Genomic DNA, 71,909 nt, shown 5'->3' on the forward strand with positions numbered 1-71,909 from the left:
GGGTCTTAGTGGATGATGAAGTGTGGGGTTGTTCCATTACTTTCTTGGACTTGCAGGGAGGACAGTTGCAGGAATAGCACCCCTGAATGCCTCAGCAATTCTTTTAAGCTGTTCATAGCTTTGGGGCTCTGAGTGGTGCAGGAGTCTTTCAGGAGTCACCCAGTGGTCCATAGGTCCTTCTATGCAGCATGAAATATTAAAACAGAGGGAGTCTGAACTGTGTTTAGGTGGTAGTTTGAGGAAGGGGCTCACAGGCTTAATATAGGTGGACTCTACATGTATGTAACTAAGGGAAGCTATGTCTCAAAGCTATAATATAGATAAACTGTCTATAGATGGATGCTGAGGACAGCTCACCTCTTGCTGTGATGTAGCTGTGGCAAAGCACCTGATGTAGGGGCTATCTGGCCAACAGAGCCCTGGCAAGCCTCCAGGACAGGTGACGGACCACATGGAGCAGATTCCTTGGGTACAGGGCACCTTTGGGGTAAGTATGAGTTTGGGCTTATCCACTGATTTTCTGTGCATGTGCTCAGTCCTCTAGGTTATTGGAGACCTGAGGACCCTGGTATTTGAGATAAGGAAGTTGCTGGTTGACAAGTGGCTGCTTTTCAAAAACAGAAATGAGTTTTGGGGGAAATTGAAGAACCAGGTTTTCATGAAGATGGTGATTTGAGGTGGCATCATTGGATCCTGTGAGATCCTGTCTGGAGGCTGTGCCTGCCTATTTAGGGATTCCAGTATGACTCTGCCGGAGTGTAGGCTTCCAGGGTGTGACTTCTTACACCCTGAGCTGGAGACACAGGGAGGAATGCCAGCTTGAGACAAGAGGAGCCTGCAATGGCAGTGCAGCATGTGAGGGAGTCTATTTCCTTGTAAGAGCATCTGCAGATCCAAATTCTTTCATCCCCTTGTGTGCGCCAACAAATGCCCGGGATTGCAATCATAAGATCATGAGTGGACATAGAGGCTGGGTTGGAGATGGCTTCTACTCCATAGTTAGCTGCCTTCCATTGTTGGGGCTGGGATGTCTGATAGCTTATGGCTTACTGGCACACTTGAAAGTCCCTGTGGCTGCTATGCATAGTTGTTTTGACCACTGACACATCCTATAGTCTAAGAAAGAGAAAAAGATACTCATTGTTTGACTCTCTGGTTCTATCGCAGCTTATTTCTTCTGTCAATTCTCTGCCTGTGCAGAGGACATAGGCAACTTCCCTGGCTCTTTCTTAATGGCTACAATTCCAAAAGAATGTGTTTATTTTTGTGTGTGGTATCTGGGTATCTGTGTGAGTATATGCACATAAACAAGTGCACGTGTGCATGTGGCACATGTGCATGTGGCACACGTGCATGTGCAAAGGCCAGAAGAAAGCACTGTATCCCTCAGAGCTGGAGTTACAAATGTTTGCCAAGCTTGTTACATGGATGCTGGTGTCCCCATGCTGGTCCTCATGATTGGGCAGCAAAGTGCTCTGAAACATCTCTCCAGCCCTAATGATTATACTTTGGTGACAACCATTCAGAAGGAAGGGTTCTCCAGGAGGGTTTGCCTTCAAACTATTGATTTATAATTAATAGATAATTAAGTTGGTTTGTGACATCTGATCAACCTTTAATTAAATGGAGTGGCACAGGGTGGTGTCATGGTTTGAGCATGAAATGTTCCTCACAGGGCCCTGGGATTTTACAGATCAGTCCCACTTCCTGTCCTGTCTCTGTTTCCTGGTCCCATGCCCCTGCTGCCAAATCCTCCCCATCACAACGATCATAAAACTCTTCAAACCACAGACCAAAATAAACCCTTCCTCCCTTAAGCTAGCAATGAGAAAAATAATACATTTGGAGATGGGGATGGGAGAGTGTACTAACTCCTGTGTTGGTTGGCATTTAAACCAAGTCCAGGATGTCACACATCCCCACCAGGCCTAGATGGTCAGGCTGGGACAGCCTCGCCTCACCCACCTGCACCATGTCTCAGCACTGAATCCAGCCCTCGCTCAAAGCCTTCCGCTTCTCCTGTCAGGAGGCACATTCATGCCCATGCCTGTTTGTAGAGCTTTTCCACCTCCCAACTGCCTGTCATTCTTGTTCTGTGGTCCATGCTCAGACATCATCTCAGAAGTCCCTCTCCACACCGCCCCTCTTGGACCCTTGAGCCATGCTCTGTTGTTCTCTGAGGTACTCAGCTTTACTGGTCAGAACACTTTCCCTTACTGTGACCTTGGCTGTGATTCTTCTCCTACTTTTAGACTGTTTCCTTCATTGAGGAGGGACACCATCTGGTTGAGTGTCTGTCATCTAGAACAATGACTGGAATGCAGTAGGCAATAAATATGTCCCGTCGGTAAAGAAATAAGGGGAAAATGAAATTAGCAACCATCCTCGTGTTGCTGAGTTGTGGGACACCACGATCTGAACCCAGTGCTCAAGCCAGAGTGAGCACCAGCAGTTACCAGCTACCATGCTGCTTCCAAGTCCATGAAATTTCAGGTTATTTATTACTTTCCAAAATCTTTAATTAGTCTTCCTGACAGAGAAACCCATCCTGGGTTTCAAAATGAGCTGGAGCTTCTGAGGTGGAATTCTGGGGCTTTTGACAGCTGAAACTGGACATATGTTTCTCTGAGAACAACTGTGTGGATGGGAAATGAGCTGGGAAAATAGTCTGCAACCATGCTCGGCCAGTGAGCCGCAAGAGGACTATGCAGGCATCAGCTCCTGTGTGTCTTTGTGGTCACAGGATCCTACATTTCAGAGTTCAGGGTTCCTTTTCGTACCTCATGGGAGAGGCATTTCAAACACGAGCTGGATATTTTCCAATCCATGCATTCTTTGGGATCCCCTCAGCTCATTTTTAGATCTCTGTGAGCTTCCCTATTTAGGATGGATCTGGGCACAGGAGTTCCTGCATGCCAGGAGCAGCTGTGTGTCACGGGGGAAATATTTATCTCTTGTCAGTTTAATAATAGAAGCCTTGCACATTCACAGAACTGCCGGCTAAACTTAGCTGGTGTTCTCACAGCTCGCTCCTGGAGGATGAGGTTGTCCACCTGGAAGGGGCCAAGGCAGAGACCCAAGCATCTGAGGAATGTACTTAGGAGCTCGGGAACACTCTGGCGGAAGCAGAGATTTGTTCCCACTGTGGCAGGGCGAAAGCAGAGTTCAACTAAGCAGACAGCAGTGGCTCTCTTCACCCTGGAGTAAATTTTAGTGGCCAAGGTAGGAAATGCTTCTCAGGCCTCTCTCTCTTAGATATGTGCTCCAAACAATCTTTTGAACAAAGTACCAAAGTTGAAGGCAACTCAAGAAAGACATCAGTGGCATCATGTAAATATCATGTAAATAAATATCTACAGAGGGTGTGTGTGTGTGTGTGTGTGTGTGTGTGTGTGTGTGTGTGTGTGTGTGAGAGAGAGAGAGAGAGAGAGAGAGAGAGAGAGAGAGAGAGAGAGAGAGAGATTAACCATTTTGTTTTTTCCATTTCATCCAGCTGGAACTTTTGGAAAATTTGATGGAGCATTTATCAAATGCTGCCCCCCCCCACCCCGCTCTACTCTGCAGGGTTCTGGGCACATCTTTCATCCTGTTTCCCGGGTCTCACATCTGCTCAGTGTTCAGAGGTTCCTGTGAGCCAGAGCCTGAACCTCTCATTTCCCTGGCTGTAGCTGTTCACTCCACAAGGTGACTATGGAGCTCTTGCTGCAAACAAGGGAAGGGGTGTCTGCACGCTGTTCTACACCAAGAACATGAGAATCGGTTTTACAGCCCGGGTACCTCTGACTCCTAGGAGCATGTTCGTGGCTCTGCTTCTGCAGGGTCCTTCTGGCTAAGTGAGCTGGGCAGCCTGTAGTGGTCAGTCTAAACCAACAATAGCAACCCATGTTCAGGACACTGAATGCCACAACCATCAGGGATAGTCAATATTCTCTTCTTCCTCCTCCTCCCTCTCCTCCTCTCTCTCCTCTTCCCTCTCCTCCTGCCTCACTTCCTCCCTCTCCTCTTCCCTCTCCTGCCTCTCTTCCTCCCTCTCCTCCTCCATCTCCAGCCTCTCCTCCTTAGCTTTTTGACTGTTCTGTCTGCAGGACTAAACATGGGAGTTGGCAGGGCCCTTGATCCAATAGATACAGAAGCATCCAGGCTTGGGGTTCAGTGACCTCAGTGTGGCACAGGCCTTGGGCTGGTAGGAAGTTCTCTGATTGCAGCTTCCATCTCAGAAGCTTCATAACTACGGCTTACATGGGGATTTTGCTTATGGACTTTTTTGACAGCCCCTCTGCACCTGAGAATCACGGGGAAGAGCCATGCAGCAGAGCTCTTCATGGATGACTAAGTCCAGCATCTCTGATGTCACAACTTAGCCCAAGCGTGACCCTTGAGTTCTACTTTTATCAGTAGAGACAATGAGGCGTCAAGGGTTTGGGTGAGTTTATGGCCCAGGCGAGCTGGGGAGAAGTGGATAGCATGTGTGTGCAGCGTTTGCCTATGCCCTGGTTAGCAATGATGCTTGGCACACCTTGATATACTCAGCTAGGAACTGGGCCAAGGAGACAGAGGCCAGAGCACATTTTTAAAAAGTCACTTCCTTCGGGGTTTTAATAGACAAGCTTCCACTAAGGACCCAGGTTTATCTTGTATAGAGACAGTATAACATTCTCCTCAGGAAATGTCAGGTCACCAGTGGCTTTGACAGTGACTCTCTACCCATGTGACACTGGCCCTGCATGCTCTCACCTGCCTGTCCCCTACCATGCAGAAGCTGTATGTCTGTCATCCTTATCACCCCTTCACAGCAGGAAAAGAATGAAGAGATCCATGGCCTCAGACTTCAGTGGTCTGAGGTCTGAGTGACTGTCTCTGCTGCAAGCTGTGACCTCCTACTCAGCTGCTTCTCTCCTGGCCGAGCTTGTCTTCTGAGCCTCAGGAAGGAGGAGTGACCTTTGTCTCCCTGACAGAAGTCACCAACAGGGAATCCTGTCACACTCTAAACTGGAAACACCCACTTGGGTGGAGCGCACAGGAGAAGGGCAGGTCGAGGCCTCACTGCTCATAGCCAGGTGACACTTTGTTCTCTGGCTAGCAGTCAGTCCCTGCAGAAGCCACCCCGATCGATGCCGCTGCTCTTCCGACTCTCAGGCTGTATTTATGAAGAGTCATTATCCTGTCTTTCATGGAGGTGGTACATGCACAGGCTTGAAAAACGAGGGAGAAAAGTAAGGGCTGAACACAGCAGCTTCACCCTTCCCTGCCTCCCCCCCACCAGGTCCACTCAGGTCCACCTAGAAGTCTTCAGCTGCTGACCTCCCATGACCACCCCCCTTCATGACAGTCACAGGCCATCTTCTCTTTATTTGTATCCAAAGACATTCATTCTTAGGCTGGAGTGAGATTGTCCAGTGGCTGTACAAACACAGGGACCCATGCTCTATCTCCAGAAGCCATGTAAAAGAGACCAGATGTGTGTGCACTTGTGGTCTCAGGTCTGGGAAGGCACAGCTAGGTGGATCTCTGCAGCTTGCTGGTCAGCCGGTCCAGCCCACTTGCTAAGTTCTAGGCTCATGGAAGGACTCCATGGAAGAAAATGGATAGTGGCTGAGGAATGATATCCAAGGTTGATCTCTGGCCTCCACACTCATGTACACATATGTGCACAGTTTCACACACACCCTATAAACACACACACACAGACACAGACACACACATGCAAATAAGATGCTCTTTGCACCAAACTGTGGAATACACCCCTCTCCGTCTACTCCAAGTTTCCTTCTCTTAGTTCAGTCTTGTTCTCAAGAGGCATGCACTGATGTTTGTGACTGGAATGGGTAGGTGACCAAGTAGTGCTGCCTAGTGTGGTCACACTTGTCCTGATCCACACAGTAACAGGATGTCTGTGCTTTATGCCATGCCCTCACTTCCTTTGTAAATACAGGGGTTCTCTTTTGTGCTTTCAGTTACCTGGGGTCAACTAAGGACTGAAAATATTAAATGGAAAATTCTAGAAATGGGGGCCAGAGAGATGGTTCAGTGGTTCAGAGCATTCGCTGCTCTTGCAGTGAACCTGAGTTCAGTTCCCAGCCACTGTGTCAGGTGACTTATAACCAACCGCCTGCAATTCCAGTTCTGGATTCTTCTGGATTCTGTGGACTTACACATGTACCCAACACACATAGACACAGTTAAAAAGAAAGTAAAAATCTAAAAAGATAATTTTGTAAAGAAAGAACTCATGTTTGAAATTCCATGCTCTTCTGAGCAGAATGATGAACTCTTATGTGGTCTTATCCGTTCTGTCCAGCACTGGAATCATCCTTTTCCCAGTGTGTTCCCATAGTATCTTCTAACTACTCATTATACACAGAATTTTTAAAAATTAAAAAAAGGAAGAGAGGAGGATGGGAGGAAGGGTATAGGGGTGTACACACACACACACACACACACACACACACACACCCCTAAAATGTTGTATGTGACCCAGTTTCCACTGAAAACACTCCTGCAGAGTGTCCTTATTCTCCTAAAATGTAAAAAACATAGATCATACTAGGCTCTCGCTTCCAGGGTTGATTTATGCTGTCCCCGACCCTTACATGCTTTGTGGTGACGTCTCCTGCTATAGGGGATGGTATCTTGCTCAGCACTGAGGACTCAGGACAAAGACAGTTCAAGGACACGGACAGTAAGCCACACTGTCCTTGGCAGTGACTTCAGGCCTGAGATTCATGGCTGCTTGGCAGTCAGCTCACTGTTCATCTTCCCTGGTCCTCTCATTTCCTAACAAACATTTTCAGTCTTCAAAATAAACAGGAAGAAGAGCAAGCTGTTGCTTAGTTACAAAGAACAGACTCCCATCAGCACCTGGGGCCAGACTATACTCGCTAAGAGGGTGGAACCTGCAGGGGCTTCCTGCACACCTGTGGGTGAGAGCCCTTGTCTTGTCTAGGGTGTTGGAGAGAGGAGAGGAGGCCCCGAGGGGCAGTGGGAGGACTGTGGGGCAGGAAGGATGAAGGACTCCGGGCTGATTCATCCCCTCTTCATGGTCCTTCTGTCTGTGGGGTGTGTGGATGAGCTCTCTGTGATGGAAATCACCAGGTGTCCATTCCGAAGGAAACAGACATTTCTGCCGCTTTTATAAATGAGGTGGTCCTTTGTCACACGCGTTATGAGCACTGTGGGGGAGAAGACAGACTGTGCATCAGACATGAATGGGATGCATTTTATGATTAATAATATGTAATCTTTGTTAAGTTTTCTGAGCAGACAAATAGATCTATCCCTTAAGAGTTCTAAGAAATAGAGAAATGGGGGATTTGAATATTGGTGAGGGAAACTGGACATGAGTGGATAATTGAAAGAGTTTAGTTGGAAGTTCAACAATTATGCAAGGGGCGATGGGGAGGAACCTGTGTCCTGTGTTTCCCCTTTACAGTTGGCTGGGTGACAGTCATGTGCACACAAAGTTCAGGGCAGGGCAAGCTAATGCCTAGCAGGGGGAGCTCTGGGACCCTCAAGGACAAACAGAAGCTGTGGTAGGTGGCATTGTCACCGTGACAAATACTTGGGTTTACTCGGCTTAAAGGGGGAGGGTTAACTTTGGCTTTCGGATTTCATTTCAGAAGCTTCACTCCGTGGCAGCTTGGATCTCATGCTTCCTGGGCTGAGGAAGACCATGTGAAGAGGAATGTGTGGAAGGGCAAAGCGGCTAACCTTATGATGGTGGGAGGGAGGGAGGGAGGGAGGGAGGGAGGGAGGGAGGGAGGGAGGGAGAGAGACAGAGACACAGACAGAGAGAGACACACACACAGAGAAAGAGACAGAGAGACAGAAAAAGAGAGACAGGGAACGAGTGAGAGAGAGGGAGGGAGGGAGAGAGAGGGAGGGAGAGAGAGAGGCACAGAGACACAAAGAGACACACAGAGAGACAGAGAGAGAGACAGAAAGAGACAGAGTGTCAGAGAGAGACAGAGAGACAGAGAGAGACAGAGACAAACCAGAGCCCCAACATTCCCTTTCTCTTTCAAGGGTGCATCCCAGTGACCTAATTTCCTCCCATTAAGACCCACCTCCTAAAGGTTGTACCCTCTTCCACTTGTCCCACAGACTGACCAGCACATATCTCGCTGTAAGCCTCTCTGGGACATTCTACACGTAAACTATAGCAGGATGATGGTTTTGGCCATCGTTCCCAAAGTAGAGCTTGCTGGGTGCTGGCACCCTACACTATGTGTGTGTGTGTGTGTGTGTGTGTGTGTGTGTGTGTGTGTGTGTGTGTGTTCCTGTGAAGATGTGGAGGGGAGGGCAGGTCTGGGCACCACTGGAGTCCATGTCACTCTCACTGCCCAGCCATCAGCAAAGAGACTCCAGGGAAATGCTGTCCCTGTATCTCCTCAAATGAGTCCCTCATCTCCCCAGTCAATGTAGGCGCCTCGGAGGCCATGTTGGTCCAGTGCTGGGCAGGCCATTCTTGGTACTTATGTCATGAGGAAAAGCTCAGGGGAGACTGGCTGGACAGACACCTGGAGGCGGGACCCTGTCTTCAGATCCCAGAGGGTTTAAGTTTATGCTAACAAACTTCAGTCTCTTTCATGGGCTGCTGCCAACAAGGCAGCCATCCATCTTCCAGCTGCTGGGTGTTTGCTACTGTGAGCTCATGAGAAGAGACAGATTTTGCTCAGGGGCTAAGGCTTCCAGGTGGAGTCCTGCAACTTCTCCCATCATGGGCTTTGAATTGCATCAGGAAGGCACCCTGACACCTGGTGAGTGGGGCAATCCGTCTCACTGAGGAGACAGAGCCCTGTCTTCCTTCTGCATTTAAGGCCAGGTCAAAGGTCACTGGCACTTCCCTTTCCTGCTCACCCTCGTATCTTTTCCTGTTGGGCCAGTGTAATTAGTTCCTGCTTGGATGTTTTATCTTTGCTTATCAGGTCTAGAAAAGGGACTTTGCTCAGCTAACTGGGTATCCTTTCACATTCTGCAGGGCAGTGTGTGTGCACTGGGGGAGATAAGGAGTCCCATGGGAGTTAGAGGGGCCTCGTTGAGAGGGAAGACAGGGCCACCCTACTCCATCATTTCCAGATGATCGCTGTGCAGGGTAGATCCGAGGCAGATGGGCTGCCCGGGTTGTTTTCCAATCTGTGCAGAGATGCCGCTTTCTTACTGATGAAAATGACTTTCCTTGTTTTATTTCCCCGCTCCCCTGCGGTTTTCTTCCCTATCTACATCTCCCCAGGCTGATTTCATTCTATTCTGCTTGCCACGGCCTTCTCTTCTGCAGACTTCGAACCGCTTGGCTGGCAGTTGTGAGCATTGTCCCTCCCTGCCTTGGAGACTGACTGCTACTGACTGGAGATGACTGTCAGCCCCGTCTCCCACACTGTCACAGATGCTTCTCTAAACATGTCTCCTGTCACCCTCCCCTGCCTGGTCGGAATGGATTAGGGGAAAAGATGCAGCCAGCCCTTGGTATTTATGTAGGATTTCCCAGGATCCATGTGAACCCCAGAATCCTCAGGTATTGCACATCCTCTCCCGTGCTTCAGACCCCCCCTGGGTTGCTTACAGTATTTAATACAAAGTAAATACTATGCGGATGGTTACGCTATACCACTTAGGGATCAGTAGCAAGGAAAAGGTCTGCACATATTAATATAGTCTCTCTCTCTCTCTCTCTCTCTCTCTCTCTCTCTCTCTCTCTCTCTGAGACAAGGTCTCACTGTCTACACATATTAATATAGTCTCTCTCTCTCTCTCTCTCTCTCTCTCTCTCTCTCTCTCTCTCTCTCTCTCTCTCTCTCTCTCTCCAAGGTCTCACTGTGTAGCCCTGGCTGGCAAGGAACAGGCTGTATATCCAGGCTAGCCACAAACTCCCAGAGACCTGCCTGTCTCTGCCTCCCGAATACTTGGACTAGAAGTTTGGAACACCACACTGGACACAACTTTCTTCCTCTAAATGTTCCATCTGTGGCTAGTCAACTCCATGTCTATAGAAGCTGTGGGTGAGGAAGGAGGGCGGTATTTGGGTAAAGCACATGGTTGCCAACAGCTGTCAGTCACGGGTAGGATGCTGTGTGTGAGCGATCACAGTCTGGGGGAATGCTGGGAAGCTGGCTCTCAGCCAAGTCTCACACTTGCCCTCCCAGTATTCGAGAGGTTGGGTCAGAAAGATGGCAAGTTTGAGGCCAGCCTGGGTCACACAAGAAGGCCCTGTCTCAGCAACAAAAGGACAGGGAGAAGGGCTCCCTGTGCCTGCTGCAGATTCCCCTAGTCACTTGATGTCCCTGTCACCTTCAACGCCTACCTTTGCGGACATATCAGGACAGGAGGGTGCTGTGTAGGCAGATGTGTGACCCTCGAAAGCATGGCTATGGCACGCGTGTGCACTGTCTGCAAAGGCCACAGGAGGGGCTGAGTCCAGGGCCAGACACGGGTCTGGTTATCCAGGCTGCATCCTTGGTACAAGTGAGTTCAGAAGAAAGGGTCACCACCGTGGCCACACCCCTTCATGGGGTTGGGCTCCTTCTGAGCGGCCCAGCCACCCATCATCCCTCACTAGCACACACACCCTTCCCTTACTTTCCCTTTCCTCCTTCCCTTTGCTTGCTTGCTTCCTTCCTTCCTCCCATCCTTTCCCTCCCCTCCCCTCCCCTCCCCTCCCCTCCCCTCCCCTCCCCTCCCCTCCCCTCCTCTCCCCTCCCCTCTCCTCTCTTCCCTTCCTTTTCTTCCTTTCTCTCAGTGTAGTCCAGGTTGGCTTTGAACTCATGACACTTCTGCACTTTCCTCTCCAATGATCAGATTACAAGACATGAACTGTTTCCCTCTGCTCTGACCTGCTACTCATCACTCATTTCCGACACCAGCTAAGTGCCCCTCCCTCACACCACACAATCAGTTCAGCAGTAGAAACACCAGCTGGGTGTCTTCTAACTGGTTCTGTTTTAACACTATCTTGTGGAGAGAGACTCTCATCCCAAAGGCGGAGTCTCACCCTCCAGCACTGTCCCCTTCCTTTGCCCGTCACGCCCCCAGTGGTTTGACCTGGGCATCTGATCTCCAGACGTAAGCTGGAGCTCTCATGATACACTGGGGTCAAATACTTGCTACATCATCTCACCCAGGTCAGGGAAACAGACATAAAGGTTTGTCATTACAAGTGATAGATGGAGAGATGAGCGGGACAACTTTGGAGACTCCCCCAGCCTCAGGAGTTTATTTGGTACAAATCTTTTTTTTTTTTTTTTTGGTTTTTTCAAGACAGGGTTTCTCTGTGTAGCTTTGCGCCTTTCCTGGAGCTCACTTGGTAGCCCAGGCTGGCCTCGAACTCACAGAGATCCGCCTGGTTCTGCCTCCCGAGTGCTGGGATTAAAGGCGTGCACCACCAACGCCCGGCTTGGTACAAATCTTATCCGTGTGTGGTTCTAAGGAGGCTTCACCACATGGATGAGGTGGGGGTGCATTGGTGGGCGCTGGTGATCAGCACATCCTCCAGTCTCCTTTCTCTCCCTGGAGGTAGGAAATGGCAGCTTTTCACCCTGCCTGTGCTTCCCTCTGACCAACCCCACTCCCGAGGCTACCGTTGCTTCACTAGCACACGAGACACTTTGGAGATGCCAAGGGTTTCAGGAGTCATGTGCCGGGAACTGGGGACAAGGAGGGTGCGCGCCCATGCTTGCTCTGACATTACCCTCCCCATCATGCATTCTTTTACTTTAGCATATGTGAGTATCTGCATGTATACATACGTGGAGGCCAGAGATTGATGTCAAGTGTCTACCTCCATCCCTCTCCACCTCATTTTTGGAGGTCACCAATCTAGCTAGACTGGCTGTCAGGATGAGACGGGGGTCCTCCAGTCTGTCTCCTTAGCTCTGGGATCACAGGCACACACCGCTAGGCCAAGCATTTCAAGTCCTGGGTATGGAGCTCAGGTTCTCAAGCTTGCGTAAGAAACACTGCACCACTGTTCTTGGGTTCTCAGAGTTCAAGCTGAGCTGCCTGTAGACCACACACAGCAGAGAGAGGTCAAGCTCCCGTGGGCCTCAGTGACATCTCCGAGTGTCAGCGCTGGACCCAGGCTCCTGACTCCTGAGGAGGTAGATGAGTGCTCTCTCTCTCTCTGGCCCTGTTCCCTTCCCCTCTCTTGCAGCATCTATCAGAGTATGACCTCACACCCTCCACAGGAGCCCCTGGGTGTGGTTGCTCTTTTCCTCTGTGGAGTTTTTCCAGGCTTTGCATAAAAAACAAAATTCATGAAGCAAGTTCCTCTATTAAGGCTGCTTGGAAAACACATCGATTTTTTTTTTTTTTTGAGAAAACACTCTAGGGTTTTTTTTTCTTTCTAAATAAGGAAATAAAATTCAGAATGATTAATTCAGGGATGGTCTCATACAATCTGTGAAATTAATTCTTTCCAATCTCTCTTTATTTGGTAGTAATGTGTCCTTGGTACTGGTATGAACTCAGGAATGAATTCCTCCGAATCTGTCCCTCTCAAAGCAAGGGGCTCTCATGGCCTCTAAACACCTTTCTACCCAGGTGAAAGGAGATAATTGGATCAAATGATGTGGGGTCCCTCTGTGCCCTGTCCCTGGCAGTGCTAGGACCGAGGACTGAGGACATGGCCATACCCTTGGATCCTTTATCTTCCACAGAACCTGAGCTGGGTCTTGGTGTCCACACTCCTGGCGCCCTCCATGCCCTGTCTCCCACAGTGCTGCGACTGAGTCCCTGTGGCCATGCCATTAGCCATGCTTCTGAATGCGGAGGTGGCTGTCAAGGAAGGCAAGGATTTAGCCATGTCTTGTTCATAGGGTGGTGTCCTAGATGTGAAAATCTTCTAACATCGTCTCTCCCATATTGGGCTTGGATTTTTTTTCTAATAGTTTGGATTTAAAACATTAAGATGCCATGTTTTTATTGGCATGAGTCCAGGGAGCCTCTGCTGCAATTTCCAGGTTACTGTGTCCTGGAACAAAGAATTAGACAGGGATGCATGGATAGTGATAAAAATAGAGACAGTTTATTAAGAGAGAGGAATGTACTCCTGAGAATGGATATGAGCCAGAGGGCTGGCCAAGATGAGAAGCTCAAAGGCCCTGGGCCTGGGGAGCCACTGGCCTTTGTAGGCCATTTGCATAGTGTCTGCCTTCTCCTATGTGGGTGGTTTGCATAGTGCCCACCTCCTTGGGCATCTGAGGTCACAGGCTGTTTGCAAGCGTTCTCTGCGTTATGTGTATCCCATGGCTTGGAAGCGTTTCTAGTCTCTTTTACTATTGGTGTCTTTCATGGGTACATCATGATGCTTTGGAGCCTCCTTCTGCCCCCAGCCTTGTTCCTTACTGTCACACTGGCCTTTGGGGTGGTTGGACAATGATAGAGGTTAGAGCAGGCAATATCCCATTGGGGCTCAACCTCATCCAGTGGCCCTGACTCTCAGGTCCCCATGAAACCAAGGGAAGTAAACTTGTGTCTTCAGTGGCCTCTAACACCAACTCTTAGAGATCATGTTGCTAAGCAATACTCTTGTTAGCTTTGCCATAGGTAACCCCTCTAACTGATGGGGCATGGCAGTAATGGTTGCCTAATTGTTCTGCGGGAGCTCAGGCAGTTCAAGCGGGATGAAGCCACTGATCATTCTCTTAGGCTTGTGCAAATGTCTGATGTGCAAGCTCTCGACATCAGAGTGCTACAAACTACCTTCCAAGCACACACATGCTGCCGGCACCCAATGAAAAGCCTTGAACCTTGACCTGGCATGTGCTGACCACTGATCACACTGATTTTCCTCACCACTGCCTCAGACCCCCATGTCCTTATCCCATAACAACCCTGAGCCCATCCTCTGCATTGGAGGCTGGAGGCTGGAGGATGCCTCCCTATGTTGGCCTCACGAGTGGATGGTCTTTCTCTGCTGTGAAGCTGGTCACTTCATGACTAGCATGCTATGTGGGGGGCTCAAGGAACTTGTCTTTAAACCCAGAGCTCCAATGACTCCGTTAGCATCCTTCATACTAGCCAGGACTTACTGCACACAGCATCCTGTATCTTCTTTTCTTGATTTATTTTTTTGGTCCCAAACTTATTTCAAGTTAGCCATGAAAAGAGTCTACTAGAGTGGGGATACAGGAGTCTGGTTCCCCTGAACCCCTCCCATCCAACTGCCTGAGATAGCTCCCACAAAATGAAAGAGATTATTCTCATTGTAGTTCAGATCTCTTAGACATTTAATTGTGAGGTGCTTGATATATTCTAGTGACTGTGTATGCATGATGAGTGTGTAAATGTATGTGTTCATTCTGGTGTTACACAGCTTATACAAATGCCGTCAGGGAGGCACAATAGATCTGGACCAGAGACACTCTGAAGCCTACCTCAGGAGTCTCCTCTGCTCCTCCTTGGTTCTACAGCCCTAATGCCACATTCTATCCCTGTTTGCCATGTCTTCCGTCAACAACACATCCATGTCCAAGTTTCATAAAATACTGCAACCTGTGTGGAAAATAAGGTTGTTCTGGAGCAGTGGTTCTCAACCTTCCTAATGCTGTGACCCTCTAATACAGTTCTTTATGTTGGGGTGACCCCCAACTCTAAAATTATTTTCATTGCTACTTCATAAATTTAATTTTGCTACTGTTGTGAATACTAATATAAATATCTGATATGCATGATGTCTGATAGGCTATCCACAAAGGGGTCATGGCCCACAAGTTGAGAACCACTCACTGTTCTAGAGGAACACTTGTGTCTCTCAGTCTGATTATCAGACTATTGCAACAACGGCCTCAGAGAAATGGGAATTCCCCTGGAATCTCATGCCGTGAGAGGGAAAAGGTGCCAACTAGAGAGCAGCTTTTATCTTGGGATTTTACACAGTTCTAACAATTTCTCAGACCACCTTATAGGACAAGAAACCCGGACAATGGTGGGTTAATGGTAGGCAGGACCACACCTAAACCAGAACTGCTTAGATGTGCATATCCCTGGCTCTTTATTTAACATTTAACCTCAGTTCAGGAACTAAAGGATGGACATCAAGCAGGGTCACTCGATCTTTGTTCCTCTTCCCAGTGTGGCCTCACTGAATAAATCTCTCTTTTTTGCTTCTTACTGTTCATCTGGATGTTTTAATTGGATTTTGGGGGATGGGTAGCCAACTTGTCTTCTTAGTGTACAGGCTGTGACCCCTAATTTGGTAACAGAATTACATTTTGTCTGGGCCACCAGCTAGTGCATCTACTCTCTTGCCTCTCCATTAGGTGTTCCTCCTGATGCCACCCTGTCACATGGAGAGTAACATCAGGCTGTGAAGAGCCTGCTGGCCAGCCTTCCTGCCCCCTGCCTCTGGCTCCTTGGCTGCTATTGGCAGTGATGGCCAGGAGACCTTCCCCTTGGAGTAGCAGAGGCCTGGCACACGCCTTCCAAGGTGCCATTGACACCTTGCTCTGTCCCTCCCTGAAGTCTCATTTCTCACATGGCTGCTGCAGGGACACCTTTCCTCAAGTCCCACACACAGCAAGGCTCTCTGCAGAGTTGGCTCCCAGGGTCTGTTTCATGCTGTTTTCATCCTCCATATCAAGACCTGACTCAGGGGAGGTGGGCAGCCCAGCCTCAGGGGTGAATGCGCGGGGAGGAGCAGAGCCACCCAGGATTTCGGGACCACGCTAGTAATGCCCGTGTAGAGTGCAATGCAGAGCATCACGGCGCAGAGCAAGTCCTGCGGTGGGGGAGGGAGAGCAAAGGCACTGATCCTCACATCCAGAGACCGTTTGCCCTCCAGAGCCACGCCTTCGCCTCATTAAAGGCTTATTTATTTATGTGAGTGTGCATGCACGCATGCTGCACGCCAAGGTCACACTCTCTGTTTTCCCTTCTTCCTCTTGTGTTCTGGGGGTGAAACTCGGGTCATCAAGCTCTGCAGTGAGGGCCTTGGCCTGCCGAACTGTCTCCCCAGCCATTTAAAGAGATTTTCACAGCAAGGCCTGCCCACCCCCCTCTTCCTGGTTCACCAGCTCACTGCCTGCTCCTCTTCTGATCAGCAGCACAGTCATGCAGAAGGTGTGCCGGCCAGCCTGTGTCTCCTGCCTCTCCTTCTTCGCTTCTTTTATAATGAGAATTCATATTTCTGTTTAAAAAAATACATGTTTTCTTTAGTGTATGTAGTGTGAAGGAGACACAAAAGCGTAGGCTGAATGTGATCAAAACACATTGTACACATTATAGCATGTCACATGAAACTGACTACTATGTGTAGTTAATAGAATGATAACGGAACTTACCTATGTATCATTACGTGTGTGTGTGTGTGTGTGTGTGTGTGTGTGTGTGTGTGTGTGTGTGTGTGTGAGAGAGAGAGAGAGAGAGAGAGAGAGAGAGAGAGCATGGTGTGGATGTGAAGGGCATAAGACAACTTTGAAAAGTCAATCCTCTCCTTCCACATTTACACAGATTACAGGGATCATATTCAGGAAACCAAGTTTGGGTGACAAGCACCTTTACCCACTGAATCTCCTTACCAGCCCCTAAAAAAAAAACCTTTATAACAAAGAAGACAGCAGAGTGCACTCTCTTTGTCTCCCAGCCCATCCCACAAAGAAACAACTAAAAGCCGCCATCTTCCGCTCAGAAAGTGGGGCCTCACCTGAGCCCAGCACACCAGTCTCTTGGCCCTGGATTACAGCCTTCAGAATGGAAGGAAAGAGAATGCTCAGTACTTAAGCTCCAGCCTGTGATACTCTGCTGTGATGGTCACGGGCGGCAAACCTAGCCTCATTCTAGGAGTGAGGACAGAGTCTTGGGGCAGAGGGTGCCAAGCCTTGTATTCTGAACTCCACTATTCCAATATCCATTCATGAAACATCTTCATGAATGGGGACAGCAGGGAGCGTGAATAGGACACAGCTCTGCTTTTCACACGCAGGCTGCATCCACTGTTGCTGTACCCGCTGGCGGCAGCAGCTAGCGGCACATGGCGGCACATTCATAGACACCCTGGGGACCGTGGCCCAGAAACAGTCTTCCTGGCAGAGCTCTGCCCTACTTTTGAGAATACCTGTGATGATGCCAGGGCCGGAGCTTCGGTCCTTGAGAGCTGAGGAGAAATCAGAGGGCAGCATGGCCTCCATGGTGGGCCTGTGACTCTGGTCAGCACTCATGTATGCTGTCTGAGGGTGGTGTTTCATAGGGCAGCGCAGTGTGAAGAACCATGTTGGGGGACAGTAACATGCCTGAATTCCTCCTCCGACATCATGAGCAAAGATCAGGCTTGGTCAAGCACCATCAAAAAAAAAAAATTCTTAAAAATTCAAGACTTGGCTGGGCGGTGGTGGCGCACGCCTTTAATCCCAGCACTTGGGAGGCAGAGCCAGGCGGATCTCTGTGAGTTCGAGGCCAGCCTGGGCTACCGAGTGAGTTCCAGGAAAGGCGCAAAGCTACATAGAGAAACCCTGTCTTGAAAAACCAAAAAAAAAAAAAAAAATCAAGACTCTAATTCCACGCAGCCCAGGGTCCATTAGGACTATGGGGCAGGCAGGGCAGCGGCCACTGTGGAGATTGCAACTCAGGGTTTCTCAACGAGACAGTAGAATGTTCTTTTCTCTTTCCTACTACTTTTCTTTAGAAGGAAAACTGGCCCAGGCCTATAATCTCATATACTTGAGAGTCTGAGGATCACAAGCTCATGACCAGCCTGGATAATTAAGAGAGAGTCTGTTTCAAAATTCCAAAAGTTAAAAATGGCTGCAGATATTCCTCAATGGGAAAAAGTGCTTGCCATACAAATGTGAGAACCTGAGTTCAAATCCCCAGAACCCATGTAAAAACCAGATAGGTAGTGCGAGAATCTGTAGTCCTGTGCTCTGCCACAGTGAAAGAGGAGAAGAGACAGGAGGATCCCCAGAAATTCATGGGATGGATAGCCTGATACACTCAGGAAGAACAATAAAGAGATCTTATTTCAAATGAGGTTCTTGAAGTGGTACATGTGTACCTGTACTTGTGAGCTGCACACATATACACACATGTGCATGCACACGCACATACATATACACATGTGCGCGTGTGTGCGCACACAGAGATTAAAGGTTTTTTTTTAAATTAAAAAGCAGGCTGAGGATGTAGCTCACAGTAGAGTCCTTGCCCAGCATGTGTGAGGCCTGATTTAATCCCTAGTACGACAAAGAAAATTAAGGAAGGAGAGTGAAAAATGCTGGGGATACTTATATTTGATTGGGTGCAAGAGATTTTGAATGGGAACACAATACTTTTCTACATTTTTAGATGCTATTTTATTATTTTTTTTTATAACGACAAACATATTTTCCATGGTCTTTGGACTTTCTGTTTCTAGGACAATATCCAGACGCTCTTGTTTGCAGATCCAAGAGGCCCTACCTTTGCTGGCCTTGCAATGACTTCCTTTTCAGAGCATGTCATGTTGGAGTGGCTGGCCACTATATGTCCAGCACCTATGGCTGGCCATTGTCCACACAGTCATCACAGTGCACTTCTGGTCCCACAAAGCATGAGATACTTGTGAGTGATAAGAGACTGACTTAGCGCTCAGCCATGGCTGGGCGTAAGTGTCATTCTGTGTCACTGGCCTCCGGGAACCTGGCCAGCACACTTGCTCGCTGCGGCACTTTCTACCTCTGGGAGCAGCTGTCGGGGACATTAGAGCGGGCAACGGCAGTGTGTGAGCAGGCTGTGGTTTGTCGGCATGCCTCACAGAAGCCGTCAGGTCTACAGGTCTTCAACCTCACCCCTCTAGACGGTGAGGGCATGGGCTCGAGCCCACTGGCCTGTCTGCCCCCTCTGGCTCCATCTTGAGGGTTTCCTCCCTGGGTGCTCGGTCTCAGCCACAGTCGGAAGTGAGGACGGGATTGCTCAACTCCTTGGAGCTCTTTGTCCTGTCTGCTCACCCAGAACCCACCTGTCCTGTCTCCAAAGGCCTCCAGGAAGGAGCAGCCACCACCTGGTCTTTAACTCTTCCTTAGCTGTGTGTGTGTGTGTGTGTGTGTGTGTGTGTGTTTTGTGTACATAAGTGTGTGTGTGCGTGTGTGTGTGTGTGTGTGTGTGTGTTTTGTGTACATAAGTGTGTGTGTGCGTGTGTGTGTGTGTGTTTTGTGTACATAAGTGTGTGTGTGCGTGTGTGTGTGTGTGTTTTGTGTACATAAGTGTGTGTGTGCGTGTGTGTGTGTGTGTGTTTTGTGTACATAAGTGTGTGTGTGCATGTAGTTGCATCCACATATACCAAAGACCAAGGGCACATGTATGTGCATCTTTACCACGCAAACTACACATCACAAAGATACCTCATACACAGACAACATTCACGTATCACACTCCATCACATACATCCCCACACATGCCACATGTCCGACACATAATAAGCAGTTCAACACAGGCCACACAAACAACTCACAGTATTATAAATACATCAGGTTTCACATACCATACATATTCACACATAATAAATGAAATGCACAACACACATGTACCACAGACCATTTCCACAGGCCCACACACTACTCACCGTACATATCACATGTTACACTTACATGCTACAAGTGCACACAGACAGTCCGCATTCAGATGCCTCCATTTTGTCACTGTTCCCTTGACTACAGACTTTAGACTCTAGCACAGGAGGGGTTTCTGAGGAAATCCGGAGTGAGCTTTGGAGAGAGAGCACAGGAAGGAGAGGGTCTCCTCTAGTGCTGGCCACTGACCCTTTTCACTCGACACATCTCTGGCACCCAGAGTACAAGCACTGGACAAGGTAGAGTGTGGGGGTCCCTGTGAAGGCAGAGGGGATACCCCTGTTCTCACGAAGCTTAGAGGTCTGGACAGGAGATACAGATAAGGAATGAGCATGTCTGCGGATGCCATGACAGAGTTGACAGGCAGGAAATAGAATCCAGGAAGGGTGAAGTTGGTAGCTCATGACCAGCAAGGTAGGAGACAGGCAGAGGAGTGGCCAGGATGCAGAGTGGCGCCCCTAAGTGGGAGGAGGCAGACTAAATCCCTGCCCCCTCCGCCATGAAGAGGTTCACAAAAGGATTTGCACCAGAAACTCTGCACCCACAAGCGAACATGTGTTCACAGAGCTCACAGCAGGGGCAGGAAGCCTGGGCAAGTGGGTGTGTGAAGGAGGAAGATGGGGCTGGGTGGGGGGGGAGGGGCAGCTCAACTGTCAAGAGGAGGAGGGAGGGCCCGAGTCTCAGGGTCATTTCCCATCATTACATTGTGAAATGCTCTCTAGCTTGTGGAAGTGTTGAAGGACAGAGCTTGCAGGGGTATGCGTGTGTACACATGCTTGCACAGAGACTTCACCCTGCTTTCCTCGGTGTCAAGACATCTCACAGCCACAGTCAAAACTGGGGGGCTTCATTTTCTCAGCAGCTGTGCCTGCTTGTACAAGACCCTCACAAGATTGGGCCCTTCAGCATTCCGTCCTGGAGGGGGGAAGGGCTCACAAGGCCTAACCCCTCCTCAACAGTGGCAGTTACTGTACATTGGGAGAGAGAGATTTTCTTCTGTGCTGTAGCCCCCAAGTAAACTGCCCATGTTTCTGTAAATAATTTCTCACCCACGCTCCTGTAAGTAACCCTCATTAAACTCTTTGGTTCACTAGAAACAAATAAATCCCCATAGAAGTAGAGGGAGGACTATTTGGGAAGAGGGGATCAGTGGGAGACGGAAAGAGGGGGGTAATTATGATCAAAATACTACATATACATGTATGAAAATCTCATTGTATATTACATAGTATATTACAATGTATAGTTAGCGTATGCTAATATCAACTTCAAAAAAAGGGCCTGGAGGAGTAACTCGGTTCCTTAAGTGTTTGCCTGGAGAGGGTGAGGATCTGATTTTGGTCTCTAGTGTCACACAAGAAAAGCCAGGTGATGTCATCCCAGTGGCACACACAGGGACAGTCCCTGGGACACACCGGCCAGCCAGTCTAACCGAATTGGTGAGCTTCAGGCCAGTGAGAGATCCTGTCCCATAGCACTTCTGTGGATGTCACCCAACGTTGTCCTCTGCCCCCCACACGCATGCACACACATAAAAAAAACCAAACCAAACCAAAAATGTGTTTTCTGGTTTGGGAAACCCTCTGGACAGGATTGGAGGCTCTGTTGAGTCTTCCCACTCCTTCCCTAAAGGCTTCCATGCTTGGCAGGTCATCACAAGTTCAGTGTCTCCCCGAGTCTGCAGAAGTCCTGTGTTTTTTCTTCTCTTCCACGACCTTAGCACTTCGGGCCTGTGGCCCTGTGGAATTCCACTCCAGCTGAGCATGCTGGGCTGTTTCTCAGTTGCTGTTCTGAATTTGGGGAGAGGAACATAGACATGAGTCCTCTCCTGATTTCACACTCAGTTTGTGTGGCACACCCAACTGACTTTCAGAGGTCTTGACCTCCATCTCTTCTTGGTGCAGTGGCGTCTGCTCAGTTTCTCTGCTGACAGGTGATTATTTTAACTGTTTCATGGGTTGATCAGAAGGAAGCAGTAATTCATGCCCACCCTGAAGGGCAGAGACAACTTCCACTTCCTGGGGTTGGGGGAGACTTGAGGAATTTGGATGGTATATTGTACCATCCTAGTTATTAGGAAATGTTGCTCACATCACATGTTTGGTTATCATCTTAGCTGTCTTTTCTATTTGTGGGAAGGTGACATTTTGAATGCTCATATCTTTGACAGTCTGGGGGACAAAGGTTGCCGGCTGTCTAGCTATAGTCTCAGGGGAGGCGTCTAGCTAAACCAGGGAGGTTTTGATTTGCATAGACCCAAGGGAACTTCCAGTTAGGGAGAGACCAGTGAACTACAGTTAGGCGCCTCCCCTCTCTCTCCAAGCTCCTTGTAGCTTCCATGGCCCCAAAGGCCCATGTATTTAATGGTGTTTGGTCCCAGCCCATGGCTTTACTGGGGAGTGTCGGTACCATCCACTGGAAGGAAGGCTGTTACCTGCTCATGTGCCCTTTAAGGGGGATGCTAGGACTCTGGACCTTCCTCTTTCTCTATGAGGCAGACTACCACCATGGTGCACTGTACCACTGGAGACCCAAAGCCACAGGACTTAGTGACCATGGATAAAACCTCTAGAATGGTCAGCCAAAATAGAGAGGCTGATCACTGCAGACGTTTGCCATAGTGATGGAAGCTGAATGAAATATCCCCACTGAAGTCACCTATGAACCACAGAGAAGTGCAGACATGCTAAGAAAAGATCTCAACATTTTGTAAGTGAGGCAGCTGAGCAGACATTAACCGGGGTCCTGCTGTCCCTTGGGAGGTGGCTATCCATCACCAGAGGCTTGCAGAAAGGTGATCTGTGACCTGGTGTTCTTGCGCCTGCTTGTACAATCTGTGACTGCTTAGCATAAAGCACCACACTAGGTTGGCAGAGCCATGGGGATTTAGGAACACCCAGTTCCATGGGCCAGAATGAAGTATAACTCCTGAAGGACTAGAGAAAGTCACCTACTAGGCCTCTGGCCTGCGGTAGTGGGTCTTCAATCTCTCTGCGGTGTTCTCGGGCATGTGTCTGTTCAAGCTTCCTCTTCTGTAAGTGCGGGAATCACATTGAGTTGGGGCCCAGCCAGGTGACTCCTTCACAAACTGCACTTGCAGTGGCCCAGTCTCTAGTTATAGCCATCATCTGACACATTAAGGTTAGGACTTTAGCATTTGAAATTTGAGGTGGAGGGCACGACTCAGCCTATATGTAGGTGGGACATTTTTCTGCTGGTGGGACAGCAGATTCTCCTTAGGTTGGGGACAGCGGATCTCACAGAGGGCAGGGAGAGTGTTGGGGATGATAGTCAGTGAAGGCCAGACAGTAATCACTTCATCCAGACAGTAGCCAGGCTCCCTGCATTCTCCTGGGGAGACACTTGGAAGATAACAGTCCCCAGTGACAGTGCCACCAAGGGCTGCCATCAGATGCCTCCTCACCAGAAGCCCTACCCTGACATCTACCTGCTCAGGTTCCAAACAATGTTTAATGCCTTTCTTTGAACTAGGAATGGACAGCTGAGGACCACCAGATGCCTGGGGAGCATCTCTTAGAAAACTAAGACTTGGAAGGACAAACCAGAAAGCAAGGCAGGTATGTGGCAGAGGAGGAGTAAGCAGGGGCCAGACACCTAGAAAACGTGGTTGTAGAAGCAGATGGCAGTGCTCCCACAGGAAAAGAAAAGTAGGAGGGTAAAGGAGAATTACTAAGCATTGGTCAAGAGGGAAGGAGAATATATTTTTAAGCATGAAAATAATACCTACTATCTACCTTCTAGCTATCATCTGTTTATCTATATATTAATCATCTACCATCTATTTACCTATTGATTATCTCTCCTCCATAATCTGTTAACTATCTACTACCTATCATCTGTCTATCAAGATTAATCTACCTACCATCTATCTGTCTATCATCAAACTATGTTTGTATTTCTTCTTTTTCTCCTGAACTCTTCCTTTTAAATTAATGTGTACTATACAAAAAAAAAAGGAAGAAAACTACAAAATCAGATCCTTGAAGCAGGGCCCCGAACCCAAGTGAGGAGAGGAAGGATCACAAATCTCCAACAGAAAATAAAAATATTTGAATACTTGGAAAAATTTTGAGGCATTTAACAACCATCTTAACTTTTGGAAATTTAGCAGGAAATACATGGAAAACTGAACAAATAAAAATATAAGACAACTCTCAACTCCTGGAAAAACAAACCAGTGTGAAAGTTGTGTGAGAAAGGAGTTATGCTGGAAGTAGGACCCTGGGCTCAGCATGAACAATCTGTGCCTCAGTTTACCAATATAGACTCTGTGTGAAGAGGGTGCAGGGAGCTGGGGGGGATGTGAGAGAACAGCTTGGCTACCACAGCAGAAACTATACTAAAACGTCCCCTAATCAGAAGGCGTCAGAATAGTATATTGCGTAGCCATAAAGAAGCAAGTACCAGAAAGTCATCTTTTAAAGTAGTCAATGACTTCCTCTATGATGTAGGGAAGGTTTGGGCACCAGGCCCATGAGTTTTAGCATAAGCTACTTAAAGATCTTTGATTTCACTGTGTGGTTGTACTTAGCTAAAATTAGAACCATAATTTCACAGCAGAAGCGCGAGCTTCGGAATGCGTAGACACAGCGCAGGCTTCCTGGCAGGAGAGTGTATTGACTTTCGTGTGGCGAGCTGGCCTTGGGGTTTTCTGTGCTTGTTGTCCATGCTGCAAGGAAGTCTCTGGCTCCTGGAGCCGCGCCACTCCATCCATCACTGTCCCTTTGAAAGGGCCTTTGTGACATGATGCTTCCCACATTTACACCTCACCCTACTTGTCTCTGTGACAGATGACAGCTCTGCTGTCCCATACAGGGATGCACATACAGGATGAGAGAAGCCAGCTTCTCTCTGCTGGTGTCAGCAAAGCCTCCACTCTCCATGAGGACACTTACTTAACAGCAGCTGTTATAACTCAAGCTCTTGGGAGAGTTGATAGCTTGGTCGATCCTAGAAAAATTTCACAGCTTCTTTGCTCTCTCCATCTCCATTCCATTCTCTTGTCTCCACCGGTCCTCCTGGACCAGCTCTCCAGATCCCTGTGATGCTGTTCTCTGTCATGACATCCCCTGACCTCCTACCAAGGTCAGAGACAATGGAGTTGGGGCCAGAGAGACTTTCTGTGGGGAATGTTGGTTCCCCATTTGCAGGATATCCAACTTCCCCACCAAGCATTCTTAAGGAGGTGGGGCTGATGCAGACCAGTGACACACAGAGAAGGTGATTTGGTGAGGGAAATGTGGACAGGGAAAGAATGTCACTGCTGTTTGATTGGATTGGCCCACGCTGGAGATTCCAGGTAAGAGAGACCTGAGCAGGCCCCATGCAGCTACGGCACTCAGTGCTATGTGGTGGAGCCTACAATCAAGAGTTACTCCTCTATGGTAACTCTTGTGTTGGGAACTTTCTCTTCCCATGGGGGCTCCAAGATGGGAGACCATCTGGATAATGCAGCCGTGTCTGGGGAGGCCAAGGTGGAAGTGACCACACACCTGAGGGGCCAGCAGTGACTAGAAGGCTCTGAAAGCTGGTCTTTAATGCAAAACTGGACTGGGTTTTTCTGTGGAATTCGTATACTAATAGTCTCAGCACTGGAGAAGTAAAGGCATTAAGATCAAGATTTCAAGGTCACCCTTAGCTATTACAGTGAGTTTGAGACAAGCCTGGGCTACAGGAGACCATGTTTCAAAAAAAAAAATCAAATCCAGGCAATAAAGGGACATTGCGGGGGCTCAACCATGCCGACCATTTGTGCCATCACCGACTCATGGAGACAGACCTGGCTTCAGGGGCCTTCACTGCAAGACTGCAGAGGGTTGTCGTCTTCTCTTGGTACAGACTGTCTTGGGAGCTAGGCGCAGGGTTGCTCTCAGCTCTGGCCTTCGGGTTCATCAGGTTGTTTGTTATACTTGTGGGTTTTGCTCCCAGGTTGGGGCCTAACAAAGCCATTGTCACCACCAGGGCTTCGGTGCCACCAAGATGATACAGAGTGGGGTGGGGAAGGAGGAGCTGAGCCACCTCCCTCTTAGCCATCCCTCTGTCCAGTGCCTGTTTCCACAAAGCTCCCACAAAGATAGCACACTCTGGATTTAATTTTGTGCCACAATGTTGCTTCATTCCTGATGATGCCAGTTGACTGGGAGACACAGTGACTGCTTTTCTGTCGTGGCTGAGTAGGATATTTTCCTGTAAGGACCAAAGATCAGTGCTCAGTACCTTCCTCAATCATTTACCTTTTTCATCTTCTTTCTTTCTTTCTTTCTTTCTTTCTTTCTTTCTTTCTTTCTTTCTTTCTTTCTTTCTTTCTTTCTTTCTTTTTTTTTTTTTTTGGAGAGAAGGTCTTTCACCAAAGTTGAAGTTCATAGAGTGTCTAGATTAGCTGGTTAGTAATTTCCAGGGATCCTCCTGTCTCCACTTGCCATCACACTGGGGCTACAAATGTGTACTGCCATGCTCAGCTTAGATAGGCACTGAGGATCTGTGACCTTGTGCTTGTTCAGCAAGCATTGTACTGGCCAAACCATCTCCCCAGTCTGTCTGTCTGTCTATCTATCTATCTATCTATCTATCTATCTATCTATCTATCTATCTGTCTGTCTGTCTGTCTGTCTGTCTGTCTGTCTGTCTGTCTGTCTGTCTGTCTATCTATCTATCTATCTATCTATCTATCTATCTATCTATCTATCTATCTATCTATCCATCCATCCATCTATCCATCTTTCTATCTACCTGCCCACCTATCTATCTATTTTGGGACAGAGTCTCACAATGTAGCCCTGGCTGATCTTGAACTCATGAAGACCCTCCTGCTTCTGTCTCTTGAAGGCTGGGATCTCAGGTGTGTGCCACCACACTCAGCTCAAAGGTACTTTAATAAAAATGTTTGTTCACATACACAGTTGGAGCTTCCCTGGAATGCCCAGCTTACTTCTTTTATGTTCACAGCCCAAAGAATAGTCTTGAGAGAGAAAGCTGGTGTGACTCTTGCACCTCTGTATACATCAGAGCTGAGAGCCTGCGACACCACTTCATGGGATGGAGGCTCCAGAAGAGGTGGCCAGCTGTGGAGCTGCTCTGCTCTACAGTCCACAGGATGCTTGCAGGGGAAGCCTTTGTGAACTCATGACCCAGAAGTCACAGGCTCAAGCCTCACAAACGAGCTCAAACTGGAGTGCTGACCAAGGAGACACAAGTTACAGTCTTTCCAAAAGAACAGGACTCTGGGAAAATTCTTCCTCTTTTTCTCTCATCAAACCCAGTGAGGCGGGGAGGGGGGGGGAGTGGAGTAAGGGGAGCATTTTCAGCAGAAATGTTCCTGGTTCCATTTAATGACAGTGTAGGCACCAATGTTTAGTGCAAAAACACGTGGTCAGATTGGAGCAGTTGAAGAAGCTGTGGAGATAGGCTGTGAATTTGCAGCCATGCAGGTAGGTGACCTGCCCTAACCACAGCTGAGGGCATGGCTGAGTCTAATTTCACTAAGAAAAATCCCATTTTTTTGCAGTCTTTTGGTTTGGGACAGTTGGAGAGACACTTTCTTCCTGGGTCTCTGGCCAGAAAGGAAGGTCAGCTTGTTGCTTCTCAGCCCCTCTGAGCTAGTAGGTTTTCACCCCAACATTGGATTCCCAAGTCTTTATTGGTAAATAGAACCGCAGAGACATAGTTAAAAACTACACTTGGTGGTAGTGGTACACCAGGCTGTGGTCTGAGCAGTGTGGCATTGACTGCAGGGGCTGGGGTGTTGGGTGGGGTAGCAGGGACACAGATGGTTGTTAAAATATCAGTAGATTTAGATGCAGTTGATAAACCAACAAAAAACAGCACTTCACCTCAAGGAGACAACATTCACTGGTTGTGGCTCTGGTAGAGACTTTTGTGACAGCTGTTAGTATCAGGTACGTGTGTGTGTGTGTGTGTGTGTGTGTGTGTGTGTGTGTGTGTGTGTGTGTGATCTCACCTCTTCCACCTCCTGGCTTCTTACCTCCTCCACCCCTCTTGGATGCTCACCTCTTCCACCTCCTGGCTGCTCACCTCTTCCACCTGTCCCAGCTGCTCACCTCCTCCACCCCTCCGGGCTGCTCACCTCCTCCCCCCTCCTGGCTGCTCACCTCTTCCACCCCTCCTGGCTGCTCACCTCCTCCACCCCTCCTGGCTGCTCACCTCTTCCACCCCTCCTGGCTGCTCACCTCCTCCACCCCTCCTGGCTGCTCACCTCCTCCACCCCTCCTGGCTGCTCACCTCCTCCACCCCTCCTGGCTGCTCACCTCTTCCACCCCTCCTGGCTGCTCACCTCCCCCACTCCTCCTGGCTGCTCACCTCCTCCCCCCTCCTGGCTGCTCACCTCCTCCACCCCTCCTGGCTGCTCACCTCCTCCACCCTTCCCGGCTGCTCACCTCCCCCACTCCTCCTGGCTGCTCACCTCCTCCACCCCTCCTGGCTGCTCACCTCCTCCACCCCTCCTGGCTGCTCACCTCCTCCACCCCTCCTGGCTGCTCACCTCCTCCACCCCTCCCGGCTGCTCACCTCCTCCACCCCTCCCGGCTGCTCACCTCCTCCACCCCTCCCGGCTGCTCACCTCCTCCACCCCTCCTGGCTGCTCACCACCTCCACACTTCCTGGCTTTGGCTCTACTTTGAGTCCCAACAATTTTACAGTAGTGTCTCTCATCCTCACCTCCGTCAGTTACAGATGTCAGCCACTGTGTCCCACCTCTCTGCCCATCACTGCAAAGAGTGGTCTCTAGACAGCCTACAGTAGGACTTTCAGTACATTGGCCCTTATTGGGGTCACCTTGTGAGGGCCGAGATCACCAGTGAGGAACGGTCTGAGCACCTCTGATTGTGGGTCCAAGTCTCTCAGAGCCATAGAAGTCACACATCTAGGCATGGAGGAGGAGGAAGAGGAGGAGGAAGAGGAGGAGGACCCTTGTGGTTCTGTGCTGTCAGGGAACTTGGGCACATGCTCCCTCAGTTAGCTTCATTTAATTGTCAGCACACTAGACAAGGTCAATGACCTCCTCTTGTTATATATAGGGGACAGGGGCTCAGAGAATTCAGGGTGTTGCTTCCAGCACTGCAGCTGGTTCCCTGGGGAACTGATGTTTGTGGCCTAGCTTGTCTTAGCCCCACAGCTCCCACACCCATTATTTATGGGACCTAGCCGACACACAGCTCACTGGTGAAGTTTCTGGGATAGAGCACTCAGAAATAGCCAGGGCACCAGCCATTTTTCTATAGCTTAGTGTCTCCAGGATCAAGAGCTACTAATTAGAGCTGGTTAGGGACTGTGAATGTTGGTCTGCTTAGGGAGTGGGAGGGCTGAGACTCTGGGGAAGAAGCATGTACGATCCCTAGCACCCAGGCAGGGTGGGGCAGTCTGCCAGTGCCTGTGCCGATGTTCAGCCTCTTGTAGCCTCTGCACAGACATGTTTCTGTACCAGCTTGTGCCAGGACAACTGCCTCAGTTCATTTATAGTACTATAACAAAACACCACATGATGGCTTCTAGACATGAAAATCATACTTATTTATTTTTCATGATTTCGTGTGTGTATACTTGTGTTCCTGATATCCTATGCATGGAGCAGATGTGCATGCACATGTGTGAACATGGATGTGGAAGTCAGAAAGCAACCTCAGGTCCTTTTCCCAGGAGCCCTGCACCTCTGATTTTCTTTGTTGTTTGCTTGCTTTGGTTTTGGGGTCAGGTCTCTCACTGAACCTGGAGTTCACTGGTTAGCTCCCTGCCTGATTCCACCTCCCCAACACAGGGATTACAAGCCTCTGCCTCCATGCCTGACTTTTAATGCAGGCTCTGGAGACTGAATGCAGGTTCCTCATGCTTGTCCGGTAGGCACTTCACTGAGTGACTTGTCTCCCCAGCCCGTATTTCTCACAGTTCTGCAAACAGAAAGTCAAAGATGAAGCTGATGGTGGGCACACCTTCTCACGTGTATGCTACAAGGGCAGAAAGGTCTCATGTTTCTGAGTCTTGCTGTATAGCCCAGGCTTGTCTTGAACCTCTGATCTTCCTGTCTGAGCCTCCCTCATGCTGGGATTGCACCCCACACCACCAGGCCTACTGATTTGAGATCTCCTACAGAGGCCCTAATCCCAGTCATGAAAGCTCTGCCTTCTTGTCCTATCCATGTATCCCATGGCTCTTGTTTTCTGGAGCGGGGTGTGGGAAATGAACATTCTGTCTTCCTTAGATGTTTTCTGGAAATTACGGGTAAAACTATCTGAGCGAGGTGGTTTTTAGTTTTAGTTTTTTTCACTTGTTATTCGAGAGACTGAACCAATATTCCACTTGAGGGGCCCCCTGTTTTATCTCTTTCTCTTTAAGTGACTTTGTGTCCTTCCAGGAATCTTTGAACCCTCTCAGGAGTTTGGAATTTGAAGCTGCCAGAGGACTTAGCTTTCTCTCCCTGGGAACTCAGCAACTAGAGAAAACGTCCCTTTGAACTCTCACTCTTTGTGGAGTCTGCCCAGGCCTCAAAAATTTGCCTTCTCCATCCAGGCTTAGTGAGGGCTCCTGGTATGTGGAACTGGACAAAGGTGACCATGGTGTGAGGGGAGTGGATCCAGGAAGGGAGGTTCAGTCTTGGTCACAGAGTGGTCTTGAACTTGATTGGTCTAACCTGAGATCATTTAAGAGCTTGGAGGCTCAAGATTTCCCTGCTCTTGTCATTTCCTGAGAAATACCTGTCTGACCATCCTGAGGGTCAAGTGCTTTTTAAACCCATTGTCTCTCTTGGTAGGCCCTGTGGGCTTGGACCTAGCTGCCTCTGGTCGGTTACCCTCAGGATGAGTGTCAGGGAGCCCTCCCCGCTGCGGAGGTACACCACGTTCGTTCCCTAAGCCAGCTCTGTGATATGCGTGCTTTTCCTGCTCCCGATGCTGATTCTGAATGCATCTGTCCCAGGTGGCTCAGGAGTCTCTGTGGGAACTGGGGTGACAGATGATGGGAACTCCAGCAGTAAACTGAGACTGTTCAGTTCCAGCTGAACACCTTAAGCCACTGAGAGGTGGACCAGGTGCAGAACAGCCCTTGTGGTGAGAACAAGCCACTGCCCGGGAGTCACTCATCCCCTGAAGACGTTCATTTCTTCACACTTGTTAAATTAATTACATGTCTCCTCACTGCACCAAATCCCCGAAAAAAGCAACTTAAAGGAAGGGAGTGTTTTGGCTCACAGTTTGAGGGTCCAGTTTATTATGGTGAGGAAGGCATGGTGGCAGGAGTGTGAGGTGATGCAATGTGAGGTCACATGGCATCCACCATCAGTATTGAGACAGAGGTGATGGGGGAGAGGAGGAGAGGAGAGGAGGAGAGGAGAGAAGGAGAGGGGAGAGAAATTCTGGTCCTTTTCACGCATTGTGTGATGCCAGCCTACTGAATGGGGCTGCCTTCCTTTAGGGCAAATCCTCTTACCTGAACTCAATCTTGAAGCTCCCTCACAGGTATGCCCAGAGAGAGGCTTGTCTCCTAGAAGACTCTGGATCCTGTCAGCTTGACAGTATGAACCCTCACAGCCTTGCAGGGCCTGCCCTTCACTCTTGACTGCCTGCTGAATGAAGAGATAGTTCTTCCTACCCAAAGCTGGCTCCTGGAACTCTCTCCCAAACACTCTTTGCAAACATCTTTGCAGGACGAGAAGACTTCCAGCCCATCCACCATCTCTTTTCCTTCCTGTTTAGTTCTCTCCCTCTTTGTACTAGGTTTCTGCAGTAATTTGTGAAATACGGTAAGTCTCTCTTACAAACTTAAAATATAGCAGAAATATCAAAGTCTGCAGCTCCTGCCCGTCCTTCGCTCTGTAGGTGCAGGGTTTCCCACAGGGACTGCCTACACTTGTCTCCAGTGTTTTACCTCCCTGTCACTCTGCCATCACTGTAATCTAGCTTCTGCTGGCACTGTGCCACTAAAACACCCGTGCTTCAGGTGACTAATGGCCTCTATGCTCTGCATGAACGCTCTGCGGAGTTCTGTGCAGATGAGAACAGCAGGTGAAGCCCGATCTGCCCTCAGCTCCTGGTTCCTCCCATGCTTTGGCCACACCTCAGTCCCCTGGCAGGTTCGACCTGCAAGACCTCCATTAGCTGGGGCCTTCTCTTTTCTTACCACTGAATTTTCACCTGAAATGAAGCAATTTCCTTTACAGTCACTTCCTTATTCTTCTTTGTCAAGGCTCCAGGTTGGTCCATCCTTTCACGTGGCTTGGCAGCCAGCCCTAGTGGGTACAAACCAGTCAGTCAAATGTTAACATCCCTGCATGGGCTCCAACTTCCTCTGCTGAGTGGCTTTTCTGGGCTTTGTTCCTCTTTTGATAAGAGAGACCTTAGGGACTTCTGACCTGCTTTTATTGATTTTGACTGGAGACAGGGCTCCTAGACTACTGTAGAACTCACTACCTTAGCACCCCACAAATTTAGTCAAGATGTTGGGGGTGTTTCCCAAGAAGCGTGGGTTGTCTGTGTCATAGCGAGATGAATCACCCTGTAATGGCTCTAAGGCCATGTTTCTTGTTTTGTGAGATAGTGAGTTCTTTCTTTGTTGACCTCAATTCAGGTTGAAGTTTTGGTTATGGGTAGATATGATTGTGTTCTTTCGGCTCCACACACCACTGATTTGCAAAATATACACATATTTCTATAATCATACTGGAATAATCTTCAGAGCTTCACATTTGTATAGCTCATGGCTGACTGGCTTAGAGTCACACCTTAGCTATTTTGAAGACCCCTGTCATTTCTGGAAGCCAAGTCATGATCTGTCCCCTTGGCCTCTCTTTCATCAATATTCTCTCCTGAGTGAGTAGTGTTATGTGTGTCTAGTTTTGCATACAGGAACCCAGAAACCCTCCTAGAGCTGCTTTTGCCTCAGCCTTTTGGTCATCCCTAGTAAATATCTTTCTAGCTAAATTTCTCTCCTCATTGCCTCTCCTGAAATGTTTATTCTCTCTGATCTCACATATGAATGTTCTTAGTACTATCTTTCCCCTTCCAGAATATCTGCCCTTTGCCCTGTTCTATTCCCACACACCACAGCAAGGTGCTATCACCTGGAAGGGACCAATTAATGCCCATGTTTCCTGGCGTATGGTGGTTTCTGAAAGTTAATATTTTCATTTGACTTCAAGATGGTGTAAAAAGCGATAGGTAACCAGGAGAAACCATATCTCAGGTTTTTAATTTTTATGTTTTCAGAGATATAGATATTCTGTATGACCCTTTCTTGTGATGCTGGCCAGAGGCAGTGGGCTGAGGCTTTTTGTTGGCTCTGTGACCACGAGGGGGGCAACTGATGCCCTGTCAGCCCATGCTGCAGTGGTGTTTTCAGGTGGTGGAGACAGAACCTTGTCACAAACTGAAGAACATCAGTCCTTGAGGAAATAATGGATCAGCTAGCCTGGTGTGTACAGTGGTGTGTGTGTGTGTGCATACAAGAGACCCCGCCTCAAACAAAGTGTGGAAGGTGAGGACTAACAACAACTGAGGTTGTCCTCTGATGTCCACACGTCTCATGGCACTTGCACACCTGTACTCACAAACATGATCGTATGCAAGTGTATGTACGTGGATACACATGCATACGTACCCATGCTTTGCATGCATTCATACACGCACACACATCTGCAAGCACATGTACACACACACACACAAACACACACACACACACACACACACACACTTCACAGGGCTTCAGAGAGAGGAAAGGAAGTTGGAGCCCACAGTAGAACATTCCTTTTCCTCTCAGGCTTGGCAGAGCGCAACAAACACCTCTGAGAGGAAGACGGTGCCTACTCCTAGTGAAGTGGTACTGACAGAGCCCAGGGACTTGTGCTCTGACCAAACTGTCCTCAGAACAGGAGTGGGCTGAGCCAGCATGCATGTGCTGCCTAAAGGCACTTACGGTACTCCTCCTCCTCTTCTTACTGCAGTGAGAATAGAAAATGACCGGCACTCATGCAGCATTCTCTTCTGAGCTGGCAGCTTGCTTTCTGGCTGCAGATAAGCAGCAGGTATGAGGGATGTTTGTCAAACCGGCCTCTGAGGGGAACTTTCCCTTCTGCTTTTCCTGTCAAACTAGTGAGTGAATGCCATTTCTGCTCCACACTGCAAGCTCCTAGTGTGCAGGTGAAGCTCTGGATGCTCCCCCCTGCCCCCCCCCACACCCGGCAAGCAGTGGGTCCACAGAGCCCCTTCTGCACTCTTGTGTGTCTGGTTTCTTGGACTAAGCACAGGATGAATCATCCTTGGGGAAAGGTTGATGGGTGGAGACGTGAGACGCCCAGGAGGATGTGACTGGCCTGCAGGCAGGACCCTGCACAGTGTGTTCCCCTCCACAGAACTTGCTTCCAGCAGGAGGCACTGGGGGAAGGGTGTTCCCTCCCAGGAGGCTCCTTGGCTCTACTTGGCAAATGTTACAGTGTGCTACCACGGCTGCAAATCTCCTCCCTGGTCTTCTGCTCTAGTGGCCCAGCTGTGGTGTAGGGAGCCTTGAGCGCCCCGAGTGGAGAGCTAAACTGCATCTAAAGTGGAGGAGCAAAGCCAGGGAGATGACGCTGGGGTGGCTCGAGTCTGAACTGTCCCCCAGGTTCATGAGTTTGAACATCTGGTCCTCGTGTGGGGGTGCTACTTGGTGGGTTATGGAGCCTTTAGGAAGTGGATCCTGGCTTGAGGAAATGAGTCACCAGAAGCAGGCTTTTGAGCTTTTATGACCCGGCACCACTTCCTGTAAAGGCTCTTCTCTTCACAGTGTGACCTGCTGGCTTCCCGCCCCACCCCTACTATGTGTCTTTCCTCCCTCCCTCCCACGTGACTTCCCCACAACAGTGGCCCATATCCCCTCCAACTGTGAGCCTCAGGCATTTTGTCACAGCATGGAGGAATGTAGCTTTGCATATGCTGTCTCGGGCTTGCCCCGTGGGGTGGCTTGGCAGTGCAGTGCTCCAAACTCGATATCAAGGGTCTGTTACCATATTCATGGCAGCATTTGGGGACCCACAAATCTGAAACCTGGGCCAGTGTGTTTTCCCTACAGCAGAGACATTCCTCCTCAAGAAGTCCAGAGCCTCCACTCGCATTGGCCTCGGTTACTGTTCTGAACACAATATTCCACTGGACAGCAAAGGCCCTCATTCTCCCTTAGGGCTCTATGAGGGTCAGATTCCAAATGGAGCAATTGAACAACTTCTCCATCACTTACTAACATATATTTGGGTTTCATGGGATCCTGCCTGGTGAAAAGCCATGTTCCCTGGGGATTGGCAGCTGCCCAGAATAGCAAATTAGTGACAATTAGTGACAGGGTCCAAGAGACAAGGGCTTTTAGATGAAGTGTACACGAGTGGGAAGCCTGGCCAGAGAGAAGCTCCATGGTGCAGGTCAGCTTCCAGTGCAAAGGAGCAGTCTTCCTCCACATAACTGTGTGGATGGAGCCTCTACTTCCTGTCTTGTCCTTTCTGGAGAAGGTCAAGGACACTGGAGACAAGACAGGGACCACTCTGCTTTGTCAGCTGCCTGGGCAGCTGGCAAGAGTCTGATGAGTACCACTTGTGGATATGAGATCTGTCCCTGGGAAATGGGGGCTGGCTCAGAACTCGAGTGTCAGAGCCATGAGCAGCGGGAGCCCACTTGAGGGGAGCTGACAGTCACAGTGGGTGCCGCAAGGCCAGGACGACCAGACACTGGGAAAACCAGGAGCTGAGAGGCCGCGCTTAGCGCACACTGTACCAGAGCAGCCAGGCAGGACTAGAACTGCGGCCCCGCTCTTCTGCAGCCTGCTTGCCGAGTTTCACTTGAACTTGTGTTCCCATGGCGTCAGGTCACTTCTCAAGCGGGCTCACCCAGTCAGTTCTCTTTGATCATGAAAGTAATCCAACACAGCTACGTGTACATGTGGATGTTCCAAGCCCATTGTGCAATGTTTTGACTCCACGACTGTCTCTTCCGTATGCTTGTCTTTAGAGGGGCTGAGAGTGCTGTTAAGTATCTCCATTCCATGCAGGGGGTGAACTAGAATGGAGATGGCCCCTAGGATTGTCCTTAGGCCAATGCAAGTGTTCTGTTTCCTTAATTCATGCTTTCTGGCCCCGTGGAATGGCCCAACACTATGGCGCCAGCTGTCCCTACTGGACTCAGTGGGGCCTGAAGCAACGTGTGTCCTGGGAATAGAGAGTTTAAGAAACAGGCATTTTCTCCACCCCCAGGCATTGGGAACCACACACAGACTACTGTCTCTGACTCAGCAGCTCATGCTCTCCAGCGGAAAGCCATATCAAGCAGGAATCGGCACTGTGTATGAGCCAGGAGAACCCTCAGCTGACCCGTTTTCATTGCTGATGGAAGTTTTAGTACCACATCTCTGGTTGTCGCTCCTTTGAACATGGCAATGTACACATGGAACTGATTCTCCATTTGTCTAAAGCAGAATCAACCTCAGCTTTCCTATTTGGGGCAAATCAAGTGCTCTGAAGGGAAGAAGAAATGGCCAGAAAACACAATCTGTCTCACAAAAGACAGAGGCCTAGAGGGATGTGCTCCGGCTTTTACAAAGGCAGCTGCAGAGGATTCTGTGGGTAAAGAATTAAGAGAGGAGCAGGTCAAGAGCCTACCTGCCTCCTGGAGATAGTGCCAGTGAGCACCACACCCCCTTGGCAGATCTACACGGCTGTCACCTCTGCTGTCGGGATGCCTGAGAGTTATAACAGCTCAGGGCACAGGGAGAAGGGAATTCTGGGCATCTCATCCATCCTCCCATGACTCACTGCTACTGCTTAGATGTAGAATGTCTCATCTAGCCCAAGTATTGGAAGTCTGGTCAGTAATTTGATGCTGTTTGGAGGTGGGGGAGCCTTTGGGAGTTGGGGATCCAATGAAAGGTTTTTGGGTCATTGAGTCATTGAGGGAGTTCTCTGGAAGAGAACTGTGGAATCCCAATGTTTCACATTCTCTCTCTCTCTCTCTCTCTCTCTCTCTCTCTCTCTCTCTCCCTCTCCCCCCCCCACCTCTTTTGCTTCCTGGTTGTGAAGCTGAGTGGCTTTCTTTTGCTGTATGCTCTGGCCATAATGTGCCACTCCAGACCCCGAGCGATGAGAAGAATGATGCATGAACTGACGCCTCCAAAGCTCTGAGCCCAAATAAACCTTCTCTGCCAATAAGCTGAGTCTGGAGGTTTGCTAACACGATGGAAGGCTGACTGATGACATGTTTGTCTGCTGGGAGGAAGGCACAGAAAAGGACTCCCTGGGGCCAGAGCCATCCTAGCATTAAATACTGCTGAGAAACCTAGAGATGCTTGAAGCCACAGCAGACCTCCCAGAAAGGTGAGATCTTTGCTGGAACCCATAGATGGGGCATGAAGTCAGTGTTCAAATGATGACCTTTGGGCTTGAAGGAGCCATGAAAGTCACCACTGGCAAGATGTTAAAAGAAGTCTGTTGCATACATTCTTATTTAGCACCAGAGATATTGGAGGGCCTGGGGTATCACAGACTTCCCACCAACACATGAAGCCTTGGCATACTGATTTACACTATGGTCACTGGGTTCACATTATACAAGGCACCAAACCCTTCAGATCTGCACCAGCTGATCACAGGCACTCAAGGCCACCAAGCATGTGAAAAACTGGCAAATCTTTATATCCTATTTGCCTGTTGTAAGTTCTGGGGACAGGATAACCATAGACCAACTCATGGAGCACCTAAGGCTATGTCTCCGTGATGAAGCTTTGTCACCAGCCCCTCACAGAAATCATCCCAATAATTCGAATCACCAAGATTGTGGAAGCCATGGGCACGGTGAGCTACAAAGTCCAAGAAATCGTGGAACATGTAGGAAAGAGAAAGCCTAATGAAGTCTCAGCAGCAGGCACTCTACTGAAATACTGATTAAGCCATGGGCACGTTTTCATCAAACAGGAAAGTTTGTGAAGTGCCATTCAAACATGGGCCCTACAGGTCCTCTCCCCTCCTCCTCCCTCTTAATTTCATCTCATCTCGGAAGAGCCAACTGCAAGAGGTGGATGAAAAAGGAAGGGGCAAGGGATGCTCGAGGTCTAGCTTACCTGACCTATTATGCCGCTGTCCTTCTAATCCAGCCCCACAAGATATTGCTGTGGATGCCAGTAGCATCCGCAGTGCTATGGAGATCAGTATTGACTTGAGATTCAGTGAAACATCGCCTGATGATATAGCCTCCATGGAGCCTCCCCAGGATGGGGAAACCAAAGATGAGAACGACAGGGGCAGGTCCCCCAAGGAACCATCACTGGGTCCTATCATCAGCGACCACCAGCCCCAGTTGCACCCACAGCCTCCAGCACTACTAGACGAAGGGATGAAAGGAGGAGAGGAGGCACATTGTTCACTTGCTTCATACTCCATGTTGTTGCCTCCCTACCTTGGAGGAAAACCGTGCATTTCCCAGGTAAGAGACAACAACCAGAAGAATGGGGTCGGGCAGGAAACGCAGCATAGGCATGGCCACCAACATTCACTTGTGTGTTTGATCTTTGCTTTCTAAATGCCCCATCCCACTGGCAGGCTGCACTCATGCCGAGGTGCACAGATCCTATGATGTCTGTGACCCTTAGAAGGAGCTTTCTTTCTTCCTGCATCCTCCTTGTGTGGATTCTGGGGAAGCTGACCCAGCAGCAGACAGCAGAGGATGTGGTTGGGGCTAAGGAAGGAGGAAGGAGGGAGGGCGGAGGGCTTGGTGGAATGGGGCACAGGTTCAGGAGTGAGGAGTCAGGTGGAGGCCTATGGCAGAGCAAGGTAGCTCAGTACAAAGTCCTGTCTGTGCCAATTTCACTAACAGAGTCCTTTTCTTGTGTCTTCTTTCAAGGAGTAGAAACAACCCCAGGTCTGTGGTCATCAAACCACAGGGCTGGGGTCAGCCTGGTATGGACTGAGAGCTACAGGAAGGAGCCAAGCCAGAACTCCAGGAGACTGTATGCTCAAATGCCTGTTGCCAGACAGACTTCCCTGGGAATCAGGCACAAGCTCCTCCACCCCTCCCCTAGCTGCCGGGTCTGAGCTAACAGCTCCTGCCTCCTTTAGTTCACTGGGTCTCCAATACTGTTGTCCGGAGAAGGACATGGTCCACATGGCTTCCACCTTATGAAGCTACATTCCTCCAGTATAGATGGGATGGAACACCCACAGTGAGAGAACTGAGTGCCCCACTGGACTCAAGGACCTTCATCAGCTTGATCCCTCATCCTCACCAACATTATCACCAACTGCTGCAGAAACTGTGTAAGCCTAGCAGGGTGATGACTGGCTGTAAGGGCAGAGAGAAGGGGAGAGAGGGGAAAACGGGACACCGGGAAGACAGAAAGGGAAGACCAGAGGCGGAAAGGGCGTGAAGCACAGTAAAGGAAAAGGGGGGACTGTCTGTTCAGAGGAAATTCTAGTCGGGCAGGTGGGAGGAAAGGGATGAGTGTTTTGGATGGGGACAGGGGCCACGGACAAGCAGGAGCAAACTTCTCTTGAAGAGGAGAGTTGGGGGTGCAGGGCATGGGTGCCTGCGGGGGTTCCTGCAAGTGTTATGACCTTCATGCCCTCCATAGGCACCCATGAGGAAAGGAGGGTTTCTTCCTGGTGGGTTGCAGCATGTGCCAGGTGCATTAGTAGGATGTTGCCTTGCAAAGCTGCTCCCGTCCTGGGGTGCTGAGGCAGGGTGGGGCTGCCGAGAAGGGAAAACTCATCCTTCACTGATGCCTCCTCCTCCTTGTGCTTGACCCAACCTTGGGATGACCTGGTAACATTTGTGTCTTTGCTTTCTTCACAGTTTCCATCCTCTAAGCACCAAAGGTGTTGGTTCCCCATCCCAGGATTCCAGAAACTGGTAGAAGTTTTCCTATCCCGCTGAGAGATTTCTTGACCGTCATTTTGACTAGGCTTTTGAGTTTTTTTTCTGTGACACCTAGGCAGGGTAAGAAGATATTCAGACCTGGGACCCAGCATTGCTTCCACAAGCCTGGCAGCTGTGAGACTACTTTGTGCCCAGTGTCTCAGGGATCGGGCTTAAAAGGAAATCTTGATCCCCTACGTAGCTGCTGATGTCAGCCATTGATGCTGCAAAGATCCCTGCTGGGTGAGGTGTTGGGTGGGGTGTCTGTAGTGTTCTCCTGGGCACCTTCCAGGTAGGAATCGGCTACCAGAGTCAGCAGGGGAGTTAATCTGTGGGGATCACGCCACTGAACATCATGTTAATTCTGCTGTGTGTCTGCTTCTGGTAGAAGATGTTTCTGAAGCCTCGTCCTGTCTTAACATCTGCCCAAGTGAAGAGAAGGGGGGATCAGGTGGCTGATCTCATCCTCCCCACAGCAGAGGGAAAGATGTCACTGGGTTTCTTTTCTGAGGAACCTGCGATGACTGAGAAACTGCTGAGGCGTGGCTAGGTGTGATCTGTTTGGCTAGGCAGAAGGTCTCCTGATCACGGTGGAACACTGGGTCACATTGAGAGTGGCCAAATCATCTTCTCACTAGCACGGCATGAAGGCCATGCTATCATCTGCCAGCCACTGCATGGCATCACGCTCTAGGACCTGACCACCATGTGATTCCCATATGGCCCCACATGGGACACGTGGCCAGTGACACTGAGCATCTTGCTTGTGGGGTCAGAGCAGGTTTTGGGTGTGTGGGTGTTCACTGGGGCAGACCTTTGCTGCTTCTTTGGATTAATGAAGCCAGGGCAGGGAAGCGGGGTGGGTTCTGTGGCCCTCTTAGGAATGAGTGAGGGGAATGCGGGTCCTGGATGGGAGAGAGGGTTATTCTTTGGGCTTTACGGACGTGCTCTCCAGGGGGCTGGCATGCTTTGTTATGTCATGACCATGGACATGCTTCCCTGTAGTCAAGGAACATCAGGAACCATTCACTGCAAAAGAACATAGAATTTGAGTTCATGTCCCTCTGGCCTCCTTACTTGGTCTGCACACTCCGCCCACCCATTCTTACAGGACATTGGCATGTCATTGAAAACTGTTATTTCAATGGCTGTTGTTACCCTTTGTGCTGGTCCTGTGGGAAGGGTCCCTTGTTCAGTGGGTGGCACCCAGCCCATGGCCACAAGTCTCAGGATGGATGGAGCCTTCTTTAGGTCTGGGCCAAATGCAGTTCTCAAGTGTGAAGACAGTCAGCTGATTCCCTGAATTCTTTCTTTCTTTCTCTGCAAGGATCGCCTTTCCTTGTTACAGAGGACAGAGGTGTCCAGGCGGCCTTAAACTTTCTGCCCATTCTCCAGACAGACTTTTGGCTTGCTACCTGAGAGCAGAGAATTAGGTGAGGAATGACGCCCCACACGTTGGGCACCCACTCATTGCTTGTCTGTCCTTCCTCGCCCTGCCAGTTGGAGCCAATGTGGTCACTAGCAGCTCCTGGGTATCAGGTTGCTCACACTCGCTGTTCAGTGTAGCCCGCAGACTGCAGGTGTGGTCTGCTGTGCTAGGCAGCAGGTCTTCACTCTGAACTTCACTATCCAGAACATTGTGGAGCACTGGTTCATACTGAAGGGAGTGGCAGAATCACCTTCCACCTCCGGGTGGAGGAGACATCGTGGACCTCCTCAGAAGCATCGCATAGCTTGTTCTTGGGGGAAAGAACAAATTTGGTCAGTCACTGTGTAATCTCTGAGCCAGGCATGTGGCCCTAGCCATGATGTCCTTTGTGGCCCCAGACTGGGTTGGGGGTTCACATCTCAGCTCTAGAGATCCACCATGGCCTTCCTTTCTGGTCTCGGCTCTGCTGGCTCTACTGGTGTGTCCACCATTGAAGCTCTCTTCACTCTGTCTCGGCTGGACAAGTGGAGGGGAGATGGAGAGTGGGAGGACGGAGGCCCCAGGGTGACATGTCGGTGGGGAGCCGTTTCTGACCATCTGACCCAGAGTTTGCTGCAAGGGGAAAGATGAGGGCCAGCCAGGCCAAGCTCAACCGGGAGTCAGAGGCCCTGCTTGGTGTCCCTCCCCAGGGGAGGTTACAAGGAAGGAGTCAGGCTTTGTACCTGCCTCTCTTTAGTCTCTGACACCAGTGAAAATGAACTCACTGTTCTCTGCAGAGGCTGCAGACTCGGTCCTGGGGAACAAGGGACTTTGTACCAGGCTATCCATTTGTCCAGAATGTTCTTCCTCTTTCACAGCCAATTGCCCAAACCTTGGAACCTGTAGCCAGGACTGTCTTGACCTGGTAGCCGGCACTGTCCAGCACTGGTTGCACAGGGCCATCTAGGTTCCCTCGCTGTGGAGACTTGATATTTGGTTTCCTGAGGGCTCTGGAACATGACCCAGCCCCACAGGGGCCTACAAGACAGGGACGCGTGGTGGGGGGGACAAAACAGTTTCTCTCCCAGACACCAGTTACTGTGGCCTCTCCCCTCCTTGATAAGATCTGAGATCTTGCAACAGGATCCCCTTGGGCAGCATCACATGGGGTCTGACTGTTGAAAACCTCTCCTTCAGCTCTGCTTGCATTTCCACGGAGCAGAAAGGTCACCCTTGTCTCTTCTCCCACATACAGCTTCTCCAGACAACCTCGAAAGGGTTTGAGAATGTGTCCTCTGCTGAGCCCCACAAAGTCAATGTATAACTGTGCCTGCCCTCTGGACAGATCACCCGGGGAAGGGCGGTGTCTCCCTCCCTCCTGTCCCAGGACACTGCTAATGGGAATATGAGGAACTTGAGAACATCCATATGGACAATCTCTCGTTGGCCTTCTCAGGACTTGGTCTGCCCTGAAGGAGCCACAGCTCAGTCAGGCTGCATTTGAGATCACAAGTTTTAACTAAACACAGAGCACAGTAGCTGATGCATGCTATTGGTGACTACCCGGATGGTTTAGAAGACACTGTAAATGAACTCCAAGGGCTCTCATGTCCATGAGTGCCAAGACAAATCAGGCAGATGGTGGTACACACAGAGACGGAAAGATTGAATACTTGCAGCAGGTAAGGAGTTCATGGGGGTCATTTGGAAGTTGATGTCCTCTAAAAGAGAGCATAGGGATTTTACGTAGAGAGCTTAAACCTATTCACAGATGAGCAGCCCATTCATAAGTATGCTTGGTGAAGGAGGGAAGTACATTCCTGGCCACGGAGCACTATTTAAGTGATGTTGATGAAGAGCCCCCCGGGAAAGTGGCTGCCCCACTTGGTGGCTGACAGCACTCCTTTGGGTACGTGGGTTCATGCAGTCCCTCTGAGCACAAGACTCACAGGGAATCAGAGCCACTGGTGAGCTGTGTCCTCATCACTCACTAAAGCTAGGAGCAAAATGCTGTTAAGACATGTCGGGAAGAGTGTCAGGAAAAGGTATACAGAATTTGTGTCCCTTCTAGCCTTCAGACTCGGTCTCCCCATTTCTCTCCATTCTTTCTGCAGGGGTAGTGACACAGTTCTGAAACCTCCTTTTGTGAGGACTGCTGTTACCCTTTGTTGTCATCCCACAAGAAGAGGGCCTGGCATCAGGGATAGTGCTCAGCTCGCAGCTCACAACGGAACCCCCATCTCCAGGGAATGGTCAACTGCACTGCATGAGTGTGACAGTGCATGGCTGTTTCCATGTACTGCTTCGCTTTTCTCTGCAGGGATCTGTCTCCCCACTTGCAGAGCACAGAGGTGTCCAGGTGGCACTAACTGCCCTCACACATTCCCCAGGCTCCTTTCTGCTGCTACAGGACACCCTCCGTTGGGGTACGTTCCATCAGGTCTCAAGTTTCTTCCCGCCCTGGAATGCCTGCAAACCAAACGGGAAACAGTAGTATCATTAGACATGCCAAACTCTGAGCTCCTCTCATTGTGAGGTTTGCAGCTTATCATCTTTGCGTTTTTTTTTTTTTTTTTTTTTTTTTTTTTTTTTTTTTAGTTAGATCCCATTTGCTTAGTAAAACTTTCCCAGAAAACACAAACAAAAACCAGAAAACCAACGACCCTTTGTCCTAAGGAATGAAGACAATGAAGTAGAAACATGGAATGAACTGTCTAGGTCTTGTGTGGGTCTCCTCCAGGAATCCTGTGAGCCACAGGGTTCCCCTCTCTATACTGCTGCCTCATGCACACAGTTCGGAGTCATCTATCCCACAGTGTCTCCGATGTAGTCAGACCATAATCTAAGGAGCGGCTGTAGCTTGGGCCACAGCACATCAACCTTTCTTGTACCTTTGGAAGTGCAAATGAGAGGTGCCAGTTCATTAGACCCATGCTGCTAGGTATGGTGTGCAGGGTGCTGTGGAGTCCTAGACAGGCTGGAGACTGGACCACGGACAGAAACCTTCAGAAACCGGGGCCCAAATCACTCTTCCATGGTTGTAAGTTGAATACCTCAGGGTTTGTACATCGAAGGAAGGCTGACTGGCATACTTGTCTCCTTGGAGGAAGAAGGCATTGTATGGATTTTCCCTCCAAATTGCTTAAGGAAGAGACTCTGAGTGGTGCAAATGCAGAGAAGAAGGGGTTTGGACTGCAGGGAGCCCCAGGTCTGCAGCCTCTGTGGACTGTCACCCAAGTTTGGGTGGGCTTTCCGGTGATAGAAATTGCTAGAGTCATTGCTGTACCTTGTGCAGAACATCTCATCAATATTCCCGGTCGTAACCCCAATAAAACCTCATTGTCTCACCAACTAGAACATTGGTGTAGTTGTGTATTCATTAATTTGGTCTCTCGTGTGCTTCCTTTCGAGGGTGAACAAACGTGTTTGTGTTGTGTCTCCCTGGGAAAAGTCAGTCATACAATGTTTTGCACTCTAACAGGGATGTGACAGGATCAGAGTTGGAGAGGATCACGACATGAATAGTGCTCCGGGAGCCTGCAACGGAGGCTGAGCACCTGCAGTTGGAGCATCCGAGAGGGAGTTCTGATACAGCAGCCCTTTCTCAGACGATGTGGGGCGGCGTATCTTTTGCAGAGGCAGCAGTTGCATGGTTCTTGCTATAGGTAGTGAGGCATGCAACCAGGCCGAGCCACTGCAGGTTGGAGTGTCTGAGGAGGTAGACTGAGGATGGCCGTTTTTGCCTGTGTGGTGTGATGTGGCATGCCTGCTTGAGGAGTGAGTTCTATGACGTGACTGTGGAGATGCCCTAAAAACAGTTAAAGGCTTAGGGAAAAATTTGAGACACTTGAGAGTAGCATGCAAGGGTTGAGATTGCCCGGTCACTGCTGTGTGTAGTAAGAAATGCAGCTGAGGCCAAAGTGGCAGCAAAACAGCAGCTTGTGTATGTGAAGGAGAAATTCGAGTGAGAAGGGAAATGGGAGCCTTTCAATGGGAGCCTCTGCTCTGGCAGGTAAATTAGGTAGTTTAGAGGATGAGATAGAGATGTTGGCGTGCATGCCTTTGGCTTGGAGGCCAAAAGAAAACGGAGAAAATGGGTTAGATCCATGCTGAAAAGCCCTTCCTGGGATCCAAGACCTTTGAACCGGTGAGAAGACCCAGAGTGGGGAGGATATGGTAGAAATGATGAGGAGATACCTACGCAGTATGACCTTGATAGAAAAAAGGAATTGACCTAACATCCAGTCTTTACAATGGTCCTGAACTTGGAGAAGTCCTTTAACAAGCGATGACAGAGACTGTCACGTTCCGGCTTGTGAGACTGTGGGACATGGAAGTGCACCGAGTCAGTCTGGCTGCTGTTGAGGCACAATTTTACTACAACTTAACAGTAGTACAACCCAGCCCTCAAGATGCAGGCTGCATCCTGAAACTGTGAGGGAAAGCAGTCCCCATAGACTGGCTTATCAGAGACATTAGGGTACTTGGTTATCTCCGTCGGACTTCAAGCAGCAAAAGTTCTTTCAATGTGATTGTTAGGATTGGTATGGGGCCACGGTGGCTATATTGAGTCTCATGGTGATGTACGGTCTAGTTGGAGAGGCTCTGGCATATCTGAACAATCTAGAAGAGCAAGTCAAGTTTGTAAAGTGCTAAAGCTCTTGGGAGGAGATGGGGAGAGGAGTGAGCAGACAATGGGTCCCCTCTGAATTACTCAAAGGCAAACATAGCAAGAACAGTGTCCAGCTAGATTTCCCAGGGAAATTATAAGAAGCCAAAATCTGTGCTTGTGGATCTTTGGAAGGCCTTAACACCTGACCAACCGCTCAGCAAATGGTGAGGAAATGGAAGGTAGAGAGGTACAGGCATGCAAGAAGATGCCCTGGAGTGGAAGCCACCAGACACATTCCTGTGCTGGGGTAGCCAAGGTTGCCTGTGAGTGAGGGACATACACAGATACCTGAGACCTCTGGTGAATTACAGACTTATTGGTCCCCCACTAATGTGTTAAATATCTGGGCTTCGGTGGATATTGGAGCTGAGTATACCTCAATTCACAGCAGAAGCACCAGGGACAATGGGCCACCATGCGTGGATATAGGCACATGCCATATGAAGGCAAAGGGATTGCTTGTCCTTGGAACAAGGAGTTATCCCATCCCAGTACAGTGTACTTTCTCCACCACAAGAGAACATTCTGGGGGTAGATATAATGTTGGGTCACACCCTGTATATAACTGTTGGAGAGTTTTGCCTAGGGATACAGATGTTGAAGCCAGCTGTGCATGGTTGGGCAAGATGGGAACCTGTAAAATTGCCTAAAGCAAAGTAGAGTGATGGAGGCCAAGCAGTCTAGACTACCTGGGAGGCCACGATGAAATTACAGAAGCTATTAGAGAATTAGAAGGGGTAGAGGTTATCTGTCCAGCTCATATTGAAATAACTCAGTATGGCCCGTGAAAAAGCCTTGGCTCCTGGAGAATGATTGTGAATTCTAGAGAGCTAAGTAAGGTATTCTCCCTCCCATGCCTCTGTACAGAATCTTCCTCTTTTGACTGCACAGCCGGTGCGAGCAATGAGGAGTTTCCATGCCGTGCTAGGCCGCGCTGTTTTCCTTTAGCAGCTGGGTCCCAAGACGCATTTGTATGCACATGGAATGGTTGCCAGTGGACGTTCAGAGCACTTCCCCAAGGTCACCTTCACAGTCCCCACTGTTGGCCATGAGTTGGTGGTTATGGACCTTGCTTTGTCATCCTGTCTCCCTCTGTCAAAAGGATTCATTATATTAATGACATGGATTGCTACCCCCAGAGTGTTTGGCAGATTGAGAACAGCATCTCAAAGGACATACATGTGTACCTGAGGGAACAGAGTCTAAAGGACACAGGTGCACCTAAGTGATCGACGTCCAAAGGACATGGTGCCCCTGAGAGATCAGCATGTGAAGGACTCCAGGTGCACCTGAGAGAATGAGGGTAGGAGATGAATCCACCACACAAGAAGCAAGGCCAGGTGCAGCTGTAAAATTCCTGAGAGTATGGGGTTGGGGATTTAGCTCAGTGGTAGAGCGCTTGCCTAGCAAGCACAAGGCCCTGGGTTCGGTCCTCAGCTCCGGGAAAAAAAAAAATTCGAGAGTGCTGCAGCGCTGTAAGACACACTTGATAGCTCACGCGTCACTGAAGAGACCCCTACAACAGCCAGTGTCTGCAAATGCAAAGGAGCTGCAGGTCTTGGGGCGCCAGGGTTATTGGAGGATTTTTGCAGCCTATCTTGCTTAGCTGCTCGTCTTCTGTATAGCCTGATAAATTCCAAATGGAATTGGGAGCTTGAAAGCTCAAAAGGCTTTTGACCACGTTAGACCCTTGTGGGAAAGGCTAAACAGCTGTGTACTCCATCACCCCACTGTGCCTTCGTGTTAGAAATCACCAGAAACTCAGAAGGGCTGTAGCAGAAAACCTGAGCAAGCAGTTCCAACAGGGTTTTGGTTCCAGGTGTGGAAGGTGGTAGAAGCTGGTGTTGAGTACTGGAACAACAGCAGCTACCTGTATATAAAGCATTGCAGCTGGCAGAATGCATCACTGGCGCCATCCCAGTCACCATCAAAAGAGCTTCTGCAATTATGAGTTGGATTGAAAGCCTTCCGGCCATGCCTCTCTGGGGTGGCACAGAATCAAATCTTATAAAGGTGGTGTGCATGGTTACAGCAATGTGGTGTAGTGTGTGTGAGCCCTGCCACCAATGCTATATAGGCTGTGCTGGGGACAGTGCCTTTTCAAGCCACTGAGCCCCTTCCACCAACTGAACCGTCATCTAAGCCAGACGAAAGGTCAGAAGGGACCCCATCCATCCCTGTAGATGCCTGGGACATGGATGGTGGGAGGAAGAGCAGCAAACATACATCGCTGCTGCGGTCAGCCTCAAATGTCATAAAAACAACCACACACGCCACCCCCCACCCCCTCATAGCCACTGGTGAGGCTCCTGAGAACAAGGGACTTGCTGTGGCTTAAGGGCCCAAGTCTTAGCCATAGATGGGCATCTCTATCACCTCTTCCCAGACTCAGGGAGCACTGTGAAAGAGGGGGCTGGAAAGAATCTAGGAGCAGAGGAGGAGTGAACTGTTATGGAGCACTTTCCTCCTAAATGCAGCATTCCCTCCTAATTGAAACATGCCCGTGCCAAGGGAAGGGAAGGCCCTGAGCCTCTAGAGGTAAACCAGAGATCAGGTGACTGAAAAACAGAAACTTGGACTACTCTTGAAGGCATCGGAACAGAAGCATGAGAAAGAACAAGCAGTTGGTAGAAGAAGGGACTCCGGCCAGCAAACTTCAAGAAAAAACCAGACATTCCAACTGTGGAGCTGCCTGCAAGATGCAGAGAGCTCCAGGGCTGCAGCTTTTCTGGGCCATCACCCACTTTGAAGTGGGCTTTCCAGTAATGAAGCTCAGGCTTTTGGTTTATTTGTCTATTTTCATTTTGTTTTTTAAGTTGACCCTGCTCCTTGTAAGAAATTCCTCACCCATACTTCTGTTATTGGTATACTCATTACTCTGGTCTGACATAGGTTTCCTTTCTGGGGTTAAGTGATTGTGTGTGTGTACTGGTTAGTTTTAACTATCAAGTGGACACAGCCTAGAATCATGTTAGAAGACAGTCTTAATGAAGAATCATCAAAATTGAGCTGGCTTCTTAGTGTGTCTTTTAAGGATTACCTTGTTAGTTGATGTAGAAAGACCTAGCCCATTATGGGTGGCACCATTCCCTAGGCATGGGGTCTTGAGCAATGTAAGAGAGGAGAAAACTAGCTGAAAGCAAGCCAGGACATCCTCTCATCTCTGCTTTACCAGCATTGGAATTACAGGCAAACAACTGTGCCTGGATTTCCCCTTGAGTGCTGGGGATCTGAATTCAGCTCCTCATGTGTGTAAAACAAGGATTTTACTGACTGAAAAGTAAAGTTCTCTCCAGAACCAAGGCTTATCACTCTTGACAATGAGTGGGGTCGGTGTGGTCAGTACCTCTGCAGTGTGGCCAATGTCCTTGCCATGTGCTCAGTATCCCTGCTGTGAGGTAGGTGTCCCTTCTAGTACCTTCTCACTGCTTCTTCCCTGATCCATGTGTATAGATGGGGGAACAAGGGCCCAGTGCACAGGGAGATCCCTGTGTGGAGCCTCTTCCCATCACACTGCTCTGGGTTCTTCTCTGTCTGTTCTGCGGCACAGTTACCATCTCTGAGTGCTCTTCTTCCTTTCCAATATACCACCATGTTACAAGATGTCTGTATCTTATGGTGTTCGTGTCTTTGGTCCTGAGGAGGAGCCTGGAGAGCGTGCAGAAGCTACAGTGATCAAGGAAACAGATCAGCCCCAAGGCAAGTTGTGACAGAACTGCAGTGCCGGCCAGTATCTTGACAGAAGCCTGGGGGCTAACCCCAAGTCAGAGACAAATAGCCATACCCAGCCTGCTCCTCATCCACAGAAGCCCTGAGATAGTAAATGCTTGCCAGTTTCCGTGACTTAAGCTCTAGATGTCTGTTCTACCCAGCAGCAGATGACGAGTCCAACCCCCGATGAGATGTTTTCCCAGCTTTTCAGGCCTGTACATTAAAATGGTCCCTGCCTGGGGCTTACTTAAAAATAATCAGAGATTCTAGTTGATGAGCCTGAAATGAGTAGAAAAAAAATCTTTCTTTGTTAACAATCATCATAGGTTTCTGATGAATCAGGAGGTAAAAATGAGAAAGGCTGTCACAGATCAAGCTGAAACTCCCAGACTTGATTGTAATCCATTTTTCTCAAGGGATCAAGGACAGAGAGCATGCTACCGATGACCAGTGAGTATTATTTGGAGAATGACTGCCAAGGACTGGAGTACCAGGCCTCTTGCTGGAGGGTTGTTGTCTAAAGAAGGCTGCCCTGGACCTGTGTATGCATGGTGGCCTTACATCAACAGGAGCAAAGCTCTAAGCACCCACCCCCACCCCCGCCAAACACACAGGAACCATGGCCATCTTCTGATCACAGAAGAGTGGAAATATCACAGTGGCACTTCGGAAGCAGGCAACGGAACTTCACCTGTGCCTGGTGCTCTGGAGATGAGGGTGTGCTGCTGTACTCAATGCCCATGTCACTCCCAGCCTTCGAGTGAGCCAGCCCACAGGGCCAGCCCACAGAGCCAGTGTCTGTTACGGCTCCATGCAAAGGCCTAAATGTCATAAAAACTTTCCCGCCAGACTTTCCCGCCAGCACCTCCGAGTTCCTCATTTACAAATCTAGTCAAGTTAATGGTGGTTCTCAGTAAATAAACACTGGGATCTTTGGGAGAGAGAGAGAGAGAGAGAGAGAGAGAGAGAGAGAGAGAGAGAGAGAGAGAGAGAGAGAGAGAGAGAGAGAGAATAAAGACAGGGTTTCTGTGTTCAGCTTCACGGCTACAACCAAGGAGCAGAATAAAAGCTGCAGAAGGAAAGATAAAGCTAGCTGTTCTAAACAATTCACACCTTCGTTTCTCACGGACCGACAGTTTCATCTACGACATACGTAGGTCTAAGGTGGAAAGAAATGAGACTGGAAGGGAGAGACCGTGACGCTAGAGCCAAAGGTTGAAGACAGACAGGAGCTAGCTGGGCTCCTGAATGCTGGGAAGCAAACCCTGGGGTGAGGATTCTGAGCAGTTCCTGAGTGCAGAGTTCCAGAGGTGAATGGGGGCTGGCAAACAGAGGTCTGTCCTGCAGTACCAGGCCGAAAAAAAACATGCCTGCTTGATCCTACCCCCCACCCCCGCCGCCGCCGGGGTGAGCCCCTGGAGGTTTCAGGATGTGCACCCCCAGAGGGTGGAAATGCCCTTTTGTTTATGAAAATGAAAGCAAGGGCTCTGAGAATCTATTCAGTGGAAAGAGAACTTCCCACAACTCAAGCCTTTCTAGTTACAGCCCGCCCTTCCCACGGCTCAGCCTCTGATCACATGTTCTCAGCATGGCTGAGCACCCGTGAGCTCTCCATAAACACCGGCAGCTGCTGTATTGCTGGCTGCTAGGAAGCTAATGTGGCGGTAGACACAGAATGTGCGTACGCCTCCGAGAGAAAGAGACCAGATACGCCTGAGATACTATGGTTACCTGAGCCCTCTAAAATCCGGCTTTCCAGAAGAGCTCAGGCTCTGGGCAACTCAGAGGCCAGGACTCCTGAAGTAGAGGAAATAGGAAAGGAGGGCGTTCTGCTCTGGAGAAAGCAGGCTGTGCACACGGAGAGGGCTGATGCTAAGTCAACACAGGAAGGCTCTGGCTGTGGAGGAAACTGCTTTCCTCTCCAACAGAAAGAGAGATTAAAACAAAACAAAACAAAAAAACCCAAGCCCTGCACCAGGAGCCTACAGTGAGCAGCCAGAGGTCCAGAGGCAGGACAGAAGTCAGGGCTTTGGCAGGGCCAGGGACTCAGGGACGGGCATAAGGTCTGAGCTAAGTATAAATGGAGGCCACCGAGGGGTGCCTTGACTTGCAGGGTATCCCAGGGCTCCTCCAAGCTCTGCTACTTGCTGACTTTGTGCAGGGTGGGAGGTGGGTTGGTGAGTCCCAGACAGCACTCCTCAGCACTAGACTAAGAAAACCTCATATGGTAAAGGAAGGTGGAATCCTCAGCCTTCCTTCTCCTCACCCTTTCGAAGGCTGAGTCCCGCTGTCTGCTAAGTGTGGCTTGAAACCCACAAGAATTTTCCAAATGAATGCTCAGGGCATGCCTGATTCAACACAAAACCCCGGGGAATGGTGCATGCAGCTCATTGATAAGGAGTGTGCCAGGCCTGAGCAAGACTTGAGTTCAATCCTCAGAACAACAACCAATAGTAAACCCAAACCAAACCAAGTCCCTCAATGAACATTGGTCTTGCCTTCCCTACCCCGAATAACCTGGTAAAGGACTCATCCAGCTATGCTGTGAGGCTGCTAGCTGGTTTCTATTCTACCCTCTTCTTCCTTGTGAGCAATAGAGACAGTGAGGTGGAATTCGAGATGCTCCTGCAATAAGAGCAAGAACACGTGATGCAGGCCTTCCCTGAGAAAGGGTGCAGTGATCGCCCTAACATGCACTCATGTAAGCTCACAGACATGTCTAGTGGAAAGAACCCAACCACATAAGATGTACAGCTGAGCACATGAAGCCATGTCTGGCCCCACTGTGGTCCTTTCTTCTTCTTCCTCTTCCTCATCAATTGGGTCCAGGTACCTCTCGGGAATCTCCCGATTTCCCCAGTGACATCACTTAGATGTGTTTGTGCTGTCCTAGGGACTGGAGCCCATTTTTCTCCTTTTGTTTGAAAAGGTAGACCAGATGACATCGTCTAAAACAGGGAGCACTGACCTGGTCCCAAGAGAGAGTGGAAAGCAGAGGTGGCATCAGACTGGACACTCCATGGACAGGACAGCTGTGCCCACACCTTCTGCAAAGCAAACGGAAGCCTCAGAGAAGTGAGGCAGCTGCCTGAGTAAAAGAGGAGATGTCTACCTGTAGGATCTTCTGGGGAGGGGGGGGCAAATCTCCAGTCAGAGGGGATACATGGTTGCTTCACATAAAAGACCAAGCAAGAGGAAACCATTCTAAATTACTGCAAAACACTTGGCTTTGGGTACTAGATGCAGGAAAGACGAGACACAAAACAAAAGGTTTCTGAGAGCCTGCTGGAGTTCCCAGGGAAGGCTGAGGAGTAGTCTTTCTGAGCCTCAGGAACCATAGGGCCATTTGATAGCAGGAAGGAGACTGAGCAGGGCTATTGGTGGCCGGGTCCCAGCCTCATGCCTCAAGTTTCTCTGTGGCCTGCTGGATATTTTCAGAACAACTGGTCCATGCTCACCCACCCTGTCCTACCTGAACAAAGACCTGGGAGTGAATGAGAATTCTGCTTTGCAGCTCTTTCATAGTCCCCCGGCAAAGCTGCTACATGCTGTCCCTTGACCACTATAGTCATATTTCCCAAAAAGAGCCAAGGACTTAGGTCTGTCAGAATCAAGCCATTAGGATGTGGGATTGTGAAGTTCTTCTAATCATTAGAATACTTTATATTTAAAATGCTTTATATTTGTCAAGGGTCTCTAGAGGAACAGGGCCAATAGAATGAACATTTCTATCACTGTCTATCTCTATCACTATCTATAGATCTACATCTACCTACACACACACACACACACACACACACACACACACACACACACACACACAGAGGCTTTATTGGGCTTGTTTACAGGATGCAGGATAGGTGGCCCCACAATGCCTGTTTGCCCACAGGAGAGGCCAAGAACCCTGCAACTGCTCAGTTCATGAGGCTAGCTAGATGCCTCTTTGGTCCCAGACTAGAACCGAAGGCCTGAGGAATTCTGGAGGGTCATTTGTTTTCAGTGCAGTTTGGAAGGTTCAAAGTCATGGAAAGCTTGCATAAGCAATAAGAGGACACAGACACTCAGCAGTAAGAGTTAAGGTGGGCAGGCAGGTGGTTGTACCTTTTCCTTGGATCTTCTCACATCTGAGCCACAGCTGATGGTATTACCTACCCTGCGAGAAGGTGTTCTCCCCTCAGTGAAGCTTTCCTGGAATGTCTCCTGGTTTCTCCCTGTGCTTCAGATAAACAATGTGACATACAGATAATCACCTTTGGTGTCTCTGTCAGCTCCACCATGAACCCTTGTCCCAGTGGCTGCCACACCCAAAGACCATCTTTCTAGTGAGAGCTCGAAGACCACACACTTATTTCTATACCAGAAATCTTGCATGTATGAGTGATGTAGCTCTTTGGGGGTTTGTTAATCCAGTTAGCCGTGACATCCTAGTAAGCTGAAAGCCTCTTAAGCCCACTTATACTCTATCCCTGCATTGTGTTTATCCCAAACCACCTTGACATATATACATTTGGTCTTTTGCCAGGATGGGAAGCATTCCTCTTCTGCTGTGATCAAGTGTTTACTCTGTTGTTAGTCCCTGAGGTGCTTTGTGATTTGCAGTTTCTGTGGAAGCCATAAAGAATGACATAATTGCATACTATCTGTCTATAATGAACTCATAATCCCATACCAAAGTCTCCAAACCCCTGCCAGTGTGTTAGAGGTCCCTGTCTCCCATTCTTTCCCAGAAACCATCACTACTACTAGTGGAGTGCAGATGAAGCCTTTGGGTCTTTCCATAGGAAAATGAGACTGTGTGGTACACTACACCAGGATGCTTGGGCATGGAAAAATACATGATTCCTCAGGAACTGTAATGAACTCTCAAAGCTCATGCTAGGCAAGCATAAGGTGATCTAAGGCTGGGCAGAAGGGGTGGCTGAGAAGAGTATGGAGCAGAAGCTAAGCTGATGGTTGCCCTAGACTATGCCTAAGGAGCCTCCAGGCACCTGGTCACCTTCTCAGCACAGGCCACTCACACCTTTGTTTAGCTAGAAGTTTCTCCAGTCCTGCCCGGAGCCCTGCAGTTGGCACAAATCTCTCCCACTCACATCCTGCAGCTACTTGGTCCCAGGTAAACACACGGAGGCTTGTATTACTTACAAACTGTATGGCCTATGGTCAGGCTTCTTGCTAGCTAGCTCTTATAACTTAACTCAACCCATTTCTGTTAATCTATATGTAGTTGTGGCATTACTGGGCTGCAGGCATCTTGTTGCTCCTTGGACAACAGGCTGGTGTCTCCCCCAACTCCACCCTTCTTCATCTTGTCATCAGTTTGAATGTATCATCTAACCTTATCCTGCCCTGCCATAGGCCAATGCAGCTTTATACTCACAGAGTATACATACTCTGCAACATACTCACAGCATACAAGAAGACATCCCACAGCACTTTCCCCTTTTCTGTCTAATCAAAAAGGAAGGTTTTAACTTTAACATAGTAAAATTACATATAATAGAACAGTTATCAAGCAAGAATTACAGTTATAATATCTAGTCTATTTTGCATTGAACAAAATTAAAGAAAATATTTTATCTATCCTATATTTGTGAGTCTAAAGTTTCATATCTAATTTATCTTTTATCATAACCAAGGGAAATTACCTAGGATAACAGAGATGTGGCCTCCTCTCTCTTAGCTCCACACATGGACCTGCCATGGAAGGACCTGGTACCTCCACATGTGTGCGCATGAGTCCTTGTGGGGATTTTCCTCATGTTCCTCTGCTCTGGACACATTTGCCCAACTCACTGTGTTCTCTCACTCAGGTTTACTCCAGGCATCTTTGTGTCCTCTCTCACTTTCTCCTCAGATGCGTGTTGACACCTAAACTAAATGCCCCAAACTTCAAGCTACCCTTTATGTTTGGGGTGAGGATTCAGGTTAGGCTTAAGTGTGTTGATGTGCAGAAAAGTTTTACTTCCTGGTGGTACTTTCACTAGCAGAGAAAGACAGGGAGTTTGCTAGTGTACATTGCAGGGCTGGTCCTCTGTGGTTGCCATGGGGATTCCATTTACCATGCAAAAGTGACAGCTATCTGGGGTAAGCTACAGCAGCATAGCTCAAAGACCATGGAAGACAGCGCTACTCTGCTTATTCAGTTGCTGATGTCACACTTACATATGTGTGTATCGTGGTCCAATACCAGTGATTAATACGTCTTCATACACTAGTCACTGAATCATGTAGACCAAACATCATGTGGTGCTGGCTCTTATTATGTATAGAACACTGTGTTGCATTACATTATTTACTTCTTGGATTAAGACTGGGTCTCGTGGAGCACAGTCTAGTCTAGAACTGGCTGTATAGTTAAAGGTGACCTTGAAATGCTGAGTCCCCTGCCTCTGCCTCCTAAGAGCACTCAGTTCTATAACTTGTGCTCATCTTTACCATCTTTATGCTCCCTCCAGGTCCCCTACATTATTGAATCTTCCCAACCCACGGCTCCACAAATTCTTAAAAATTATTCCCATCCCACAGAGAGATCTATCAACTCCATTTTGATTGGGCTTTTGAAATTTTTCTGCTCCACTAAGGAAAAGTAAGTAGGTTTTCCCAGGCCTGGGACCCAATATTGCCACAAGGCCAGCAGTCATGGGACTAGTTTGTGCCTGGTGCCCACCTTAGAGGTCAGGCTTAGAAGAAAACCTTGGTCACCATGGAGCTACAAATGTCAGCCAGTGGTGTGGTGTGGAGCCCTGATGTGTGTGGTGTCTGTAGGGCTCTGGGCACCTGCCAGGTAAGGAGCAGCTCTCTGAATCACAGGAGCTTGCAAGCTGACAGAGAATGCAGAGAGTCAATCTCTGTGGACCATGGCTCTGAAGGTAGAGTTGAGTCCACTAAGTGTCTGCTTGTGGTAGAAGATGGGATTTTGAAACCTGGTCTTCACGAACCACTAGCTCAAGTGAAGAAATGGGAAACATGAGCTGGCTTATGCGGCCTCCCCACCAAGAGAGAACGGTGTCATGGACCCGCTTTACTGAAGAGCAATGGGAGAGTGAGCGACTACCGAAGCGTGGTTAGGGAGGAAACATCTCCTCTGTTGTGTTTGGCAGCAGGCCTCCACTCTGTCCCTCTGTCCCAAGACCATAATGGAGTGCCAACATTGGCGCGTGTGGCCAAATCATCATCCCACTAGTATTCCGTGGAGGCCATGTCATCACTGATCAGCCACTGTGTGGCATCTGGCTCTAGAACCCTCATCATAAGGTGAGTCCCATGTGGCCTCACATGGGAAACAGAGATAGCAATACTGGGAATCTTGCTTGTGGGCTGGAGGAGTGAGTGTGTGAGTGTCCACTGGGGCAGACCTTTGGTTCTGCTGCAGATTAATGAAGCCAGGGCTGGGAAGAGGCATGGGTTCTGTTGCCCTGTTGGGAATGAGCTAGGCAGATGCAGCACCAAGGTCTCAGAGGAGGTTGGGTTGCTTTGTTAGAGCATGTCTAAACCCTACATATAAGTCAGGTTACTGCAAAAAAAATATAGAATTAGAGTTTGTGTCTGCCAGGCCTTCACATATGGTCTCCTCATTCAGTCACCTGTCTTATAGGAATATTGGCATGGTTCTAGAAACACACTTTGTGATGACTGATGATTGTTTTGTTGTCATGCTATTGCAGAGAACCAGGAATCAGGAAACGACACCTAGACCATGGGCCACATGTCTTATTATAAAGAGCCTACATGGTCAGCAATGAGCCAGAGTGTGACTGCACATGGCTGTTTTTTTGTGTGGTACATTTCTGTCTTTTGAAAGGATTAATCTCACCACTGTCAGAGGACAGAAGTGTCCATGATCTCTACGTTGATAAATCCCTAGGTGAGGTGGAAATAATTTTTAGGAATTTGCAGAATTGTAGGATGGGAAAGCATTGTCCACACAGGCCTTTGGCTTGCTGTCTGAGAGCAGAGTGTTAGGTGAGGTGCGGGCCCTCGAAGTCTGCACCTTCACCCTTTGCTTCTCTGTACCTGCCTCATCCTGACAGAGGGAGTGGTTTGGGAAAGTGGCAGCCTCTGGGTACCAGGCTCTTCCATAGACATTGTTTTCATGTAGGACAAAGATCTCCACCTCACGACGGAGCAAACAAACACTGGGGACCTTATCAGAGACACCAAGGAGCTTGTTCTGGGGAACAGAACATGTTCAGTTTGGTTACTCTGTAATTTCTGAGCCAAACCTATTGATTCTAGCCATGGTGACCTGTGTGACCCCAGGATGTATGTAGGGGTCACATATCAGCTCTATAAAATCCCATAGCCATGCTTTGGCTTCTACTTCACTGGTTCTATTTGATGAATCCTGTATCAAAATTGACTTTGAAAATTTATTTACCCAGCCTCAGTGGAACAAGTGTAAGTGGGGTGGGGATGGGGCAGAGCACAGGACCCAGCATATTGCTACTGTTTCTGACCATTAGCTCCAGAGCCCTGCAGATGGAGACCCTGCTTGGTGTCCCTCCCCAGGGGAGGTCACAGGGAAGGAGACAGACTTTGTACCTGACTCTCTTTAGTCTCTGACACCAGTGAAAATGAACTCACTGTTCTCTGCAGAGGCTGCAGCCTCGGTTCTAGGGAACATGGGACTTTGTGCCAGGCTATCCATTTGTCCAGGATGTTCTTCCTTTTTTATAGCTGCGTGGCCACATCTTACAACCTATACCCAGGGCTGCCTCCACCAGGCAGCCTGTGCTGCTTGGCCCTGGTGTCAGTGATAGGCGAGGTTCATGACAGTTCCCTTACTGAGGAACTGGACACTTGCTTTTCTGGGGTTCTGGAAAGGCTCCCAGCTCCTCAGGGGCCATGAGGCAGAGACCTGCTGTGGAGGATGACAAGAAAGGTTTCTGATGAAATGGCAGTTACTGATTAGGCCCTCATCTCTTTCCCCATATGATATGGGGGCTTGGAGGACGATTCCATGGGAAAGCATCGCATGCGGCTATCTGTTGGAACACTTTGGCACATTCTCCAGCCTTTTCCTCTGCTCTTGTTGGCCACACTGTGTGGGTGGTCACTGCTCACAAGCTTCAAGCTTCTGATTTTAGGGTGTTTGTCAACCAAGTGAATAAAAGTCATAACATTAGAAATGCTGACTTGGCTGACAATGCTCCATCCAAGAATCAAAGGTTATCTAGCAAAAAGCCTAACACCAAGCGTGAGAAGGCCTTCCTTGAGTTGTTGGTTGTCCAAGAGACTCCCAAAACCTACAGGCTATTGCTATTGCCCTCGGTTGCCCCTCAGAGGTGGAAAATAAGTCCCTATTGATGTAGACACCAGGCACTTTAAACATCATGCTCAGCGGTCCCTGAGCTGAAACTGACCCACATGTTTCCTCCCTGAGGACTAATTTCCTCATGCAAACTCCCAAATAAGGGAAGCAATCAACAGTTCTACTCACCTGTGATGCCCATGAACCACGACAATGGCTAGCATGGCACACATTCTCATGAGGAATGGCTACGGGTCAAGCCACAGAGCACATCAACCTTTCCTGTGCCCTTGTGAACTGCAGATGGGAGGCGCCAAATCACTCAACAGACCTGCAGATAGGTACGATGTGTGGACACACTGCATTTTGAGACTGTCCTTTCCTTAGGACTGAAATGCAGAACAGGTGAAGGTGCAGCCTAGTGACAGAACACATGCTAAGCATGCATGAGACCCTTACTCAGTCCTGTGCAGCCATAGACACATGTATGCATGCATGCATATATGTATATAGGGAGAGACACAAAAGCATGTGTGTACGCATACACATGTACACGGGGAGAGACTCAAAGACACAAGGCAAGAGGAAGGTCCCAGGAGCCTGTTTGGAGAAAGGAACTGTGCAGAGTCTGGAGTTCTTGATGACATGACTTGTGCCCTCAGCCTGGAGCAGGGCTGGATTCAGCACAGAAGACAAGGATCAGGCTGTGAGGACCATGTTCATGCTCCATGATGTCTTCACAGCTGAGAAAAATGGGGGGTGTGGTGAGGAAAACCCAGCACAGGAAGTCTCCATATGCAGAGCCTCCAGTGGTGGGTGCTGGGGTGGGGGAGGAGGAGCAGACCACCTGAGGGGAAGGCCTGAGGGTGAGGGGTTGGGTCTTGTCAGAGGATTAATTTGTCACCTTGTCTTTGGTGCTGGTGATCAAACCTACACTCTGCAGATGAACTACATCCTCGCTTTGGAGTTTGGAGAGGTTCAACCTTCCACTTGAGATAATATTTTGTTCATGGAGAGATTGTTCAGTGGCTAGGAGCACATGCTACTCAGCTAGAGGACCCGAATTCAGTTCCCAACACCCTCACAGGGTGACTTACCACAGACTAGGTGTTCAGGTCCAGGGAGTCCAATGACATCTTCTGGCCTCCAAGGACACTAAAACACACACACACACACACACACACACACACACACACACCCTAATTAAAAAAGAAAAATACGTATTTAAAAAAAAAAACCAACACTGCAACCCGGAGAGATGGCTCGGTGGGTAAAGTCAGTCACCACACCACCAGACGACCTGAGTTCAGTTCCTGGAACCCACGTCAAAGGTAGGATGAGAGAAACAACTCCACCAAGTTGTCCCCTGACGTCCACACATATGCCGTGGCGTGAATTCACTCACACACCTACATCATGCACACACACGATAACAGTGAAGATACATTTTAAAATCTGGGTATTGCGGTGTTCACCTGGAATCTCAACACTTAGGAGCAGAGGCAAGAAGGATCATTTTTAGGGTCATTTTGGGCTATGTAAGTGAGTTGGAGACCAGCCTGGGATATATGAGACCCTGTGTTGAAAACAAAAGCAAAAATAATAAGTTATGGTAATCAAAATAGTATGACTCAAGCATAAGAATGGACATACGTACCCGAGGACAGACAGAGACCAAAGAATAAATACAGCCAGTTGATGTTTAAGAACTGTACCATGTCCATTCATAGCAGGGAGAATATACTTACTCTTCAGAGGAGAGTGCCTGGACACCTGGATGGCCACATGCAGAAAGATGGAGTTGTCGCTTAACCTCATAGCATGAACAAAATTTAACTCAAAGTGTATCAGCCACCCAACTATAAGCTAAATGAAGCAGAAGAAAATACAAGGGTAGATCTGTATGACCTTAGGGGTTTGGGGACATGACGATGGCAGAGCTGAGGAGACCTGCGGGTTGATGAAAGCATGAAGACCTTAGTTCTAGAATCAAAACCCACAACAAAACCCTGGGGTGGTGCTGCACAGTTATAATCCCAGTGCTGTGGTGGTGGAGACAGGAGACCCTGAGGCTCACTGGCCAGCCATCGTCGTCATGTGTCAAGTTCCAAGCCAATGAATGATCCTGTCACAAACATAAAAAAGGGTGGAAGGTGCCTGAGAAGTGATATCTGAGGTGTTATGGCCTCTACACCTATATGCAGTAATGCACACATATACATCCTTGAAAACACATGTACAAATGCACAAGTAACATAAAATCTTCTGTGTATCAAAGTATATTATCAAAGTAGTGAAAAGAGCCCAGAGAATGGGAGAAAATATCTGGATGCTGTAGTATGTCCAGTAAAGGTGACTATCCAGAGTATGGTAAAACACCATAACTCTATAACCAAGAGGCAGAGGGAGAACTAAATGAGCAAGAACTGGAATCGACACTTTCCCAAAAAAATGAAGCAGCCAGTGCTGAAAATATGCTCAACATTATTTTAGACTTTAAGAAAATGCACACCACAGCCATAACTGGAAATTACTTCAGCCTACTCATATCACCGTGACTAAAATAAAATAAAAGGAGTTGGTGAAGGCAAGGAATGTAGAATGGTATGTGGAATTTGCCTAGAAAGTTAAATCAGAATTTAGTGCAAGATTCAGCAATTCCTTTTTGTTTAAGACTTATTTTATTTTTATTCGTGTATATGTGTGTGCAGGTGCTCTCGGAAGCTAGAGGAAAGTGCTGTCTGGTCCTATGGAGCTGGGGCTATGGGTCACTATGAGCTGCCTGGCATGGGTGCTGGGAACAGAACTCAGTCCTCTGCAAGAGCAACAAGCATACTTAACATGGAGCCTTCTCTCCAGCCCCTCAGCGATTCTCCCAGGTGTGTCCCCAAGGAACCGAAAGTGGGGACTGAGCAGGTGATCACGTGTAACAGTTTTTATTGCAGCACCATTCACAATAGCCAAAATGGGGCAGAGCCCCAGCATTGAGGACTGACAAGAAACACCCAACACCAATGTGTACATATATTCGGCCACAAGATGGATGGAGTTCTGGAGTGTTCAACAATGTGGATGGATTCTGACAGCAAAAGGATGGGTGAAATGAGCCAGGTATGAGGGGAATGATGGACGATGGCACTAACGTGGACTGTCTAGGACAGACAAACACACAGAGATGGAAAGTGGCTCAGAGACTACCTGGGTCTGATGAGGAGGCCTGGGCCTGATTGCTTAAGGGGCCCAGAGCTTCTGTCTTAGATAATGAAAATGTTTTGTGAACAGACAATATAGATAGTTGCTCAACACTGAATATAACCAGTGCTCTCAAGCTGCAAACTTAGAAATGACTAAGAGTCTGCCTTAGTCACTGTTTTACTGCTGATGAAAAGTGGAATATTCCTTTACATTGTGTGAATATATGTCACTATGATTGGTTTAATAAAGAAGCTGACTGGCCTCTAGCTGGAAAGGATAAGGTTAGATGGAAAAGCCAAACTGAGAATTCTGGGAAGAAGAAGAAGAAGAAGAAGAAGAAGAAGAAGAAGAAGAAGAAGAAGAAGAAGAAGAAGAAGAAGAAGAAGAAGAAGGGCAGAGTCAGGATTTGCAAGCAGATGCAGAGAGAAGCAAGATGGGCATGCCATTCTGAGAAAAGGTAACAAGTCACATAGCAAAGCATAGATAAGAAATATGGGTTAATTTAAATGTAAGAGTTAGCTAATGACAAGCCCGAGCTACTGGCAGAGCATTTATAATTACTATTAAGCCCCTGTGTGGTTACTTGGGAGTGGCTTGCAGGACAGAAACTTCTGCCCACAATGAAGCACTATGCCTCAGTGACACAGCTCCTACAATGAGGCTATGCCTCCCAATCCTTCCCAAATAGTTCTACTAACCAGAGAACAAGCATTCAAACATATGAGCCCATAGGAGCCAACCTCATTCCAACTACAACAGGGCAAACTGTGTGTTCTGTTTCAGTCTCTGTCTCTCTCTGCATATGTGCATGACTGGTAAATCCCATCATTTCCCCTGCCACATTATCTTCATCCCTCAATCTTGAGTGATCATGGCGCTACCTCTTTCTCCACACATTTGCTGTTCTGGAACCATCTCATGATGAGGTAGATAGATAGACAGCCTGTGGGTTTTGGTGAAGGTCCTCCTTCCTTTATCCTGTTTTTCAATTCTTACCTGTATCATAGTAGGTAATGGTGCTTCACTCCTCTTAATGGTCATGTAACAACTCTTTTGGACCTACTATTGTATGGACACTCTATTGTATGGACACACTATTGTATGGACACTCTATTGTACGGACATACTATTGTATGGACACACTATTGTATGTACATACTATTGCTTACTTACCCAAGTTCAGCTCATGGACAGCTGAGTTGCTTCTCCTTTTCGTCTATCATGAACAAGGCTGCTGGAAGCTTTCACGTGCAAATTTTCCTGTGGAAGTTATTTCAATTTCTCAAGGGACCTATGGGGTGTGGCCTGGTCTCCTATCACGATGACTCTGCTCAAGTCAGTGCTTTCTAAGGTGGAGCACTAGTCACATCTCACCAGGGTCCCAGAGCCTGCTTCAGACTGTGTTTGCCATAAGGACCACGTAGGAGAACAGATGGGATCTCTTCCTAACTCAAGCCGAGTCAGCCTGCGACTCAGCAGCCCTCACAGGAAGTGCTCAGGATGGGAACTAAACAGCTGTGCACACAAAGGCCTGTGAGGGAAGATCAATAAAGCGTTATTCATCATGGCCAATGGGAAAGACTCTGATGCAGGTCCCTTTTCCAGGAACATCTTGAGTAGGTAAATCCAGAGAAGGAAAGTGGGCTGGCACCTGCTTGAGTTGGGGGATGGGTGGAAGGGACCATTCAGGAGCAAGTTTCCTGGTGGAGTGGGGTGGGAGGGTGGTAAAAATATTCTAAAATTAGAATGAGGTTAGCGCCACACGGCTTTGTAAATACACTAAAAGCCACTGGGCCGGGCACTGGGAATGGATGGACTTTATGCTGGGTCAGCTGTAAACCTATTTAGAGAGGGAGAATTCCATTTTGTTTCACTGTTCCATTACAGTGCTTTCCCCTACACTCACGCTGAGATTTAATTTTCAACTCCCCCTTCCTCCTCCCTCTCTGCTTCTCACACAACTGCCTCTGTCTCCCTTTCTCTCTCATTCTCAGCTTCTCATTTATCTGGCTGTCTTTCCAAAAAGACCACACGAAACTTATCCCCGGTTTGAAGGAACTCTGCTGACATCTCAAGCAGAGTTGGGGTGTGGGGGGTGGGGGGTAGGTGGGGGGTGGGATCGGCATCTAGGAGCTCCCGGGGATCACAGGTCAGGGAGAGCCCTGGGGACCTCATCCTCCTCTGGTTGGAGACTCACATGGATGTGAGTGACATGTGACACCTCAGATCTGTCCTAGCTCCCAGGCACTCCAGCTGATCTCAGGAAGCCAGGCCAGAGGACTGAGCCCTTGCCCTCTCAGAGACTCTAACTACCCTGACCTAAGTCCAAATATTACAAATGACAGACACATAAGCGGCAGCAGAGAGCCACCTCCAAGACAAGCGTTCTGTAAATTCTTGACGCTCCCTGAAGAACACTGCATGGGCAGACCCTGGTAGATAGACTCCGCAGTGCAGAAGTTCCCCTTGACATTTCGACAGTCCCAGTCACAAGGGAGGGCTGCTCGCTCTCTAAAGACATTTAGGCCCCAGGAGCATCAACCTTGTCTCTTAACTTTGTGCATTATTCTCTTTCCATTTGTAGGACAGAAAAAGATTTCACCAATTCCAGTCTACTAGGGTTGAGCGGGACCAGGCCTTTCATCGTGTTTCCTTCTATTCCCTGCACATCTCCTCAGTGTGGTGGTATTGTGTTCCTCAAAATATTGTGTACCCTAATAAACTTATCTGGGGTCAGGGAACAGAAAAGCCACTAGATACTTAGGATAGGTAGTGGTAGCACACGCCTTTAATCCTAGCATTCCAGAGGCAGAAATCTAGCCAGGCATGGTGACTCGTGCCTTTAATCCCAGAAAGCGAGCCTTACGTTAGCTTATTTTTCTTGTCTTCTTCCTTTAGACCCAGACCTAACGAGTTTGGCACAGCAGTTTCTACAAGACCAAGAGGCCCTGAGTCATTGCTGGAGGGAACCCATAGCATATGTGACCACAGAAGCATCCTGAGACTCAGAATCTTCTCCATGCTGTGGGATGCTCTCTTGCACCAGTTTTTCAGTGAGTGGGTCTGTTCTGAGGCAGATGAAGGGAAAGTGTTAATACCCTGTTGTCCTCACCCACTCTGTCTCCAGTATTGACGTGGAAGGTCTGTGGCTTTAAGTGTAACTCTTCAATAAAAGAAAACAATTGAAAGTTTAGTCAGCTAAACAGCATAGAAGTCAAGACACAAATCAAGACCCTCTTCCAATTTTCCTTCTGCAGTTCATGAGACATGGATCTTAATGTTGTGTACAGAATGTCTTTCTGTGTCACCAGGCCTTGTGACCTCATTTTTTACTGTGTTAAAATCCATCTGTCATGAAATTTACTATCTCATGTGACCAGGTATTGTACAGGACAGTCTCATTCCGTGCAGCCATCTCTAGAACTTCATTAAGCTGCAAAATAGAAACTGCATGTATTTCGGATGAGTTCCCGCTCCAGAGCCCCTGGCTCTACTTCATACTCCGGGGACCTCACATAAGTGGGATCCTACAGGATTGCTGCTTTTATTGCCTGCTTGTTTCAGAACTTGGCGTGAGGTCTAGTGTGTGTGTGTGTGTGTGTGTGTGTGTGTGTGTGTGTGTGTGTGTGTGTGTGTCAGAATCTCCTTGCTTTTTAAACAAATAGTGTTTTGTGGTCCTGAGGGACTATTTTTCTCTGTCTGATCATGTCACTGTGTGGGGGACTGTTTCCACCCTTGGGCTCTTTATTCAGGATGTTTGAAAGGGTTTCTGGACTAAACCTTGGCTCAGTTCACTCAGATGCAAAGTGCCTTCTCCCACAAAGTTATGTATCTCTTCATGCCTACATGTGATGCTTTACCACATTCAGGGTGGCCTACAAATGAGCAGATGGCCCATCTTCATGTGCATTCCACTACTGTGTGCCTGGAGACTCCCGGCAGCCAGGCGTGGTTACCCAAGAGGAGGTGACATGATGTGAACCTTCCATTTGTGGTATGTCCTTGAATTGTTTGGTCAAATAATAAAGGGATGTGAGATTGAGAGAGGCCAGAGGAAAGGCCAGATCAGTGATACATGTACAAGGAGGAGGTATCATAGACAGTGAGCAAATGTCAGGGACTGCTAAAGTGGGAGGCAGACACGAGAATGTGTTTGGAGTGGTGTGGGGCTTCTCATTAGAACCAACACTCTGGAAGGGAAGAGGAATCATAGGAGGGAGCCAATGAGCCTGAGCATCATGAACTGGAAGGACAGGGGGATGAGCTGGGAGTGAGGAAGACAAATTTGGAAGGCTTTCAGTCAGGGTGTGGCAAGACTGTCATTATGTCTAAAATATTATGGCACAGCCACTAGGAATGAGCAGTTTGAAGAAGAAGAATGAGGCAGGATGGCCATGAGGGTGGCTGTCATAGAGGTCCCAGCGTGAAACAGAGGGTGCTGAATCTGGAAGTGGAATCAGAGCTGGGAGGCAGTGGGTGCACCTGACATTGATGTTGGGGGTAAACCAGTGGGGCTGGAGATGGGTTAGACTGAGGCAGAAAGGGAAGTAAGGGATGATGAAGATGTCCCCATTTTGTTCTCATTGGAGTTTGATGTACCCGGCAGTCTGGAGGGTATAGTTTACACAAACATGTGTCCAGCATATGTCATGGGTTTAGCCCATCTCTTACTACATGTACCAACAAGGACAGAATGCAGTCTGACTCCAGAGCCTCTTCCATGGCTCTTCACATCATCGGGAGTAAGCAGCGGCCAGCAGGCAGTGGGCAGCTCTGCCAGACCCTCAGAAGCTGCTTAGCTCGGGGACTCTGTATTAGATGCTCCTATACTACTTCCCGGATTTGCACCATTACTTCATCCATTATTGATGAGAATGATGTTTTCCTTATCATGAGACATGAAGGAGGAAGAATATGGAAACTGCAGAAAAAGAAAAAAATAAATCTCGTCTTTACCACATCCCTGTTATATCTCTTTTTAGGCCACAATAACTTTCCATGAGAATAAAAGTATTTCTGTAGGATTTTTTTTTACCATTCTATGATCTTATGTTCATTTATAATTACTTAGATAACTAATTTTATTTAAAGAAACAGTGTCTTAGTTTTGTTAACTTGGCCCGGGTTCCCATCATTTCTTCCACTCATATAACAAATCATGTTATAGCAACACACAGACTAATAACACTCAGAAAACAGAAAATTTACTTAGATAGTATATCACAGACAAGTTTCATTCCTTTTTGATGTGATGAAAGAAAGCAGTGACTTAGGAGAGAAATGTTTTCTTTTAGCTCTTTTTGTTGTTGTTGTTTTGGTTTTTCGAGACAGGGTTTCTCTGTAGTTTTGGTGCCTGTCCTGGATCCTGCTTTGTAGACCACGCTGGCCTCAAAACTCACAGAGATCCGCCTGGCTCTGCCTCCCAAGTGCTGAGATTAAAGGTGTGCGCCACCGCCATCCAGCTTCCTTTAGCTCTTAATTCCAGGCTACCATCCACCTTTGCAGGGTGGAGCTGTAAGGAACTTAAAATAGCTCGTGGCATCACTCCTACCGTCAAGACAAACAGAAAGGAATACCTGCATGCTTGCTTGTGCTCAGCCTCCCTAGTTCAGGACCCAAACCCGTGGAATGGCTACCAACAACTGAGCAGGTCTTCCAATCTCACTTCATATAAGACATTTCCCCCATAGACACACCCACAGGCCTGCTTGAACTAGACAATTCCCAAGCTTTTCTAGAATGTGTCAAGTTAGTAATTAAAACTAACCATCTTGGTGTGTGTAGGGGTGGGGGTGGGGGTGTCTCTCTCTGAACCTGGAGCTCTGTAGTGGGTAGCTGTTCCAGCTTTGATCTGGAAGTTCCAACCCCCATTGAGGCTCCCGGTAATGGTCATGCCTACAAGGCGGTGCCGAGACAGGAGCCCTGAAGACCCAAGATCCGGATGTGCCAGCTCTCTTGGTTTCTGGATCCTGGACGCTGAAGGTAGACTGAATAGAGTTCTCCAGAGAACACCGCTGGACTGCGCTACACCTTTCCTGGACCCTGTAACCTATCCTGTTACTTGTAAGTTACCACACAAAATAAACCTCCCTTTTAACTATGAGGAGTTGCCTTAATACTACAACCAATAGAGCTCCCCACTTCAGCTAGGTGGTGGTCAGCACTGGGGTTCTATGCATGCATGACTATGCCCAGCCCTTCACATGTGCTCTGGGAATTTGAAGTTTCCCTGGCTTCTCTGGTTTTCACTTTTTCTGAAGCCTCCTCCCCTTTTTGCGTGTGGCTGCTTATGTCAACCTCTATTGCAAATGTCATGGTTTTCTCTCCTCCATGTCCCTCCTGTATGAGGATGCCAGGAGAGGGCACTGAGTCCTCTGGAAGTGGAGTTACAGGTGATTGACCCACCATTCAGGTACTGGAAACTGAACCCAGGTCCTCGGCAAGAGCATTAAGTCCTCTTAAACGCTGAGCCTTTTTTCTAGCCCTCTGAATTCTTTTATTGATGAGACTAAGAACTACAGAAAGGACCCTCAGTTTCCAGGGTGACACTAGACTGACTCCCTGAAGGTTCCTCTACCTCCATATAGTCTCCCACACTGGGGATCAAGCCTTCGACACATGGCCTTTGAGAGGCACTGAGCATCATCTGACCCAAGGACGTACCCTTCTCTTCTCAGCATCCATGCTGGATCCTGGGCCTTTAAACTCTCATTGAAACTCTGTTCTCTTGCTCTGGTATCTGCTGTACCACTCCAATAACAGAACTCTCAGAAGAATGAAGTGGGTCCCAGGACCAAAAAGTTGGGTAGCCTCTTCTGTCCTTTTAATACCCAGGACCTGATGCACAGCACTGGAAAAACTCAGTTCTGAGTACCCACAACAGGAATGATGCCTCCTCTTCCTCAACTGTAAAGCAGCATGGGCATGACCCATGTGGTGCACGTGCACCTGCCTGTCTGGAGAGTGAGCAGGTGCAGACAGATCTCGGGCTCCCTCTCTGAAGGAAAGTCAGACTACTGAAAAGATGGACCTCCCAAATTAGTGTTTCTCCAGGAGTGCCCTGCTGGAAAAGGAAATGGCTGAAGGCCTGAACTCAGCCAGAAGAGGACCTGGTCTCCTGGAGAAAGACTGACCACATATGGGATGACCTCGCAGGAGAGACTTAGAGCACATGAAATAGCGGGCAGGGGATCACTCCTCGCTGGGCTGTTGAGTAAGCACATCTCTTGCTTTCTTTTTATACCCTACTTCCATGTCAAGATCCCCCAAACTGACTTGTGGGACTTGAATCTCTTTTGCCCCCCCCCCAGTGTGGCCACATTGAATAAATCTCCTTTGTCTACTTTTTGCTATTAATTTGGCTTCTTTAATTTGCTTATTGAGGATGGTGGCCAAATCCAGCTTGTTGGGGGCACAGGCTGTGCTCCCTAAACCTGGTAACACACACAGTGCTCCCTTCACCCCTCGCAGTCAAGTGCTGATGCTCCCTCACAGCCGTCTGTGAAATCTTGCAAGCTTGGGCCTCGGATGGCCTTCTTTCACTGCAAAGCATCAGTCAACATGACCAAATGGTTCTGGTTGAGGTGAGTCACGCTTCTCCAATGGGCAGTGCTCTGAATGGCTCAGGTCTCTCTGGTCCTGCGAGCCAGGCAATGGGTTTGAAGACAACGCAATAAAATTGACCTCATGTGAGCAAGAAGAATGTTGTGAAATGCTGTCCTCTGAGCAAGATGTGGTCTGCCTTTGAAGTGAGTTGGGTCCATTAATGTTCCACTGTGGGGAGGGGTTCACGAGGCCCCACCCCTCTCTGTGGATATCTGCAAATATAATAGTTGTTGGGAGAAATATTTTCTTCAGTGTAAGCTATCCAAGGTCCTCGAAGTCACTGTCTGAGTTAGGGTTTCCTATTGTGAAGAGACACCATGACCACAGCAGCTCATAAAGAAAACATTTAATTGAAGTGGCTCACTTACAGTTTCAGAGATTCCATCATTACCCTCATGGCAGGGAGCATGGTGTACAGGCAGACATGGAGCTGAGAGTGCTACATCATGCAGGCAACAGGAAGTCGACGGACAGTCACACTGAGGGAAGCTTGAACAAGAGAGCTCAAAGCCCACCCTACAATGATATACTTCCTCCAACAAGGCCACACCTCCTAACAGTGCCGTTCCCTTTGGGGGCCATTTTCTTTCAAACCACCACACTCACCCTTCCCCATGTTCTTGCAAGTAATTCCAGTTAAAGTCATTGAGTCTCCAAACAAGGTTTGAATGGAGGCTCAGGCAGGACCCAGGAAGAGCACGATGTTACACATGACATTCTGCCCACGTGTTTCATGAAACAAGTCAAATGAGGGAAACAAACATGAGAGGTCTCTGACCCTCGAGACCACGACCTTTAAAGAGAAGGAGGTGAGGAGACCTGGTGTGCACCCAGTCACCCAGCAACAATGGGGCTGAGGCAGGAGGATTACAAGTTCAAGATTATCCAAGGCTATATAGCAAGAGGCCCTGTCTCAGAAGAGAAAAAGAAAATACCTTAATGAGAGCTAGGTTTCCCCGTTTCATTTGAAGTTGTAAAATGACAGTTCTAATATTACCCACTAAAAACAACTTGTGCTTAGCACTGGATCCCTTTCATGACTTCATTTTCCTGTCATTTCACAGCTGAGCTTCTGAAGAGTCCTGTCCCATTCCCCCACCCCAGCCATCAATCAACCAAGCCCCATGTTCTCTCCTGACAACAACCCACCCCAGCTGATCTTTTTGAGGTCATCTGCCTCTCCCCAAAGCACAGACAGCTGACACTTTCCAAAATATCTTCCAGTAATCAAAGGTACACTCCCATCAGCTTTCTGTGATACCGGGGCGTTGGAATCACCGTTCCCCACTGTGTCTGGGCTCCTGACAATACAGCCACACAGGCTGAGCACAGATGCCCCAAACCCGGGAGCACTCCCCCCAGGCGTCTGCAACTGCTGCCTTGAAACCAAAACCCATTCACCTTTCATGTTCTGAAGCCTCGGGCTTGACACATCCTGTAGACACTCAGGGCTGTGGGAAAGCCAGCCTTTACATTCAAAAATGAAGACATGAAAACTCAGAGTTCTTGCTGCACGTGTAGTGAACACTTGAAGGGAGTAGTTAGATGTGATTTCTTTTAAGAATCTTGATTAAGCTTTAAAGTTCCTGTGTTGAGTTTTTGAGTTCAGTTTCAGTGAGAGCAGCAAGTACTTTTAACCACAGAGACATCTCTCCAGACCCTCATTATCTTTAATTTGAAAAAACGAAACAAAACAAAACAAAAACAAACAAACAAGGAGATGTGAAGAAGGTGAAGAGCTAGGTCTAAGCATTAAACACTAGGGCAGAGGCTGGAGACCACTTACTCTAGTTGATAAACTGCCTGCCACACAGCTGTGGAGACATGAGCTTGGGCCCCAGCACACATCTAAAGGCTGGTTGTGTGCATTTGTGCTGGGGAGGTGTCGACATGCAGATTCCAGCAGCTCACTGGATATCCAGCCTAGCCCAAACAGGGGTCCCCAGCCTCCCGTGAGACCCTGTCACCTCCCGTGAGACCCTGTCACCTCCTGTGAGACCTTGTCACCTCCCGTGAGACCCTGTCTTAAGAAAGAGGATGGGTGGGTGCTGAGGACTCACACTTGAGGCTGATTTCTAGCCTGTGCATACACAAGCATACATACAAACATGCATATGTGCATACATGCATATACAAAAGTTTGTGTGTGAGAGGGAGGGAGGGATGGAGGAAGAGAGAGAGACAGAGAGATAGGGAGAGATAGAGAGAGCACAGTAAGGAAAAACAAGTGAAAATGCGCACTCTGCAACCCACTGGCATGAGTGTGGATGTTCATTTGCACACATGACATCATCTCCCTGAGCACCTGTGTGACAGAGGAAGTCAAGGACAATTTTGGATGAGACAACCAACCTTGAGGACTGTGAGGACATTCTCTTTGCTCATTAGTCATCAGTTCATACATCAGCTGGCAGGCACCTAGGCTGGCTCCATTTCCTGGCTATTGTGAGTAGATCAGCAATGAAGATGAGCGTGGATGCAGCTCTGTGGCAGGATTGAGAGTCCTCTGAGTACGTGTCCGGGAGTGGTACAGCCAGCTGGCTGACGTCAGAGCACTACTGTTCATTTCTGAGGTACCCCCGCACGGATTTCCATCGTGACTGCGTTAATGTGTCCTCTAGCAGTGGATGAGGGTTCCTCCTCCTCCTCCTCA

At 48.7% G+C, this 71,909-nt stretch overlaps 1 long non-coding RNA gene across 2 annotated transcripts; it reads left to right on the forward strand.

The window, feature by feature from the left end:
• Positions 1-20,453: 20,453 nt before the first annotated feature.
• On the forward strand, positions 20,454-44,180 carry LOC107401205 (uncharacterized). Of its 2 annotated transcripts, XR_013051654.1 has the most exons (9): positions 20,454-20,591; positions 23,025-23,110; positions 33,496-33,576; positions 36,589-37,987; positions 38,405-38,817; positions 39,353-39,496; positions 40,743-40,848; positions 42,079-42,505; positions 42,938-44,180. It is a non-coding gene; the product is annotated as an uncharacterized LOC107401205 (long non-coding RNA). The 2 variants fall into 2 exon arrangements; XR_001577939.3 differs by lacking the exon at positions 33,496-33,576.
• Positions 44,181-71,909: the final 27,729 nt, after the last annotated feature.

This window comes from Peromyscus maniculatus, chromosome 5 (genome assembly GCF_049852395.1).
Source record: "Peromyscus maniculatus bairdii isolate BWxNUB_F1_BW_parent chromosome 5, HU_Pman_BW_mat_3.1, whole genome shotgun sequence".
Taxonomy (NCBI): domain Eukaryota; kingdom Metazoa; phylum Chordata; class Mammalia; order Rodentia; family Cricetidae; genus Peromyscus; species Peromyscus maniculatus.